At 44.9% G+C, this 72,089-nt stretch overlaps 1 protein-coding gene across 1 annotated transcript; it reads left to right on the top strand.

Moving 5' to 3' along the window:
* The first annotated feature begins 11,696 nt into the window (after positions 1 to 11,696).
* On the top strand, positions 11,697 to 42,760 carry HAS2 (hyaluronan synthase 2). The gene is made up of 4 exons (XM_054985114.1): positions 11,697 to 12,187; positions 32,206 to 32,832; positions 39,900 to 40,001; positions 41,087 to 42,760. Exons 2-4 carry the CDS (start codon positions 32,206 to 32,208, stop codon positions 42,014 to 42,016), a joined length of 1,659 nt encoding a protein of 552 aa, XP_054841089.1. The 5' UTR covers positions 11,697 to 12,187; the 3' UTR covers positions 42,017 to 42,760.
* The last annotated feature ends 29,329 nt before the right edge of the window (positions 42,761 to 72,089 follow it).

Raw genomic sequence — 72,089 nt, 5'->3', positions numbered from 1 at the left:
GCCAGGAAGCGTAGTCTAAAAAGACAAAGCCAGGGGAGATTGCTCTTCAGAGGGTTTTTTAATTTCACCTTCGCCTCCAGGAAGGCTCTGTCAATTTCATCTCTCCAGTCAAAAACTGTGTGGGATTGCAACCAGAGGGCAGCAAGGAATGGAAATGGGCTGCAGCTGCCTTCCAGAGCCAGGCTTGGACCTGGAGAGGTTATAATGGGCTGAAGTTTCTCTTCTGGCATTTCACAGCCCCTGCACACAGCTCCAGTATATAGCAGAGCCTTTGCCCTGCTACCAGCTCTGTCTTTTTAAACTACCCTTCCCAGCTAACATTGCATCTCCTGACTCGTGTTCTTCACATGTTAGATGTCTCATGTAGAGAGACATAAGAACATAAGAGAGTCCATGTTGGATCAGGCCAATGGCCCATCCAGTCCAACACTCTGTGTCACACAGTGGCCAAAAACCCCCAGGTGTCCTCAGGAGGTCTGCCAGTGGGGAAGGGACACTAGAAGCCCTCCCACTGATTGCCCCCCCAAACACCAAGAATACAGAGCGTCACTGCCCTAGACAGAGAGTTCCATCTATACTTTATGGTTAATAGCCACTGATAGACCTCTGCTCCATATGTTTATCCAGTCCCTTCTTGAAGTTGTCTATGCTTGAAGCTGCCACCACCTCCTGAGGCACCACCTCCTGAGGCAGTGAATTCCATGTGTAGACTCTTTGTTAGCTAGGAAGTGGCTTCAAATGCCAGTCAGAAAATTCTGGGTTGAGTCTCAGCCACCATTTTGTTCAGATCTCTTCAGCTCCCTCATTCCTGCGACCTCACTTAGAATGGGCTTGAGGCCAGAAGTCACTCACATTCCGGCCACTTTCAGAGGCTGTTCCTCCTGTCTGTAGAATACCTTATTGCTCCAAACCTAATTCAGTGCAAGTGGAGTGGCAGTGTGGGATTTTTGTTCTCATGAAAAACAGTTTGGGCAATGGAATGAACAGGATTTGCAGGCCCAGCCTGGCAACCAGTGGATAACGGTATGGGGGGGGGGATTTTTTTTCCTGGAGGTGACTTGTTTTGATCACAAAGATGTATTTACTTATTCACTTTCACTACAATCTTTAACTTCTTCCAGCTACAAGAAATCTGTATTCAGAAGAGCTGGGAAGGAATAAACTGGTATTTATTTTGTCTTCAGATATTTCTATCCCTTCTTTTTCCCCCAGCAGGAACCCAAAGCAGTTTACAACATCACCCTCACAACAACCAAGTCCTATGAGGAAAGGATGAAGGAGCTCAGTATGTTTAGCCTGGAGATGAGATGACTGAGAGGGGGTACGATAACCATGGTTGATTCCGCACACATTGGATAATGCACTTTAGCAATCATTTTGAAGCGGATTTTTTCTTTCACACACGAAAAATTCAGTTCCAAATGATCTCTAAAGAGGATTGGAAGTGCATTATCCAATGTGTGCTGAATCAACACATCTTCGAGCACTTGAAGGACTGTCATATAGAGGATGGAAGGGAGTTGTTTTCTGCTGCCCCAAAAGGTTGGACCAGAACCAACAGGTTGAAATTAAATCAAATGACTTTTCGGCTAAACATTAGGAAGAACTTCCTGACAGAGTGGTTCCTCAGTGGAATAGGCTTCCTCAGGAGGTGGTGAGCTCTCTTTCTTTGCGGGTTTTTATGCTGAAGCTAGATGGCCATCTGAAAGCAATGCTGATTCTTTGAACCTGGGCAGATCATGAGGGGGAGGGCAAGAAGGGTTACATCAGTGCTTAGTCCTTGCGGCCCCTTCTTACATGTGCAGGGTAAGGTCGATCGCCATCTTGGGGTCAGGTAGCAATTTCTCCAGGCCAGTTTGGCTAGGGATCCTGAGGGTGTTTTGCCATCTTCCGGGCATGGAGCAGGGGTCACTGGGTGTGGAGAGGGGAAGTCGTTGTGAATTTCCTGCATTGTGCAGGGGCTTAGATTAGATTACCCTAGAGGTACCTTCCAGCCCTATGATTCTATGTGAGGCAGGTTAGGCTGAAAAGGACTAGTCCAAGGTTAGTCCAGTGAGATCCATGGCAGAGTGGAGATTTGAACTTGGGTCTCCCAGAACCTAATCTACACATCACTGGCTGCTATATGTTTCAAAATGAGTCCTAGTTTGCCATCAGGGCATTCATTAATGGTCTGGCTCATGCAAAGCTCTGGGAAGAGAATGAGAGCAGGGGAGTAGATCCTCCCTAGGCAAATACAGAAAGTTTGAAAAAAGGTCAAGGGCCCATGAAATGAAGGAAGTACACAGTGAAATGTAATTATGTAAAATACAAATCTAATCAGGAAAAAATCAGAGACCATTTACTTATCTATGGTAAGCTAGTCAACATCTGTAATCATTGGCGAATCACAGGTTTTGTTAAGATAGTCACAGTTACAGCGAGATAAAAATCCTAAATCTTGATTCAGCCAGAGAGGGGAGGTACTGTGAAACCTTCTCCCTTTACTTCCTGCATGTAATGGCCTCTTGACCCTGCTGTTTGTCTGTTTGTTTTCAAACCTCCTACATTAAATGACTGCGTGGTGAGGATATACTAGCATCTGAACTGAAGAGGTGGGCTCTAGTTCATGAAAGCTTATGGTAGAATTTTTTAAAAGTTAGTCTTTAAGCTGTTTTACAGAGTCAGGTGTTGTTTTTGTTACTTAGATGAGGAAGTTAGACTGGGAAAGCGAGAGGGGATCCAAGGCCCGCTTTGCCACACAGCTACCTCATAGGACCTGGGCCGTTTCCACACAGCTAACCTTGTTGTGGAAAATAGCGAAATCTCGCACGAAATCTCTCGAGAAGATGCTGTCATCACGCGAGAAGACGCTGTTATCGCACAAGAAGACGCGATAACAGCGTCTTCTCGCATGATTTGGCACGAGATCTCTCTATTTTCCACAACAAGATAAGCTGTGTGGAAACGGCCCTGGTCTGGCTCTCTCTGCCGAATACACTACACGCACTCACACCTTTTTCCGTTTTGTTTCCATGAAAAATCAACAGCTCCTCCAGAAACATGGTTTCAGAGACCTCTTAACATCTCCCCTCCCCGCACACACACAAAACATTCGGCTGGGCTGTAATTGATTGGTGTTTACCAGGCAATTAGCAACACTTTTACAGTTTGATCTCTCCCACAGTGAATGGAGGAGACAAAGGAGTTTGAAGATTTTTTTTGTTAAAGGTTCCCAGAGAGGCCCATGGAAGATAAGGCTGAAAGGGCCCTTCACAGAGATGAGATTCCCCTCCTGTGCCAGCTGAAGAGGCCCTCACAGAAACCCCCGGGGAGAAGATTGACTGCTTTTCTGGCAAAGAGGATAACATGAAGCAGGAAGTTACATCTGAGCAGATTTGGTGGGTCAGGAAGAAGCCACACACGATCAGTGTATGCAAAAATAAAAAGGGGTCATAACACTGATTTGCTGGAACTGAAAAATAACTTCCGTCCTCAGGTCGGTTGTGAAATCTTGTCTCTCAGCTCCAAAGAGTGGGACGTTCTAGATATTGTTGCTCTTTCAGAAGGGCTGTACAGCCAAATAACCGAATGACTGTGCCTGGCAAGCGTTTCCTTTGTGGAGGAATTATTCTTTGGCAGCGATCAAACTTTAACCCAGAATGAAAAGTAAAAGCCATTTAAATTTCTTACTGGTAATATTCTGGTAGGATTAAAACTGAAGATGAGGGGACTGCTTTCTGTCCAGTAAACAGCGGCTGATTCCGCACACATTGGATAATGCACTTTTAATGCACTTTATCAATGGTTTGAGGTGGATTTTTTGTTACGCACACAAAAAAATCCATTCCAAATGATCTATAAAGAGGATTGGAAGTCTGTGTGGAATACAGCATCTAGCAAGTTCTGGGAAACATTTCTCTCATTACGCAGAAGCTAACCTGTGTTTGCCATCCCAAAACCCTCAGGTGGCTGCAACCAGTTGCAGCGCTTCAGTGAGCATATATTAGTGAAAATTGTGTTTGACACATTCACATCTGATATTCTTAGGGGTACTGTATGAAGTGGTTATTATTATTGGGAGAAGGTGAATGCAGAAGTGTCCCAGAAACCATTGTGACATCAGTGGGAAATGAAAACAAGCCCTGCTTTCCCCTGCCCTCTTAAAAGTCCAGTGGCTTAGAAGTCCAATGGGAACCACACATCTGTTGAATCTTGTCCCTCTTCCAAAATAATAAAAAAAGGTTCTGACTAGTTCAGTCACCTGAAAACTTCATAAAGTTGGCAGAGACTTTTTTTGTTTGTTTCATTAAAACAAAAGTTGGAAACCACCATGACGTGACAAGTAAGAGGAGGAACGTGCCAGAAAAAAAATGTATGGAGCACTGTAAGACAATAGTTTTGTATAATGATTGGGACGCATTCGTATGGATTTGTCTAGGTTTTGTTGATATGGGGGGGGGGGGGCGTGTTGTAAGCTGCGTTAGATTTACCCAAACTGGAGATGTCTGAATAACCGACATAAATAAATGATGCTATTCTCGTACATTCCCTTTCCCGCATATACATTTGCATACATGAATTAGTCCTGCGTATGGTTGCCAACTTACATGTGGGGACTGGAGATTAGCACAACTAATCCCCAGAGGACAAGGATCACTTGGATCACAAGGAAATGGCTGCTTTGGAAGGTGGGACTGTATGGCATCATACCCCACTGAGGCCCCTCCCCAAACTCCACCCCTTCAGGCTCCTCCCCTAAATCTCCCAGAATTTCCCATCCCAGAGCTGGCAACCATAACACTGATAAAGATTTCCTATTCTCAAATGCCACTTATTTCAGCAGAGTCTGTTCATACAAGGGGCGATGAAGCTTTGAATAATCAAGATAATATATTAAATGATATGCATATGTGAAACCAACCCTGAGGCTTTCCACATGTCTAATGCTTTAAATGCATAAGCATGTGTGCGAGAGGAGGGATGGGCATTGTTAATAATGGGATGTCTGTGTGTGCCTCTTATTTTCCCATTCAGCTTTCTGACTCTCCAACAAGCAAATTACTTGCGCTCACCCATGAACACCTCTCTTTCATCGGCAGAAAAGCTGGAGGGCTCCATCCTGACTGACTGGTGTAGTTTGGTCCTAAGTGGATTGAGAAATAATGTGTTCACACAGGCTAAAGTAAACGGGACTATTGCAGAAATGTATCTGATACTGTTCTCTTGGACTTGCCTGGATTCTCCAGCTAAACCAAAGTGGTCCATATAGGTGACTCCAGCCATCAGTTTGTTGGTTATGGCAATTGGATTTTTTTATGTTGCAAACAGATGTAAAATATTCCTATGAAACAATGTGTCGACAATGAATTAAATGTTTCATTGGCACCCAGCTCTCCTGCTTTTGTTGTATTTCTTTTTGCAACTCATTTGTAACTCATTTTGTTGCATTTCAAAGACATCTATATAGCACATAGGGTTTTAGACAAAAAGTGTGAATTAGTACAAACATAGTTCAGAATGTATTTATTTATGTATTTATTTTATACCCCACTCCTCGAAAAAGACACAGAGGGGCTTACAACGGAGTGGCTTCCCTCCTCCATTTTATCCTCACAACAACCCTGTGAGGCAGGTCAGCTTGGGAGGGTGTGACTGGCCCGTGGTCACCCAAGCTTCCCAGGTAGAGGGGGGATTTGAACCTGGGGGTCTGCCAGAGCCTGCCAGTCTAACCACTACACCATGTTTGCTTTCATAATGGTATCTATTTGGATATATTAAATGGGTCTGAAGGACTGTAGTCTGTCCAGTAGCACTAACTATCTTATGTGTTTGGTGAGCATCCATTCTGACACTGGGTAGAAGTAAAGTTGACCCTCCCCAGATTCGTGAGTCCTACATGGAACAATAACTGTGAGGATCAGTTGGTTTCAGTGAGTTTGTTCATTCATTCATTCATTCATTCATTCATTCATCCATTCGTTCGTTCGTTCGTTCGTTCATTTATTCATTCATTCAATTAATTTCATTTCTTTCTTTTATACACAGCCTTTTTGTTGAGACTCAAGGCAGATTACAACTAAAAACAATGCAATAAGAAGAGTAGTATACACAAATCCATAAAAGCAGAGAACACTGTGCTAAAGCTACAATATAATTCAGACACAGTAAAGCATTGAATTGGAGAACAATGCCATGAAAACAATACATACAATGTAGCCCCTTCATATATTCATAATTGCAATGCCTTGCACAGAGCAACTACATTTCGGAAGGTCTTCTGATCAGTTTTGTTATCTTCCTTGTCCTAAATCATTAAAGGACCCAATAACACAAATAGCAAAATAAAAGTCCAAGCAGGGGAATTGAATCAAAAATAACCTGGAGGGTTATTCGCTCAGGCTACCAGCCTGACCTCAACTTGTTTACTAATCTCCTTTGTGCATCTCCTTTCCGCTTTGACACCTTGAGGCTCTTAATTGAGTTAACAGCATCTTAAAGAGCTTAGCTTGTCACGTATCCTTGTGAGCCATGTGACTTAAGGGGTGGGAAAACTGCTGCTCTGAGAAATAAACCGTTCTGCCCTGGTCAATTCAAAGAAGATAATTAGAAGTCTTTTCAAACATCACTTGGCATGGGGTGGCCAGTCCAAGCAATTCAATATGATGCACACTGGACACCCCTCCCCTCCCAGTACACTGCAATGCGTAACTTGGAACCTTAGTAGAGAACAACTGGAGCACAATCCAGCCAAAGGGAAACGCTATAAAGTACCACCGATTTCAGTGGGAGATATTTTGGCATGCATTGAAAAACGGGACAGATCTCGAGATCATGGCCTGAAACCTCCCCTCCCCACCGTTATTTTTGTTTTTAACATCAGCCAGATGAAGAGTTCTGAAAAGCAAAAGAAGCTTGTACGTTGTTTTGTTTTTCATTATTTTTACATCGTTTATACCCTACCTTTCTTCCCATTGGGGACCCAAAGTGTCTCCTCTTTTCTACTTTAGGTTAGGCTGAGAACATGTGGCTGGCCCAGCTAGCTTCCATGGCAGAGCGGGGATTTGAACCTGGGTCGCCCAAATCCTAGTTTGACACTGCCCCCAACACCACACTGGTTTTCAACATGCGGAACAACTGAATCAGAACAAGTTGTTTCATTTTCTTCTTTCTCTTTTGGGTTATTTTAGTCGGTTTCAACAAAGGCTTTTGTTTCTGGGTTTTTCCTTTGGACCTCTGCAGCTGCTTGGAACTTCTGTGTATAATGGGAACTAACGCAATCCTGTGCTCATCAACTCAGAAGTAAGTTCCAGTATGTTCAATCAATGTGGCTTACTTATGGCAACTGTGCTTACAACTGCAGTTCTAAATGATGTCTGGATCACACCTTTAGTTCCTTGAGGTGATTTCAATACAGACCTGAAGCTAATTAAAATCCCTCAAAAGCACGGATTTGCCAATCGCGTTTGGGATTTCCTGTACAGGGAGCCCAACTGGAAACCTGTGTGTACGTCAATACATGAGACGACTGAACAGGAATATAGTTTCCTTTTCTTCCTTCCCTTTCCATCTTCCCTCCTTTAACTCTGTTTCTCCTTTTCCACAGAATATTCTTCTTAGATATAACCATTATGCTCCCTTCTTTTAAAAGAAACGTCTAAAATCCCATTTTCCCCTCCGTAAGCCAATCTAATTTACATTTCTGTTGGCCATTTTAGGTGAATTGAATAGATGCTCAGAAACACAGATACGTAAGAATGCGTTGACTGAAACATGAATGCCTCTCTTCGCTGTAGAGAGGCTATTTATTTTTAGGAAAGCGGAACAGCGGAGAATTCTGGGATATCACCAGCAATGGTTCCCTCCCACTTCCTCAAATCTAGGCATTGACGCTGGTATGGAAAGTAACAATTTTGGTCAAATCTGCCAAATGTTACTGAGGTGAGCAAACAAGGGTGATTTTCGCCATGGTAACCTGTAAAATGGGCTTCAGACAGGAGAAGGCCTTCATTCATGAGGAAGCAGGCACAATGCCATTGTCTTCTTTGTACCATGCTGTTACAGTTCTCAGAGTTTCCCTGGGTTGTCTCACAGCACGCAGCAAGTGGAAAATGGGCGTTGCCTTTGCTGGGTCTGAGAATGCTTGCGCAGTGTTGCTCCAATATGTGTTTTTCCTTTATATAGACGTTATTTATTACGTATTCTTTTCACTCTTACTCCAGGGAGCATACAGCAGCCTACATGGTTCTTTTCTGGAAAACAAGTGGCCCAAAGTCACCTTCACGACAAGCAAGTATTTCAACCCACATTTCCCCAGGGGCGGTTTAGCAGTCTCACTCCACCACGCTGGCTACTAATGCAGAGTGGAACCAAGCCACAGAGATGCTTCCACAGCTACATATTAGTCAGGCCTCAGCTAATAGGCCAACTTCGCACATCCGCAGATGTGGTTCAGTGCCTTGAAACCTGTGCACAGGTCCCGCCCCATTTGAACATCTGCCTTCAGGCAAATCATTGTCTTTCCTGCATCTACAGAACAAGGGCAATAACAAAGTGCGTCAAATCAGGTTTGGCCTGCAGCAAAATCAAGGTCATAAATTGCCAGTAAATAATTTCCATGGCAAACTGTTGTTCATTATGTAGAGGTGATGGGACTCTAATCTGGAGTGATTCTGCACACGTTGGATAATGCACTTCCAATCCTCTTTATAGATCATTTGGAACAGATTTTTTTGTGTGCGGAACAAAAAATCCACCTCAAATGACTGATAAAGTACATTGAAAGTGCATTATCCAACGTGTGCGGAATCAGCCCTGGAAAACCAAGTTTGATTCCCCACTCCTCCACTTGATGCCAGAGGGGTGACCTTGGGTCCATCGCAGCTCTCTGGAGCTCTCTCAGCCCCACCCACCTCACAGGGTGATTGTTGTGGGGATAATAATAACACACTTTGTAAACCGCTCTAAGTGGGTGTTCAGTTGTCCTGAAGGGTAGTATATAAATTGAATGTTATTATAATATTATTATTATACCTTGCTCAGTGAATGTCCTAGCTGTTGATTATATTGTATTTTCACTCACACTGTATAATCTGCCTTAGATCGCAATGAGAAAGGTACACCCTAACTTCTAGAGTGTAATGTGATAACATTACACAAAGAATGGTACCAAGCTTCCATAGATTCAGGACTCTTCTGTCCAAAGATTCAGAGAAGTCCAAAGCCTTCAAGGGGCAAAGGAAGTTTTTCCAGTTGTCCCACAATCTCCACAACGTACCACAAAGTGGAGTGGAGGCAGTAAGGAGATTCTCCCTGCAGTGAAAAAGCTACAACAGATTCTGAGATTTGCACATAGGATTGCCAACTGCCAGGAGAAAAAAAAATCCTGTCTCTTTAATAAAGGCTTAATGGGGTGTTTTTTTATCTCCATGGCATAAAAAGCATCAACTTCCCATTTCCACATGCTTACTAAAGGGACATTTCTCCCCAGACCTGTTTGCAGACCATGCTGCACTGATATAATGTGTTTTATTGGTTATAAGCCAGCTTCAGCAGGTCTCTGAAGAGCTGGAATTATGGTTGCCAATCTCCAGTCATAGCCTGGAGATCTCCCAGAATTAAAACTGACCTCCAGAGATCCATTTCCCTGGAGAAAATGGTTGTTTTGGAGGATTATGGCCTTGTGCCCCAGTGAGGTCCCTCCCCTCCCCAAATCTTCCCCTTCACAGGATCCACCCCCAAATTCCCAGGATTTTCCCAACCCAGAATTGGCAACCCTGGCAGAATATAAATTTCCTAAACAAATAAACAAATTATAAACCAGGCTACTGCTGCCCAGTGGCCCAAGCTAATTTTACTGTGTTTACAGTGGTGGATTCCAGACAGCAATTGGCTAAATTGTTGATCATGAACATGCCATGTGTTTCAAAAACTGAGCTGCTAGCATGTTTGCAGTCCTACTACTGTGAGGGAAAGCAAAGTTGTCACTTGGGAGGAGATTAAAACATTATACATTAGAGGTCTAGGAAATCAAGACAGGAGATAGGTGAATTCCCTTGATCAAGAAAGAACCCCAAGACTCTTCTGGGAGCAGATTATGGGGAGTTTACTCATCTTTGATTCACAGGGGAAAAATCCAGAACGACATTTATGCATGTTGAAGAGCTCCAAATGCTAAATGAATATGAGCAGCTGTTAAGAGATGTAATCCTGATCCATTTAACTTGCTTGGCGTTTTTTGCTGCTCTCTTGAACTGGATCACTTCCAAAGGAGACAGACTGACAGACTGATACACACTTTTCACTTAGATTTGCCATGTGTATATATATTAGCAAAATATTGTAACCTTTGGCTAGACATGAACATCAATGCTTATTATTTTCTCAACAGTGACACCTGGTGGTGAGTTTTTTCAAAACCTCCAGAGGGGGAAAAAACCCTTTAGACTGGCATCTCCCCAAATGTTAAGTCAATTGAAGTATCAAAGGGAAATAATTAGATAATATCGCAGTGTTTCAGCAAAGAGGGTATAAGAACTGATATTAACCATTCCATTTACCAAGGCTGATAACTGTTTGGAGGGCCCTCCCGCCCATGCAAGGAGAAACTAGTGGCAAAGTGTGGAATAGGGTTTCTCTATTTTTCATCTGTATTGTACAGAGTGTATCACATGTATCCTGCATGCCTTATCAGAGAGACACTGTTCCATATCTTTCTACTTATTTATTGACTTACAATCCACCTTTCTCAATGAGACTCAAGACGGATTACAAAATTAGGAAAGCAATACACTAAAGTAAAACATACTTGTGACAGCTGCATTACAGTTTTAAAAAAGAGTGCAGACCAGATGATGCATACAATAAGCGGTGCAATAAACGGCCCCCTTATCCCCTCTCTAGCACCCATCTGAATGGTCCCATGCCTCTTTATCTGCATAGAGGCCCTGAGATCCATTGTGCACTTCCAGTCAAGTAGCAGTTAGTGGTGCCAGATGGGCAGGAGCATGTAAGCATCAATGTGCGCATTTGTCCACACTGCACCAGCAGAAGAGCCAGCTTTGGCACCTGGGACTTCTTGCACAAAAAAGGATTCAGGACTAACCATTGAAATGTGTGTTTCTGGCTGCTGCTCCCCTCCCCACTCTCCAAACTCAGCCCTCCAGCCCGAGAACCCCATGAATGAGTTCTATCTCCCGAAGTCACCTCCAACCGAGTCCCTTATTATCTTGCAAAGCCAGGAAACTAAAGCCAACCGGAGCCCAGTAATTGCAAATGAAGTAGAAATCATCCCCTTAAAAGAGAAAGCGAGAGATCAGGAACCCCGGATTCGATGCAAAGCGGAGCAAAAACCCTTTTACTTATTACCCAAACATACAATTGGGGAGGGGGGGGGTCTAAAGCCCAGATTTTCCTTTCCTCTACACGAAGAGGAAATCAGGTGGTGGTAACGTGTGTGTATTGCATTTCTTTGCAAATGTTTGCAATTAACTTAATTGAATTCACTCGAGTTTGAACTGGTCCCGGAGCCAACATTGAATGGGCAGTTCCCCCCCACCCCCACTTACAGGAGTTCCCTCCTTCCCTCTCTCCTCCTCCCCCCTCCTCTCCACCCTATTAAAACAACCTCCAAGTCTCACTTGTTAAAAGACCCCTTAACTTGGAGGAGGCAGAAAAGCAACAGCCAAGGGAAGAAGGAGACAGGGGGGGAAAGAGAGAGAGAGAGAGAGAAAAGCAAAAGACGTCTGGAAAATATTATCCAGCCGCTGCTCCGACTCGCTGAGGCCGCCGCCGCCGCTGCTCCTGAGATAGAAGCTTCATTCAGCCCGGACCAAAGAGACTTTCCTACTGATGCAGCGCCTCTCTCCACTTTCTTGCAACTTCTGCGGGCGCCTGGAGAATCCGCCCGGAGTGCCATCGCCAGCAACAAGCCCACCATTTAGCGCCGGGAAGGCATTTCCCCCCTTCCCGGGCAGCACGGAGCTCGCCCTTTAGAGGCACCGGGATCCCAGGCGGGGAGCGAGCCGGTCCCTCTTTGCATGGGTACGCGGGGGTCCTCCTTTCCCTGCCCAAGCGCTGCCCAACGGGCCAGTTGACGCGTGGCTTCTCCAGCTAGGCGAAGGGGGCTTTGGCTGGAGCGGCCGAGTCCAGAGGCGCCCCGTCGGCATCTTTAGCCCCTGGATGAGCGAAGGGACGGAAGGACAGCAAAGTGAGTCTTTGGTGGGGTCTCTGTATGGGGGGGGGGGGGAGTGTGCCTGGCGTGGGGGATTCTCACATCGGGGGTGGGACGCGGGGAAAGAGCAGATTTCCCGAGCAAGATTCATCGTGGAAACTGCCGGCTGGGGGAGAGGAGGGCGCACGGCGCACGGTAGGACCCCGCTGAAACCAAGAGATAGTCTCTGCCCCCTAGGAGACTACAGTCCTGGTTAATGTGACGCTTTTCTCTCTCCCGGATGGCATCGGTTCGGGGAGGCGTTTTCAAAAGCAAGTTATCGAAAGGCTATTTTTTTTTTTGCATTTCTTTTGATTGATCTTTATTCTAGCTAGAGAGGCGGGCGCGCACCTGGGCAGCTGGAAGTTTTCCCCCTGGCCTAGGAAGTGCAGACCTGGCAGTAGCAACTTGGCAGCCGATCACGGGCCTTGCTGGGCAGGGTGCAGCCAGGGCGCAACGCCTTTTGAGGGCGCAGCCAATGCGCTTACTCGGGAGTAAGCCCCGTTGATTTCAATGGGACTTTCTTCGAAGTGAGCGTGGATAGGATCGAGCTGCGCGTCTCTACCGCGGGGATGAGGCGGATTTTGGCTGGATCGTGCCCATTTTCTTCATCAGATGTAACACCCTCCCTCCAAATTCTGGTAATGCACCGAAGTTCCACCTGAGCCCTCCTGAAATCAAATCGACTTTATTAAATAATTTTAAAAAAGAGTCCAGGAAGGTTTTATTGCTCCCTCCCTTACTTATTGCCGCAATCCTAGTGGGAAGTCAGTGGGATTACTCGCGAGTAAATTTGGTGTGTTTGCCCGGTGGGCGGACGATATCCCCCCCCCCCTTCCAATTTATCCCGTGTTTTCTAAAAAACATTTATTCACCTAAGTTATAAAGGTCCTTTGGAGGCTGAAGCCCTTCATCCGGCTCCAAATTTCAGAAGCGGCCGTGTCCCGGAAGGCGGGGCTTTTTTTTTCTTGGCTTGCATACACTGTAGCTATTTAGACACTTGTGAAAACATGAAACGTGACTTTGTCCCGCCCTCCCCTCTTCTGATGGCTGGGAGAGGGAGACACAACCTGGCAAGGAGCAAGGGAGGGGGGTGCGGGTGTCGGATTCCCAGTTGTTCTTTTAAATAAAACGTTCAGTCAAGTACTGAAAGGTGGGCAGAGTCGCTCAATGAAACTGAGGCGACGAAGCATCCCCTCCCGCCCAGAGGGCTTCTTTCATTCGCCTCTGGAACTCACCGCCACAAGATGGGGCGACGGTGGCGCTGGCTAAAAAGAGCAAGACTGGACAAAATCATGGAGCCGTTCTACTTAAGCGCAGCCTCCATATTTAGAGGCAGTATATCTGAAAATCAGATGGGAGGCGGGCAAAGGATGCTGGCTGTCCCCCCTCATCCCCATTCGTGAGTTCCGAGGTCCAGAAGGCAGGGTTAGATAGCCCCCGGGTCTCATCCAGCAGAGGTCAAAAAGGAGACAGGTAGGGTTGCCAGGTTCCAGGTGGTGGCCGGAGATCTCCCAGAATTGCAACTGATCTCTAAACTAGAGAGATCAGTTCCCCTGGAGAAAATGGTTTCAGGGAGTTGGTCTGCAGTAAAAGAGCAAGAGTCGTGTCCGGTAGCACCTTATCTAGGTGAGAAAGGCGGACTATAAATAATAATTAATCATAACTAGAATCTAGTTGGTCTCTAAGGTGCTGCCGGACTCGAATTTTGCCCCTGGCGAAAAGGGCATCTTTGGTGAGCATTCCCGCCCCCCCCCCCCGAGGTTCTAGGCGGGGAGAAGCAGCCCCTGCGGCGTTTTCACTGGAAGAGCAGGAGGGGCCGTTCAGGGGGCGAGCACCCCCGGGGGCTTTGCCAGAGCAGAAAGCAGCAGCTGCTGAGACGCGCCTTTCCTCTTCGTTGGGGAGTGGAAGGTGGCGAACTGAGCGACGTGGCAGCCTGCTGGGCATCGCTCTCCAGCTGTGCCCGGGGAGGGCAAAGGGAGGGAGGGAGAGGCTCGCCGGCCGGGCTGGCTTCGGCTCCGAGATGCCTATCTCCATCCCCTGGCCGGGAGCCGCTCCATTGTTCGCGCCCTTCTGCTCCTCCCCGGCAAGCTCTCCTCCCGGGCTCGCCAGCGGCCCTCCGGGAAGGCGCGGCGCGGCGGCTGAACGGCCAGGTGGTCCCGCGGAGCTCCCGGAGTGTCCGGTTACAGTTGTCAGCGGGAGCGGCTCCATCTGGAGCGGCGGGAGGGGAAGGGAAGGGAGAGGAGCGGGCTGGCTGCGCTGGCGAGACCCCGCCGTCGCCCGCGGCCCGCTTCGGACGCGCCCCGGCCTGCAGAGCCGCTTCCCCGCCGGCTGCTCGCGGAGAGTCCCGGCCCGCTTTCGCCTCTGCAGAAAAACTCGCCCAGCTTTTGCTGACTGGCGGCGAACCCACGTGGCAGCCCAGACCCGCGCCGGGAATGCCGCTGATGAGGTCACTGCCTGGAGAGCCCGCCTCCCCTTTGAGACGCGCCGCCGCACCCGCCCCTGATTGGCTCGAGTCGCTGGGAAGGGGATCCCCGGCAAGGGGATGAGCCCGGGATTGGAACTCCGGCGGGGGCTCGTGCTGGCGCGGGGAGGCCTGCCGGGGCTCGAGAGCTTCAGAGAGTTCGGCGGAAACACGCATACAAAGCAGCGCGAGGCGTGATCCGGGCACGGTTCAGCGCTAAACTCCCATGGATTTTTGCCTTTCAGTAGAGATGTAGCGTAGCGGTGAAGTGGGCTGGGCTGCTGGTCAGCACTCTGCTGGTTCGAATCCCACTCCTGCCATGAGCTCAGCAGAGGTCCTTGGGTCAGCCACTTCTCTCAGCCCCAGCGCCCCAGCTGTATTGTGGGGATAATAATACACTGACTTTGTTCACTACTCTGAGTGGGGGTAATCTATCTAGAAGAGCAATAAACAAGCACAGTTCTTGTTTAGGTAGGTGATTAAGGCTGCAGTCCTCAGTACACTGAACTCAGTAGGATTTACTTTGGAGGATGCGTGCTTAGACTTCCAAGGTCACTGTCCTAAGCAATGTTACACTGTACTGAGCTTGTTGGCTTTAATGGAACAGTGTAATTATGTAAAGATTGTGCCCTAACAGTAAATCCTAAACAGAGTTGCTCCAGTCTAAGCCCGTTGATGGCAAAGCAGTGCTATCTAAGTCCACTAATTTTAAAGCAAAACAGTCTAAACCCATTGATTGCAATGCAGTCTAAGACCACTGATGGAAATGCAATGCTATCTAAGCCAATTGATTGCAATGCAATGCAGTCTAAGGCCATCGACTACACTTCAACGCTATGCAAAGGTATTCAGTCTGGAATACCTTTTGTGTAAGACGGCTCTGTAAAGTTGCCTGACTTTGACAGACTTCTGCTTACAAACCCAGATAGGACACTGATATCCTAATGGTATTAAATATTAGAATATTAAATAGGTAAAATGCTAGGCTCTACTATCTCATCAAAACCACACATTAATAGAAAGCCAGCACATAAATCTATAGATCTTTTAGCTGCTGCAAAGCTTGTGCTAAGGGCATTGAAGGAGTGGAGGGATTCTGTAATGATTGGGTTTACCCTTCAGAAATTCATGGGTTTTGTAATTTTAATAACATTATTAAACTTTTTCATTTATACAGAAAGGATATTTCAGTGGGTTTTCATTAAATATTTAATCCTCAAAATTTGGGGAAATGGGGAGAATATCCTCCCCCACTAGTTTCCATTCTTACCGTCTTGTCTCAAACAAATCAGTAAAGCATCACAATGACTCGTATGGGGCAAGTGAAAATGACAGTTGTTAGCTATTAGCTAGGCAAGAAATAGGAGATCTACAGTGCTGTCCCAAGTGGCTCTACTCAGGTGTAGTCAATGGGGCTTGCTTCCAGGGAAGTGCTCTTAGTGATTGCACTGCCAATAACAGATCTCCAGTCTCTTTGAATACATATGAAGCTGCCTTTATGCTGTCTCAGACAATTGGTCCATTGGTGGTGGAGAGTGCCCTCAAGTCATAGCTGAATTATGGTGACCCCTGGTGAGGGTTTTCATGGCAAGAGACTATCAGAGGTGGTTTGCTGTTGCCTGCCTCTGCAACCCTGGTCTTTGTCGGCAGTCTCCCATGCAATTACTAACCAGGGCCGACCCTGCTTAGCTTCTGAGATCTGACAAGATCAGGCTGTCCAGGTCAGGGTCTTGGCCCATTGAGGTCAGTACAATTGACTCAGACTGGCATGGAGTCTCTAAGGATTCAATTAGAGGTCTTTCATATCACCTGTGGGATCTCAGAAGCTAAGCAGGGTCAGTACTTGGATGGGAGACCACCAATGGAGATGCTGCAGAGGAAGGCAATGGCAAACTATTTCTGCTTCTCACTTGCCTTGAAAGCCCTAGCAGGGGTCACCATAAGTAAGCTGTGACTTGACGGTACTTTACACACACACATCACCTGGAGTGGAGATGCTGGTGGTTGAATTGGGGAACTTTTGCATGCCAAGCAGATGTTCCACCACTCGGCCACAGCCCCCCCCTTTAATTTTCCTTTAACAGGAGGGGGGATTTGAATTGGGATGATGGTATTAGGAAAGGCAGCAACCGTCCCCCCATCTGCACACACAACCATTTCTCCACTGAAAACTCACCTGCCCTCAGAGCTGCTGTTTGCTGTGAAAATAGACTAACATGGTACACCCTGGTGTAGGTACCTGAATACTCTAATCTGAAAGTAAGCTTCATTCAAACAATTGAGACTTGCTTCTGAGCAAGCTTGCTTCAGATTAGTGTGCCAGGGAGTCTTTGGTCAAATTTATTACACACCCGTGTTAGTCGTTGTTGCAAAATAGTAAAGAATCCAGTAGCACCTTTAAGACTAACCCACTTGAGTGTAGCATAAGCTTTCGAGAACCACAGCTCTCTTCGTCAGATGCATCTATGATTCTATTTTAGGCTATTATACACATGAAAACAGCTGTACCTTCCCAGGTCCTGGGACAGACATAACTGAATACTCAGTTATGGTTGGTGACCGCCTGTGTTCATGTATTGGACACTCCCCCTGCTGTTTCCTTCACCAGTCCCTTCTCCCCTTTGCCCAACCGAAACTGTCATGGCGGTTTCACTGCTGCCCTCGCTGTTTTAAATTTTTTGAGTATCCCAGGATGCACCTGTATAGCGGCGCATTCCCAGCCATGTGGAGACCCTTCAAATGCTTCCCCCCCACCTTCTTTTTGCCCCATTGCTCTTTCAAGTAACTACCACCAGTCCTCCAATGACATAATCATGTGGCCAGATTCAATAAAATCCTCACTTTTCCCATTACTACAGCACGGTTAGGGGTACTGATGGGGGAAAGGACCTCCCTTGTAATCAGGAACATTATAAGTTATGTGAATGAGAACAACTGGAGAGAGAAGGAAGTTCAGAATAGCCCCCCCCCCCAATGTTCTTTAAGCCAGCACTGCATGGGAGACCTCATATCGGGACTGTCCCAGGACCTGAGACGGTACAGCTGTTTTCATGTGTATAATAGCCTGATATTTTAGCATTATTGAAGACTGGCCTCTCCTGTTCTTTAATTTGCACTTAAAACAGAAACCTGACGTCGGCTCCGTCTGAACCCTGCCGCGAAGATCAATGGCATATAAAATCTGGAAGTGATAAATGTGTAGCGGGAGAAGGCAACTGCTCTGCAGCCGTAAAGCTGTACAGATGTAGCATAACTGTTCAGTTTCCTCTCCATTGGCTGTTAAACTGGAAGGGGGAGGAAAGCTGACAGCTATTTTATGTTCATAATGAATGAACGCTGGGAATCATTTGTACTTCAAAAGATGGGTTGACTTGCTCGGCTGCCAAGAGAAGTCTCAGGCAATTTCCCAGAGTGGAAATGCCACTTCATAGCAATCAGTTAATGTTTAAATCGACATGTGTCCATATAGAGTTTGAGTGTGTATACAGTAAGTGTGAATATGAATTCCTCCCCTCTGAACATCCTTGTATTGCTGATGAATGAAGATCAGCTATAAATCAATTCAGAAGCAAAGGGAGTGGACTGGGCCAAATAAGAGGGTTAAAATTCAGGTGCGTTATCATTATTGCACGTGTGAACCTGCCCTAGACCAAGTCAGGCTATTGGTCATTATTGTTTCCTATGGCTGGCAGCAGATCTCCAGAGTGTCTGATGGAAGTCATTCAAATCAGCTCCTACACGACCCTTATTAATTGGAGAGGCCGTGTAATAGATCTACTGCATCCAAAGCAGATACTCTGACACCAAGCCATGGTCCCACTTATTAATGAATTCCCACTGAATAAATATAGCCATTCATTCATTCATTCATTCATTCATTCATTCATTCATTCATTCATTCATTCATTCATTCATGTCATTTACAGTCTGCCTTTCTAATGAGATTCAAGGCGGTTTACACAGTATGAGATTAGTACAGTCAATATCAAGGGCATTTCCGTAAACAATGCCATAGGGTTAATAAATACAAGCTTACAAAGCAAGAATCCAATACCGAGTTGAAGAACTGCTGAAGCAGAGCATAAGCAATTCTAGGTCTGACATTAGACAACATGAAGCACAGTTTGCTCCTAGGAGCAGATATTTAAAGCAACAGATAGTACATAATGCAACGTGGTGGTGAAGTCTATGGTCCCCAACTGATTAGTGAAGCATCTGAGACCCCTTCCCTACAATACAGCCCTCCTGTCTGAGTAAAAAGCCTTTTTGAATAATTCGGTTTTGCATCGTTTGTGGAAATCCTCTTAACTTAAAGCCACTTATCATTCAAAAATCCTGTCCCAACTTTAAGGTTCTAGTTACTCTGGTTCACGTCCTCTGTGGGTTGCAGCTGACTCTGGTGTTGCTAGACCCATTTTCTAACCCGTTTTCAAATCAGTACTGTACTGTGCAACCCATTCAAGAATTCCAGTGGGAGCCAGAAATGAACCCTGTGCCCCTTTGGATCCCCTCTAAAGAGGTATGTGTTTGGGAAGTGAGAAGCACTGAGGAAGTGGCAAAAAATCTTTCCAGTACTGGAATGGCCAAAGGAGTCCTAGTGCCAATCACCATTTCTCTTCCAGAATATCAGGGGCTGGATTTGTTTCAAAGCTGCCTCCCCTTCCTTTTTCCTGCTGCTCAAATCCTTGTTATGCTTGCTGTCCATGCACTCAACAGGGAATTACAGTGGCAGCTCTCTGATGAATGTGTCTATGCGTTTTTCAACCTTTATCATATTAACATACTGTCTTTTAGAAGCACGTTTTTCATAACACTGTCCCATTACATCATTATGTTGACAAGATTTATCCAGTTGTCTATTTTCAAAGGAGGCCAAGGGAGAAATGTTGACATGCTGAGATTACAGTCATGAGGTTGGATCCAGAGCAACATTTCTGCTTCCGCTAGAGCTCTTGTGCAAGTGAAAATGCAAGGAAAAGACCATGGTAACCCCACTAAACGCTAAATCGAACTGATTGCATCCCCCACTTGAATTTCTGCTTGCACAAGACGATGTGCAGTCAATTGCTGGGTAATATAATCAGGGCTTTTTTTCTGGGAAAAGAGGTGGTGGAACTCAGTGGGTTGCCAGCACAGGGGGCAACTCCTGGTGGGAGGTGGTGCCCCCTGGTACCACGTGCACATGTGCAAGGTGCGCGCACGCTTCTGGGACCGTGCAATGATGTCACTTTGGGTCAGCTGGAACGGGGGGGGGGAGTTTTTTAATGTTTAAATCGCCCTCAGCGAAAATGGTCACATGGCCGGTGGCCCCGCCCCCTGATCTCCAGACAGAGGGGTGTTTAGATAGCCCTCCGCGCTGCTGGAGCAGCATGTAGGGCGATCTACACTCCCCTCTGTCTGGAGATCAGGGGGCGGGGCCACCGGCCATGTGACCATTTTCAAGAGGTGCCGGAACTCCGTTCCACCATGTTCCAGCTGAAAAAAAGCCCTGAATGTATTATATAGAGAAGGAGGCAGTAGGTGTTGCACAAGTGGAACTGGGCTATGTTTCCAGTTGCACTTTGCTGAATCCAAGTCATGGCCTGAGTCCTACCACTCCACTCAACAAAATTGGAAGTCTTCTGCCTAAGGGGGCTTCCGAGAATGGAAAAGGTTCTTCCACCAGCGGAAGGCCAACTTACATAGGAGATAAGCTTCTTAGGCTGAATTAAGGCTTCCAGCTTTGCTGAGCAGAGTGGTAGAATATGCATCAGTGTTAATTTGTGTCTTGGAGGTATATATATATATATAGAAGCCTTCATCTCTCTCTTTCCGGTCTCTCCTCTCTTTTTAAAAGCAAGAGTCGCTAGGCATTATTAAGAGCCATTATTTCCAGAATTCAGGATGGCATTTGGCCAGACTAGGTATTTGGTAGCAGGCCTGTACCTGAGAACTAGGATCAATGCCAAACATCTAAAAAGCAGCAGTGTGAGGAAATCTATGTTCCACCCATGCATATAAAACCATTTTTGAGACAGACTAGCTTAAACTGTAAGTGCAAAGTATTGGGTATTATTAACCTCAGGTCTGGGTACAAAAAAAAACCTTGCAACATGTCTCAGTCTGCTACCTTTTATTATTTCTAGAGATAATTGAGGGGGTTTTTTTACAGAAGAAAATGAGGAAATCCAGGAAAACAAGTTCCAGGAAGAAAGCCATAACTGGGAGGCAACAATATCCAAAATGTTCCATAACATCCAGAGGGAGCATGCATAGCGATTAGATTGTCATCCTAGGATAAGAGAGATCCAGAATCAATTCCCTTCTCTGCCCTGGAAGCTTGTTGGGCCAGTCACATGCTGTCAGCCAAACCTACCTCACAGGCTTGTTGTGAGGAAAAAATGAAGGAAAAGAGAAGGACGTTGTAAGCCACTTTGGGAGAAAAGCAGGATAGGTATGAGCAGGGCTTTTTTCTGGGAAAAGAGGTGGTGGAACTCAGTGGGTTGCCCTCGGAGAAAATGGTCACATGGCTGGTGGCCCCGCCCCCTGATCTCCAGACAGAGGGGAGTTTAGATTGCCCTCAGCAGCACGGAGGGCAATCTAAACTCCCCTCTGTCTGGAGATCAGGGGGCGGAGCCACCAGCCATGTGACCATTTTCAAGAGGTTCCGGAACTCCGTTCTACCGCATTCCAGCTGAAAAAACCCCTGGGTATGAGGGAATATTTTCTGTGTTACAGTCTTGGGAAACTTTGATATTTTGTGCAGCATTGTGTGAGAAACATTTTTTTAATTATTTTGCAATTTGTCGGGGGTTAAACTCCGTCTTGGCTAGACTAATGAACAAGAGATTTCCTAGTACGGCTGCGTTTGACTTCACATAGGATCTACTTGCTGCTTGGAACAGTTCCAGCCATCATTCCCCCTCTTTTGTAGGCTTATCAAATTTTTGAAACGAGCAGATTGGTTGCTGGAACACGGCCAAGCAGCAGCTGGGAACCAGTTCTACTGACTGTTGACTGAATTCTGGATGTCCAGTGCCAAATACCCCATTTCAGTATCACACATCACGTATCACATTTCAGTTATGGGGTCTTTCAATCCTTCGCACACTGTTCGGTTGCATAAAATCTTGCAGGGCTGTTCAGGATTTTAGCCTAGATCAATTGACAGCAGAATCCAGTGGAGTCCAGCAGATTTGGAAAGATGTTAGTGAATATTGTTCAGCTTCACTGCTGGTCTGCTGTTCACATAAAACATGAAGGGGAGAGAGAGGAAGAAAGTCTTGGGTTTCCTGTTCTCCAGATACGTATCATGTGACTTTGCTTCTCTCCCCTCTCCCAATCTGTGCAGTAAGTTACACAGCCACAGGGCAGTTGCAAAAGCTGAATTATGGATATTACAAAGGCAGCCAGAGAACAATCCCCCAACACATACGCTCAGGCTCATTCACTCCCCGCCATAGTCAGGGGCACGGCGCAGTTGAATAGCAAACGATTCATTCCAGAAAAAAGGAAATACTGCTCCAAACACCAGGTAACTAGCTTATAAGATTTGTTACTGCAAAGTGTAGCGATGGCCGCTCACCGTAGCCCTTGTCACACGTTACGGAGAATGCATATATATCCTGTACATATATGTGCACATCTGAAAAAAAAATCAAGCACACACTATACATGGATTGTAAGCACATTCACTGTAATTTGAGAACAGGACTTGAGATGGCTTTGATAACGTTTTTGAAGGGTGGGTCTGTTAGCCATGACATGGGACTGGCAGCTCTTTGTGGAGAGGCACTATGCATTTGATAACCAGATGCTGAGGACAGAAGATGGCTATCCCCTCCGAACTGCATAGGGTTGCCAGCTCCAAGTTGGGAAATTCCTGGAGATCTGGGGGGGCGGGGTGAAACCTGGAGAAACCTGGAAAAAGTGGGCTTTGGGGAGGGAAAGGACCTTGGCATGGCATAATTCCATAGAGTCCACCCCCCCCCACCCCAAAGTAGCCATTTTGTCCAGGTGAACTGATCTCTGTGGCCTGGAGACCAGTTGTAATTCCGGGGGATCTCCAGCCACTACGTGGAGGCTGGCAACCCTAGTGCTGCGGTTAGTGGCTTCCTGGAGACAGCTGAACACACGTGAACCCATGAAGCCGCCTTCTCCATTCTTATCAGTGCCATTCTTATCAGTGCCGTATTTCTGCATACAGAGCTGATGCTGTACCACTGAGCCACGACGTTGCTTCGGGTTCAAGCAGAAGGGAAGTCCAAACGCGAGACTACATGCACCCTTAGTCTGATACAATCAGTCATTTCTTATGTTGTCACAAACAACCTGTGTTTGGTTCGAGTCCAGTAGCACCTTAAAACCCCAGTAAGATTTTCAGGAGAGAAGCTTTCGGGAGTCAAGTTTTTTTCATATCTGATTTTCAAAAGCTTATACTCTGGGAAACTTGTTGGCCTTTCAGGTGCTACAGAACTCTAATCTTGTTCTTCGACCAACATGGTAACCTCCCCGAACCTATGTTAGGTTAAAGTGAAATCAAATATGAGACTATGGGGTTTCCTTCGAAGTTTCTTTTGCATAGACTAAATTCCACCTACCATTTTCATTTTCTCCTTACAGTGTTTGTATTTAATAAGAAGTTCTGCAATAGGGTGACACCATAAGCAGCACAGGCGTCAAGAAGGCCTTTAATGATCACATTGTTACAATGCCTGCAATCTTTGGCTAAACACACAAGCTCTATTTGATGAAAAACCTGCTGAAGTAAATATATATTCCCACAGACTGGGCTCTGCTTTAATTAAGTGGCAAAAATCCCGCAGACTTCAAGGGAGCCAAAATTGTATCTGTCCGTCTGATTCATGTGAAACAAGGGGTTTAATCAGCTACAACCCAAGGCCTTTTTGCACGGATGAGTGACTCACTTGGATTCTGGATTCTCCTCCTTCATCGCTACTATATGCAGTTCTGTGTATGGCAAGATTAAACAGCACAGCAAAGAAAGAAAGAATAAGAAAATAAAACTTTGCATCCAAAATTAAGGGGAGGATTAGTCAATCTGAGGAACGATTGGCAACATTTTTTCTGTGTTTATTGTGTCACATCCAAAGACTATCTGCCAGCTGCTTGACTCTCATCTGGGCACAAATATCTCACGATGTGGGAGACGTTTGAGTTCCTGCCTGAAATGTTAACCCAGAAGTATCAAAGGGGGAGCAGGAGTGACTCACCCTTCCTCGCTCCCTGCCTCCTTACATAGCCAGGGATGCCATTTTTTATTTCAATGAAAGGAGGGGGGAAAGGGAAGGGTTGTGCCTCAGTAAGGGAGCCTAGGCTTCTGTGTTGAAAGTCTCAGGGTGGGGGTACAGTTCTTGGAATCCCCAGTTAAGGGGCAGCAGTAAGTTTTCCAACCACCAGGAGAGGCCTGGAGAGGTCCCAGAATTACAGCTGATCTCCAGACTACAGAGATCAGATCCCCTGGAGAAAACAGCTGCTTTGGATGGTGGACCCCGTGAGATTATACCCTGATGAGATCTAGGGTTGCTAATTCCAGCTGGGGAAATTCCTGGAGATTTGGGGCGGACCCTCGGGGGAAACTCAGCAAGGATGTGATACCATAGAGTCCACCCTCCAGAACGGCCATTTTTTTCCAGGGGAATTTGTAGCCTCAAGAGCAGTTGTAATTCCAGGACATTTCCAAGGCCCACCTGGAGGCCAGCAACCGTGGTTCCTCCCCTCCCCATGCTCCTCCCCCAGATCTCCAGGAATTTCCCAACTGCAGTTTACCTAGGTACCTGGTGTTAAGAAAGACCTTTCTCTGTATGTAACTGCAGAATGCTGTTGCCTGTCAATGCAGACAGTATTGAGCTGGGCAGACCAATGGGTTTGGCTTACTATGAGGTACCTTCATAACAGGACAGAGAACAGGATTGGCAAGTGAGCTGACATGGCAATTTGGGTTAGATTGTGTTAGACTAGGTTTTAGGTGACCCAGGTTCAAATCATCATGGAAGCCTGCTTGAGCTGTTCAGTCTCTCAGCTTAACCTACTTCCCAGGGTGGTTGTTGTGTGAGAACAAAATGGAGGGGGAAACAATGTTGAGAGCTGCTGTATAGTGGTTAAGTGGTTGGGTTGCAAATCCACAGTCTGCTGGTTTGACTCCGTGACTTCCATGAGCTCAGCTGGTGGCCTTGGGTAAGCCACTCCTCTCAGCCCCAGCTCCCCAGCTGCATTGTGGGGATGATGATAACACTGACTTTGTTCGTGTCTCTGAGTGAGCACTAATCTGTCTAGAAAGGGAGTATATAAGTACACTGTTGTTATGATATTTGGGTCCTCTTTGGGGAGAAAAGTGGGGTATAAATCATATATTTAATTGTGAAGTGGCCCCAAACTATGTGGATGCTTATATCTGAGGACTGAGGCCACTTCAGAACACAGCACAGGCTTCTGTAATCTTGGGGAACCCCCTTGGGTTGTAAGAAAATCTAAAAAATTAGAAAGATGCTTCCCTCCCCCCAAAAAGTGTGCTGTGTGCACAGGCGCCACTTATCTGCTAACCCATAAATCAAGCACCAAAGCAGCCCTGCGAGGCCCAGGTGGCATTGCCGGCCCTGCTGGAAGAGAACATCCCGGGGCCAGGGAAAATACCCAGATGCAGCTGGAATAGCGGGGCCCACTCTATTCCTCCATCTGCTGCCACTCCAGGACACATGGGGAGCACAGAGCCCTGCTGGCTCTGGCCAGAGCCGGGATGAATGGAGCCCTGCTTGGCCGCATGGAGCCTCACCATGCCCCGCCAGTGCTAGGCCAGGCGGAGCTGTGAAGGGATGTGCAGAGCCCCATCATGCCCAGCCAGTGCTGCAGCACGAGGAGACCCACAGGCCCAGGGAGGGCCAGCACTGGTCCCAGCCACCCCAGGGTGGGCCAGCACTGGGAGTGGGGGAGAGAATGGCCACAGAAAAAGTAGGGGGGGCAAAGGGTGTATGGGTTGCATGAACAGAAGTTGTTCTTCCATGGAAAATCCATGCATCACTCAATTCACAGTTTATGGCATTGCATGTTCTGAAACATGGCCAGCAGGCTCCCGCAACATATGAACAAAATGCCACCATAACGTCAGTGGAGGGTTATACAGCTGAGGGTCAAACAATGTTGATCAGCCAAGTGACTGACATGCAAGAATGAAACAGCCCAAACATATCAAACTGCTGGCCACAAATTTAGGGTGGGACTATGTAGCTCATGCCAGACATAGGTTAGCTCTCTTTAAAGTTCCAAGTTACAGAATCTGGAATCAGCTTTGGTCTCTCAAGCAATAAATTTCTGAAAGCTTACCTCCTTCCTTAAAACACACCGCCTCGCTTTCTCTGAAACAAAGCAGGTCCCACGTTTATCCTTTCTAACCCTGTGATCTGCTGGGATTATTGCTTTTCTACACTGGTGGGCAGGGCAGGAGTAAGTTAAAAGGATATATTTTGACCCCAAAGGCTGTAAGTTTTCAGACAGAAATGTAAACATTTGATGCGCTCTGTATGGCTGTGGTTAAGAAGTAACTCTTTTTCCCAGACTTTGAAAGGGATGGTCCTTCAGCTTATATGATGTCAGAGGGTGTAGTTCTAAAATCAGACGTAGCCAACAGATGGTGTGCTGAAAATTATCAGCATACATATGGACCTAGATAAATACAAGGAAAATATGAATAATGGGAAAGGGAGAGAGTTTGAAGATCACTTTGGCTACAATATCAGAGGCTTCTGTTCAAGGATACATTGAAGGCCGTTCAATCCTGCGCACAGCTGCAAGCAATAAGTCCCATGTTTCATTGTGAGATGTCTGAATAGGTTCAGTAAGGAACAGGGTTACCCTGAGCGTATTATCCCAAGATATCTCAAGGTTGCAATCCTATGCACAATTACTTGGGACTTACTTCAGAGTAAACATGCCTAGGATCAAGTTGCCACAGGCATTCTTAGAGACGCAGCCCAGAATCTTTGCAACGTGGCAAAGAATGCCGTGGTGCAATTCTTAGATTGCTCATGGCCATATGTCACTGGACAGCGTATCCTGTTCGCACTGCAAAGGATGCTGGGATGCAGCTCTCAGGCTGCACTCTGCTTTGCTGGCTTCTTAAAAATAATTGGGTTGCGTGAGCAGTTTGGTTGCTTGTGCAGTCACAGTCGCAGATTAGTATCTGATACTGGTTAGGGAACATGACTGTAACCAGAAAAAATGCTGGTTCATTTATTCTGACTGTATTCTGGTGGCAATTTAGGCTTAAGATCCCACCCCTTGTTCTTTCACAAAATGGAGCAAAATTGTACATAGAAACAGATGCAGCTTAACCAGCGTTGCCAGGAACAAGCAACCAGTAGGGGACAGGGGGAGACCACGGGGGATGGGACTTGCATGCTGCCCTCACCAATGAGGTGGTCATGTTGCCAGTGTGGACATCTCTTTGAGATTATTCCCCTGGAACACCTGCATCTGTGGTCAGCTCTTTGGTTTTACATCTCAATGAACAAGAAGCGTAGTGATCTTAGCCCTTTCCAGATGTTACATTGAAACATGTGAGGAGCATCCCAAATGCACATAGATACACCAGATAATGCCGTTGTCTGTTAACCATTGATTTTTAAGAATTCTGGTTCCCATGTACCAAAGCTGTGCAAAATACACAAGTTTGCCCCTATTCAGACATCATGGAGACTGCGTGTATTGGAGAATTGTGGGCTGTGTGGACTCCTGTTATGCATAATTGTCAGGTTTCTGGTATGCATGGATGTAACCCAGGGGTGGGGAATGTCCAGCCCACAGGCCATATATGCCCCATGAAGTCATTTGGACTGGCCCGCGGAGAGAGATGAGCGGCAGAGCTGCTGGCGAACGGTGGTGCTGCGGGCGAACACAGTGGGCAGATCTCCCAATCCCCCCCCCTGCTCCCACTTACCCACTTGGCGTGGGGTGCGCTCCCTGGGGCACCCCCTCCTCGAGGGGTGTACTCCCGCACCACAAAAGCAGGCGGTGGTGGCAGTGAAAGCAGGCCGCTCTCACGGCTGCTGCCTGCTATTGCCAGCGCTGCCTGCTACCACTGCCGAGAGCAACCCGCAGCACTGGCGAAAGCTGCCTGTGCCGCCACAGTGAGAGCAAGCAGCAGCAGCAGCAGGGGGCACTGGTGCTAGAGCTGCTGCCGCTGCTGCTGCCACTGCCGCAAGCAGGCCACAGCGGTGGCAGCAGGGAGAAAGCGGACACAAGTGCCCTTTCTCCTGCATGCTTGACGTCGCTCCCAGAATTGATGTCATCATGCATGCTGCATGATGATGTCATTTTCCAGAGCGATGTCATGTGCACGGGAGAAAGGGCGCTCCCCGCATGGGACAGAACATAAACTTGGCTCTCGGCAGAAAAAAGGTTCCCCACCCCTGATGTAACCTCCGAAAAGGGACCTTATGTGTTCGATATGCAAGCAGAGAGCAAAACAAAATCCCTTTGCTTAAAAATGGGATTGGGAGTTTTCTCCTGATAACATTACTAGTTTCCATAGATTTAATTAACAGAGTCTAATGTTCAGGAAGTCTTGGTTCCAACATTGTACCAAATTTCATTCTAGTGTCATAATGGCAAAGGAACAGATTGTATAGCAAGAGGGCTACTAGTAAATGCCTACTGGGAGAGTCAAACTAAAGACTTATAATGCATTCTATTTTTAAAAAATCACAGACAAAATTACAGTACTTTGATCTTCAGAATGTCGTACTTTTTTCACAATTTACTCTTGCATTTATCCATGATAAAAGAGTAAATCTAGCATTTTGCTGAATGTTGCTCTCCTCCTTGATGAAACGAAGAATTATCATTTTTTTTGCACTGTTTAGTCTCTGTATCCATGAAAAGACCCCCCACCCACCCACCCCTTTTACACTTTGTTCATTATTATGGTGTCTCAGCATCTTAAACTCTTGTTAGATCTTGCAGTCTTGTTAGATCATGCATAACTCGGAGTTTAGTATTATGAAGATTCCTGAGACAGCCAAGCTAAGAATGCCAGAGGTTGTCAGATTCTCTTTCAAGTCCTGAAAAGAGTCAGAGACTGACTCTATACATCGTCTGTCACCTCTCCCTCCCTACCCCAAATCCTTCTAATATTAGTATAAGGCGAGAGGAATGCCGCAACTCCCAAAGCTGGTTTGCCACTTTAACACTTTATCGGCGAGTTCAGGCTTGAAGTGGAGGCGGTGTCATGCAGTGACTGTCAGAATGAGATGCCATCTGGGAGGTCCTCAGTTCAAATTTTGCCTCAGCTCACTGGAAAGCCTTAGACAAACCTCTCAATCTCAGCCCCCCCTCCCCTTGCAATATGGGAATAATACTGACCTACCTCACAGGGCTGTATGTGTGACAGCAGAAAGTGCATGAAGAGATCTGAACACTGTATCCAGGGTGCCACATGAATGCTAATTAATATGCTCTACCATGCCTAGTGTGTGTGCGTGTAGAGTGCTATCAAGTCACAGCTGAATTATAGTGACCCCGTTCAGTTTTCAAGGCAAGAAACGAACAGAGGTGGTTTCCCGTTGCCTGCCTGTGCATAGGAAACCTAGACTTCCTTCGTGGTCTCCCATCCAAGTAACAACCGGAGCTGACTCTGCTTAGCTTCTGAGATCTGAAGAGATCAGGCTAGTCTCGGCCATCCAGGTCAGGGCACCATTCCTAATAGTTACTAGTTTGTGTGATTGTAAAGTCATAACTGACTTATGGTGACCCTAGCAAGGAGCTTTCAAGGCAAGTGAGAAGCAGAGGTGGGTTTGCCATTGCCTTCCTCTGCAGAGTCTTCCTTGGTGGTCTCCCATCCACGTACCAACCCTGCTTAGCTTCCAAGATCTGACAAGATCGGACTATACCATGCTGCCTTCCCTCCCCTTAGTAATTTTACTTATATATAAAATTCAGACAATTTTAATGAACGTAAAGAAACCCCGCCCCCGGGTACTGTTTTTCCAATATGTAATACAGTACCTCTTTGCTGCATTTGAAATATATAAAGTGTTTTGTGCATGTAAGTATTACAATGACCCCAGGGTTATTGTCTTCATGCTGCAGGTTGGGTGATGCTTGGGTGAGAGAACAGGGGGCTGACTTAATGGCACCTAATGAGTTTGTGGTTAGATTCTTTTCTGAATGCCTTGGTCCTTCAGTCTGGTTTCATGTCCCATGGTCACCCCTGTGGGTAAACTACATCAGGAAATGGCCTAGGAAGTATATTATTGCTGGTTCCTCTGTACTGCTCATAAGCTGTTGTAGATAATGGAACTGGTCTCCTTCTGTAGTGCCTTGCTGAAAGGTACTGTTTTGTAGTGGTTCGTGGTCTTACCAGTAGCCATAGTGACTAAATGGAACCTCCATCTTTGGAGGCAGTAAACCTTTGAATCCCAGTGCTAGGAGGCAACACTGGGGGAAGGCCTTGGCCTCTATGCCCTGTTGTTGGCCCTCCATAGTAACTGGTTGGCTACTGTGGGTGACTGAATGCTGGCCTAGATGGGCCATTGGTTTGATCTAGCAAGGCTTTTATGTTCTTCCATTCCTGGTAGGTAAATTAATAAAGGTGGCACTGGCAAAATCCCTCTAGTGGTCTTTGTCTTGCAACTGAATCCCTCTTTTGTTCTTAAAATCGACTCCCCTCACACCTCGCTTTCTACATAATTGTAGCTGATCCAAGTTTAAGCATAACAGCTGCTACTGTTGAAATTAATTTGGCCCTGAAATGATCTTTGGATGCTCTCAAGTCAACTTCTGCTATCAGTAGGAGCTCTCCCAGGTCCTGAAGCATCTTATTCTAACCAATAACCTATAATGGGCTCTGCTGTTTGAAAATTGTCTTGTCTTGTCTCGTCTAATTGTGAAACCTTATCTCAGAATGACTAGGGGCCAGTTTAAGAGGCAGTTAAGATTACACTGACACCTAATCATGACTAGAGTTGCTGAGAACTGCCACAGGCCATTATGTCTGAGTCCATCCAGGCATCACCCACACTTTATTTAAGCTCCCCTTAAATTCTGAAGAGCACAACAAGATGCTCGTTTAGAACAACTATGGAGTTACTGTTCCCCCAATAGTATCTTGTCTGATTTTATAAACCCCTGGAATTTTGTACTCTCAGCACCCCTGGCCATGATGTGTGAGGGCAGAGTTTAATACATTCATTCATTTCGAATACTTTTCTCCTCCTTTTTTTATCCCACTCTGGGAACTCAAAGCAATTTACAAAACGAAACAAACATAAAGATACAATTTACAAAAATATACACTCAACAGCTCCCCATATGCATGCTTCAAGCTGATAATAAGCCGCAAAGATGTCCCAAGCTGGTAAAGGTCCCACCAGGATAACATACAGAAGATGATAGGCTGCAGGCCACAGGTTAAGAGCTAAGAATGGTAATTTAAGGATAAATAGGACCACTTTTGATTAATTGCTAGAATAGTACATTTTATACTAATCATTCGAAGCATTGTCATCTTTTGGTTGATAAGTAACTTGATTTACCTTGCCATTTTAAGATTTTGGTTTGAGCAATGTAAAATGTAGTGGTTAAAAAAAAATTCCTCACCACTGTCTTGGAGAGGAACTCAGCAACCTTCAGAACTAGATCCAGGGTTTCAGCCTACTTGCTTCTTCTCTGCAGCTGCTTTCAATTGTCCGCGAAATGTATCGCATATGACCCAGGCTATGCTGACCGCAGAACACAATGCAATGGCAAGCACTGGGGAGTTGTTCATAAAATAAACCCAGATTATCTGAAGAACGTGTACTTGCATAGAACGAATGTTGAGGAACAGCATATCAGATGGGAAATCGAGGGCGAGAGACAGTAGAAGCAGTCCTAAGAAGGAAGTCTCACTTTATTCAATGGGGCTTATTCCTAGGAAAGGATAACAGCTAGTGACCTGTATTTTTTTTGCAAAAATTTTAGCTTCACATTCTAGAGCTTTGGGATCAGCCATGGCTCTCTGCCATATGGAGGGACCCTGATGTCTATGGTTGAGTCCATAGCAAAGCAGGCACTAAAACCTGGTAATGGATCAGTGTAGATCAAATAAGAGTAAGTAATGCTTGCAAAATAATGAAGTTTATTGACAAATGGCAACACATTACAAGCTTGAATAACCTCTGCCAGCAAGAGAAGAGCTCTTCAGCAAGAGCTAAACTACCATGCTTTTGCAGCGGATTGTCTTTTGAACTAAATATCAGCAGTAGAGCCAGCTTTTCCTACCTCAAAACTTGCTTAATCTGTCCCGTTTCTAATGATCAGTGGTTAACGGGTGTTGACATTCTATATAAATTGGGCAGAGGTCTAACTAGTAGCCACATGAATTTTTGCACACACGTTGGCCATGATTTGATAGCTCCTTGTGTTCCAACCCAAAGCCCTTTCTCCCCTTTCAAAATCTGGTTTGTTGAAGTGCTTGCAAGTGTGTCTCGGGGCTTCAGCCTCCTCCCCATGCTCCTTACACACTGGTGCACCAAATTATGATTACTGCAGTTACCATGAGACTGTCTTTCTGTTGCAGATGCATTGCGAGAGATTTATATGTATCTTGAGAATACTTGGAACCACGCTGTTTGGGGTGTCCCTTCTGCTCGGAATCTCAGCTGCTTACATTGTGGGGTACCAGTTTATCCAAACGGACAACTATTATTTCTCCTTTGGACTCTACGGTGCTATCCTGGCATCACACCTCATCATCCAAAGCCTGTTTGCCTTTCTTGAACACCGGAAAATGAAACGCTCTCTCGAGACGCCAATCAAGCTGAACAAAACAGTGGCCCTTTGCATTGCTGCCTACCAAGAGGACCCGGACTACTTAAGGAAATGTTTACTTTCAGTAAAAAGGCTCACCTATCCTGGAATTAAGGTGATTATGGTGATCGACGGGAATTCGGAAGACGATGTTTACATGATGGACATTTTTAGCGAAATCATGGGTAGGGATAAATCTGCCACTTACATCTGGAGGAATAACTTTCACCAGAAAGGTCCCGAGGAGACAGAAGAGTCCCACCGAGATAGCATGCAACATGTCACTCAGCTGGTCCTGTCCAACAAAAGTGTTTGCATCATGCAAAAATGGGGCGGAAAAAGAGAAGTAATGTACACAGCGTTCAAAGCACTGGGGAGAAGCGTGGATTATGTGCAGGTAGGTATTCAAAGCCCTCCTGCGCTGCCAAGTCAAACATACTCTCCAAAGAAAGCACGTCTTGTACATTTTGTGCCGGGTGTTGCATGCCCCATCCCGGTCGTTCTATGAACAGAGTGCCCCTTTTACTCTCTGCTTGAAAACAGCAGGGCCATTGAAAAGCTATCCCTTCTTAAACAGTTAACTCTGTCAGGTGGACACAATGATGTGTCACATGTGTGCAGGGATGGAACCTGCTGTCTCTGCTGCATAATTAATTTTTTTGTAATTCGTTAAGGGTTTCTCTCCCTCCAAGATATAATTAATTTGGAAATCGGTATGGAGCCCAGTTTCATTACAGATCAGTATTGCTGCATCATCATTGATAGTATCAATCTACCTTCCGCTGCAGCCTCTGCTACTTACAAATATTCTGCAAGAGCAGAAAAGGTAGCCGGGTGGGCCAAATCTGTAACATTCAGATTTGGTATTTCTGGTGATCTTGCAGGAATTTCCTAGGCTTTGGCTGTGCTGATCCCATTGTTAGTGCATGCTAGATCCTCCAGATTCCAAAGGGGGCCAATCAGTTTTGAATCCCAATATGGTCTTCTAAGGCATGGTCCAGAATGAAATCATAGGGTTTGAAGGGACCACTAGGGTCATCTAGTCTGTTGTTAATAATTGACAGAGCCTTCGGGGAGGCAAAGAGGAAATTAACAAACCTCTGAGGAGCAATCTTTGCCGGCTCTGTAGAGAGAGGTGAAATTCAAACTATACTTCCCAGCTTACATTGCATCGCCTTTCACACGAGCGTCCTCGTGTAATTCGTCTCGTGTAGTTTAGCTCCTAATGGGGCACCAAGAGGGAGAGATATAGATTCCATGTCTTGCTTATAAACTGTCCAGGTGAAACTGGTTAGCCAGTGTGGGAAATGGGATGCTAAACTAGATGGATTGAACCAGCAAAGCTAGGTCCTAAGGACTTACACTGTTTTCCAAAGGTATAGTCTAAATCAGAGGTCACCCAACACCGCAGCAAAGATCACTCCTCAGAGGGTTTGTTAATGCCTTTGGCTCTGTCTTTTTAAACTACTCTTCCTGGCTAGCACTGCAGCTCCCTTCACTTGAGTATCCTCATGTAAGAGGTCTCATGTACTGAGACTCTAAGAAGCAGGATCTAGAATACAGCCCATCGGACAAGGGAGGGGATGCTGTCAAATGGACCAGGGGAAAACTAGGCGGGAGAACCCAGAGCTATCTTGTTTTTCTGTTGGCGGCACTCTTAGAGATATGGATGAATCTCCCGTGCTAAAAACTTGCAACTATCACATCAGGAGATTGGTGTGTTAACATTATACAAAGGAGCTCTATGCTAGGGTTGTGTAATGTGTCCTCCCATATTTACAATCAGTACCGCTTATCAAAAATGGCTTCTTTTGTTGTTTTTTAAAAACAACATCTAAAAACTTTGCCAGATGTAAGCTGGGATTCAAGGCCATTATTCATCTTGTGAAAAGCTTGGAGGCCCCTGTATGCAAACGTGCACTCTTCTCCTCAAAGAGTATCTCAAAGGATTGGCAGAGTCTGCAGAAATGGAGGGTTTTTAAAGCCCTATAAAAACTTGTTAAGAAGCGGGGAGGGGAAGAGGGCTGGGTGGGGAGTAGGGAGGGGGGGACGCGCTTCGAAATACAAACAAGAAAGATCCTTCAGCCATCGTTTACAGCTGCATTACCTCATTCAAGGCAAAAGCTTGGCCTTTAAAACCTCTATGACACCGTTCACTTAAAAATGAATTAGGCAGGGCCCACTTCTCCATTTCCAAAGTACAAGCTGCAGGCAAGGATTATTTACCAGCTGTGCGGAATCTGGCAGACATTTCCTCCCCCCCACACACACACACTATTCTGAAGTCTCCCTGCCCCCCTTCTTTTTTCAAAAGATTACACAAAGAATTACTTCTTGGTCGTGCAAGTGAGTTGTGAAACGCTCTTGTTAGGTAGTCGTAGGCCTCAGAGGACGAAAGCTGCTAAGGGGGTAAAAAGTTAAAAGTAAAAGGAGCATTTCTCATACAGTTGAAATGGGGCAAATCTGTCACAATTCAGCTTTGGCTTTGCGTTATTTTTCCCCTCTCATGACTGGAGAGCAATCATAGAGCATGTGCTTTGCACCCAGCAGGCCCCAGGTTCAATCCCTGGCAGTTCCACATGAAGGAATAACGTATCAGTACATGTGCAGCACGCCCCCCCCCAGTAGAACAAATAGTGTCCCCAGAAGCTGTTTTAGGGAGGAAATGGTGCTGGGGAGGGGGAAACTGAATTCCTTTCTCTCCCTGCACCACATTCCTGGTCCGAATCAGGATCCTGCATGCTTGGGAAATGAATTCTGTTGCACCTGATGTGTGAGTGTTGGAATCAAAATCAGGTTGGGGAAATCTAGACCCTACACATTACAAATTGCCCCAAATTACAAGTTTGGCCCAAAGATATCTAGATATGCTCATATCCATCATTTTGCATTCTGTGTCCCCCATTTGCTGAGTCATAGAATGCGTGCTTTGAAGCAGAAAATCTTGGATTCAGTCCCTGCAACTGCCAGTTAAAGGACCAAAGATCTGACTCAGCCTACGACAGCTTACCTGTGTTTCACCCTAGAGATAAAGTGAAACTCCCAGAGAGTTCTGTCTGGCACCCAACTGTCAGAGTCTTCCGCAAACCCTGTAGGGTTTGTAGAGTTTCTCATGCCCGAGGGAGATAGCTGCTGCAAACAAAAGCTTTTCTTGCAGACCCCGTAAGAGTACGGGTGAATATCCCGATGTTTTCTGAGGGTAAAAAATTAGACAAGATGCTGAAAGAACATGGACAGGATCTCCAGCATGGGTTTAGCTGCTAAAAAGCAGCCACAGGGCTCTCTGATTTAGATCAAAGGGGAAGAGGGGATGTCATTTCCCGTTGTCATTTCCTGACCTCAAATGACCCCCACGAGCTTTTTTTGTTCGTTGTATGTTTCTCCCCAAAGGGGGGCGGATAGCAGCTTGGAGGGCATTTGAAGTTGGGAAAACAGTGCAAGGGGCAATTAAACCTCTTCTTCCCATGCCAGAGCCCCACCCTGCTGCTATTTAGTAATGAAGACACACAAGGGACCCAATCACAGATCTTTCAATGGCTGCTTCAGTTTGGCCTTGAGATACAGCTCCCCCCTCCCCCCCCCAATTTCTTTACCGCATAAAATAGGCTTTCTTGTATGTGGATTCTCTAATGGACCATCATATTTCTTTTGCCTTGCAATGGTTCCCACACTCTAAGCCGGGACAGAGGTCTTCTCCCATGTGGATTCTCTCTTGAGATATTCAAAAGTTCTCTTCATTCTTAACATCCCCCCACCCTATCCATAGCATGAGGATGGCTTCTCTCTGTGGATTCTCTAGTGGGCTTTTAAACACAGCTTTTTCCTAGAAGTCCTCCCATAATCCAGTAGATAGATCTTTTTCAGCATCTTGATTAAAGTTTGACAGGGGGCAACAGGAGCATCACAGATTTGCTTAGGAGGCTACCATTTGGCTACCCTGTTCTTCGAAACATGTGTTATTGATAACCGTTCATTGGCAAACTATATTTTACCCATGTGCCAGGGGTTTTCTCCCCTCTAATGGCCCTCCAAGCAGCCTAAGGGAGCCATTTTTGATTGGGGGGGGGACCAGTCAGGGTACTGGGAAACCAGTTTGGTGAATCCTGCCTCCTAGCATCACCGAGCCTTGATTCATAGTCTCCCTTCCCCAGTGTTTGCTTAGTCAGTTCAGACTGCCACACGTGAAGTTCCAGTCATGGAACTCTGACATCATGTGATAATACAGCTCTAAGGGCCAAACTACGAGTGACGAATGACGCAGGTTGGACACTTGCCAGCTTCCCTCAAGTTTTGATGGGAAATGTAGGCAGCTTGGCAGAATGTTGGACAAGTGACAGTTGAAAAGTCCATTGGACAGCAGTCGGAGAGCCAAGCTGCAAGACCAGGTTGCCTACATTTCCCATCAAAACTTGAGGGAAGCTGACAAGTGTCCAACCTGTGTCATTCGTCACTTGTAGACTGCCAGCATTTGTCCAAGTGATCACTGGATAATAGGAAGTTCTAGATTGCTGGCACTCAAGCAAGATTTTCCATGGATATCCTGACCAAATAAGTAAGAGATGTTCCCTATGCAATCCGCAGTCCACCAACATGGTTGCTGCCAAATGAAATAGTTCCATGGGGAAATGGCTCCCATGTAGCTGCAGCTGTGTGTGTAAAGACAGCCTGCATTTCATTGTGGTTAGAGTATTGGACTAGGAACTGGGAGACCCCGGTTCGAATCTCCATTCTTTCATGGAATCTTGCTGGGTGACCTTGGGTCAGTCACAGCTCTCTCAGCCCCACCCACCTCACAGGATGATTGTTGTGAGGACAATAATAACATACTCTGTAAACCACTCTGAGTGGGTGTTAAGTTGTCCTGAGGGGCAGTATATAAATCAAATGTCATTATGTTATTACAAAGAGCATCAGGCTGAAATAAGGGGAAGCGAACCACCGAAAGGTTCAAGCTTCTCTCTTTAGAGGGTCCCAGCTCATTGTCAGTGATAAGGAGCTATCCAACTTTAAAAGACATCTGTGTGAAAACTACTCTAGTCATTATCTATAATTAGCTTTCCAGTGCTTCATGTAGAAATTTGTCTTGGTCCTGTTATCTGAGGTTATGTGGATAATTTTTAGGGCCAAATCATGTTACGAAAGCCTCATGCACCCATATGTCTATCCCGAATCCTGTCTGTCAGATATACTCAAGGAGTTCCTTGCCCTAAACTTAATTCCCATGTGCCTGTGGGGTCACTTTGGATCAAGACGCTCCAAGTCTTCCTCCTTGTGTCCTTTTCCTGATCTGAAATGGCCCTGGGGAGCTGCTATTTGTCCTGTTGGGGGCTGGATCCTGGATGCGGGGGACAGGGGGCAAGAAGCATCTGATACAAATTGGTTTCTGGTCCATAAAAACTTGTTAGAATAAAATGTAGATCAAGATGGGGAGTTGTGTTCGTCTGTAGCAGTAGAAAAAAGCAACAATCCAGTAACACCTATAAGACGAACAAAATTTGTGGTAGGGTGTGAGCTTTTGTGAGTCACAGCTCACTTCTGAAGAATTTCCTTACAGTGAAATCCTAAGCAGAATTATTCCAATCTAAGCGCATTGATTTCAATGGGCTTAGACTGGTGTGACTCTACTTAGGATTTCATTGTTAGTCTTATAGGTGCTACTCAGGGCTTTTTTCTGGGAAAAGAGGTGGTGGAACTCAGTGGGTTGCCCTCAGAGAAAATGGTCACATGGTTGGTGGCCCCGCCCCCTGATCTCCAGACAAAAGGGAGTTTAGATTGCCCTCCGCGCTGCTCAGCGGCGTGTAGGGCAATCTAAACTCCCCTTTGTCTGGAGATCAGGGGGCGGGGCCACCAACCATGTGACCATTTTCAAGAGGTTCCGGGACTCCGTTCCCCCGCGTTCCCCCTGAAAAAAAGCCCTGGTGCTACTAGACCTACTAGACTCTTATAGTCTTATAGGTGCTACTGGGCTCTTGCTCTTTTCTAGAATAAAATGTGTTTGTCTTTAAGGTGCCGCACAAGACTCCTGCTTCTTTCTGAAGACGAATGTTCACCCTATAATACATTTCACAGATGCAATTCATGGAATCAAAAGTCACTTAAACACTATTAGATGATTGTAATAATAGCAAATAATACATAGAGAAATGCTCAGAGCTAAGAATAGGAGCAAGGGATCATGAAAACCAAGCCTCTGTTAACATTTTAACATTTAGCAGTTGCAGAACCCCATGAAATGTATATTCAAAGAGATGTGGAGGCCAAATTGGCTTCTGAAATCCAACATACACATCTCACATGAATGGCAAAACTTTCAGTGAATAAAAGGGCTATCGTGTTTCTTCCCAGACCCTTGGCCAATTTTATAAGCATCTTTAGGTTCGCTTGTCATTCATCCCCCCTCTCAAAACAGTGGGAAACTGGAGGCATCAAACGCATCCGGTTTCCTCCTGTCAAATGGGAACAGGAGAAGTGCAGAACACCTGCAAAAAGTTGTGTTTTTTGCACACACACACACACTTCCCAGTGTCCCATTCCTTTTTCAAATAAGTCAACCCAATGTGCTAACAGAATAAATACAGCTGATTCTGGGAACAGACTTTCATTATAGCCTGATTGCTTCTATGACTGCTGTTTCATTTAAGCAAATGCCGACTCGTTTGATACAAATACTCTTTCATAAGAAGTCACAATACAAATTAGAAGGAAACGGTAGGTTGGGGTTTTTTTTTACATGAAGCAGTGGTGGCTATACCAAAAGCAAACAAATATTAAAGTGGCGGATTTGAATTCTAAACTGGGCAAACACATATGTTTTAACATTTGCAGCACACAGCTCAGCTTTGAAAGTGAATGAGGATCTGTTGCGCTGCCTTTCAAAAAGAAAGCTGAGAATCAGAACCTCCATACCTAGTTTTCAGCCACTACCAATGATTTCCCCCCCAGAAGAGCCAGTGTGTGCTGTAGGGGTTAGTGGATCATAAAATCATATAGACCTGGAAGGGACCTATAGGGTCATCTAGTCCAACCTTTGCACAATGCAGGAAATTCACAACTACCTCCCTTCACACCCCCAGTTCACCCTGCTCCATGCTCCATACCATGTCAGAATGGGAAGACCCAGGTTCAAACCCCCTCTTTGCCATGGACGCATGCTGGGCAGCTGTAGGAGGCCAGTCACACACTTTATCCTGGCCTACCTCACAGGTTTGTTGTGAGGATAAAAATGGAGGAGTGTAATCTACTTTGGGTCTCCTTTGAAGAAAAAGGTGAGGTATAAATAAAGTGCGAGTAAATAACTGAACGGAAGTCATGCATTTGCTCTGAATTTCAATAATTGTGATTCTCGTGTAATTTTTCATTTATTAAAAAAATCAGCAACAGATCATCAATATCTTTGATCACTTGATTGCTTCTCATTTTACTTGTCAACAATCCCAACTCTGCTATCTTTTTTCTTATGGACAGGTGTGCGATTCTGATACAATGCTTGATCCAGCCTCATCCGTGGAAATGGTAAAGGTTTTGGAAGAAGATCCAATGGTTGGTGGTGTTGGGGGAGACGTACAGGTGAATATAACATTAGATCTTACACCAAAAAACTGCTCCTGTGCATAGAACCACTTCAATTACAGTTTCCTAAGAGCATTGGGCAGACCAACAACTTTGTCTGTGCATTGCAGAACAAAATAACAAACACCCCAAAACACTCATCTGGTGCTGCACATTATGACATTTCTTTCTGTGTAAGGAATTATCATGTGTGAACCAGTTCTTTTGCTAATAGGAATCATCTAAATTAGTTATGCTGCCGAGACTTATTTTATAAAGGGATTGGACAAAACTCTACCCAGTAATCAGTAGATGCCTCAAACTGTGTGAATTACATTATTGCTGATTCTAGTTTATATGAGATATCGCCAGTATATCTAAAAGAGCTACTGTAGCCTAGTGGTTAAGTGGTTAGGCTGCAAATCAATGCTCTGTTGGTTCAAATCCACTACTGCTGTGAGCTCAGCCAATGGCCTTGAGTAAGCCACTCCTCTCAGCCCCAGATCCCCAGCTGTACTGTAGGAACTTTGTACTGTGAGACACTAATCTATATAGAGAACAATATATAAGCTCAGTTATTATTAATTTTCACCATAGCCCCATCTGCAGATACTTAAATCCACAGATTGGGGCCGAATTGACAGAAGGGTGATTTTTTTTGTTCTAAACTCCCCCCTCCCCCCAATTTGTAGAAAAATCTGAATCCAAAAAGGAGGAGCAGAAATAGATTTTATTTATTTATTTATGTCATTTATAGTCTGCCTTTCTCACTGAGACCTCAAGGCGGATTACACAGTGCGAGATCAGTACAGTCAATATCAAGGATAGAGCAGTTCTCTGTGCTTGGGTAGACAACCGAGAGCCTTCTCCTCCATCACTGGTTGCTGGAGACAAGGTGGGGGATGAGAGGAGCCTTGAGTACTGTTTTTATTAGAAAAGGAGGAGAGAAATCCCTAAAAATGTAGATGGATGGATGGATGGATGGATGGATGGATGGATGGATGGATGGATGGATGGATATTTTGTGTTACCCTTTTTCTTAAAACCAATCTTATTCTTAGGAACTAATTTTAAAATTTCCTTTCCACTGTTGCTACTTGTAGATACTGAACAAGTACGACTCGTGGATCTCCTTTCTCAGCAGCGTGAGATACTGGATGGCATTTAATATTGAAAGGGCATGCCAGTCCTACTTCGGCTGTGTACAGTGCATCAGTGGACCTTTGGGGATGTACAGGAACTCCTTACTCCACGAATTTGTTGAAGACTGGTACAATCAAGAGTTCATGGGATCTCAGTGTAGCTTTGGAGATGACCGGCATCTCACCAATCGTGTCCTGAGCCTTGGCTATGCAACAAAATACACGGCTCGATCCAAGTGCCTTACCGAAACACCAATAGAATATCTCAGGTGGTTGAACCAACAGACCCGTTGGAGTAAGTCCTATTTCCGAGAGTGGCTGTACAATGCAATGTGGTTCCACAAGCATCATTTGTGGATGACTTACGAGGCAGTCATCACTGGCTTCTTCCCGTTTTTTCTCATCGCCACCGTCATTCAGCTTTTCTATCGAGGGAAGCTGTGGAACATCCTCCTGTTCTTATTGACAGTTCAGCTTGTGGGTCTTATAAAGTCTTCTTTTGCTAGCTGCCTTAGAGGGAATGTGGTCATGGTGTTTATGTCCCTTTACTCAGTGTTGTACATGTCAAGTTTACTTCCGGCCAAGATGTTTGCAATAGCCACAATAAACAAGGCAGGGTGGGGCACATCGGGCAGAAAAACCATTGTGGTCAACTTCATAGGACTTATCCCAGTGTCCATTTGGTTTACAATCCTCTTAGGTGGGGTTATTTTCACAATCTACAAGGAATCCAAAAAGCCATTTTCTGAATCGAAACAGACAGTGTTAATCATCGGCACAATCCTCTACGCATGCTACTGGGTGATGCTGTTGACTTTGTACTTAGTTCTAATCACCAAATGTGGCCGGAGGAAGAAAGAACAACAGTATGATATGGTGCTTGATGTATGATTCGACCACTGTGTCTTTTTTTTTGCTGCCCATGGGAAGTTTTCCAGGTGACCTGACGAACCTTCTAGCAATTGTGGCACTGAATTAGATCTCGTCAAAGGAAAAGGATCACTGCTGCTGGGACTTGAACATTAACCATTTCATGACCATGCCAAAGCAAAAACAAGGGAAAAAATTAAAATGTGATTGTGCCTTTTGGGGGGGGGGGGAATTTACATGGATTCAACCCATTCTTGTGGGTGGTCTCTGATGATGCACTTTCTTCTGTTGTGCATACACCCAAAAGTGTTAATGTCCTATATACCTCATTGGCCATGCTCATGTGGATGGACGTGGAAGAAACAGACTCGAGCAAACGATTTGGCAACCTCTTGCAACCTAATTTATGAACTTCTCATTGTTCTGTGATTTTTTTTCTAGGAAGGTTGTATGTGTTTGTGTGAGTCTGTGTTTGTGTGTGTGTGTGTTTATGCATTAGGCTGCCAAATGTAATTCCAAAGTCAAATTTTTATGAGGTTTGATGGCTAAGTTGTATTTTTATAATTGTAATTATTTGTCTTTGTTTACTTTTTACACCATTTTTTAAAAATAAATTCTCATATTTTATATTTTATATTTCTGCCAAAAAGTACACACCTCCCTCCCCCGCCACTCTTACATTTTCTTGTCTTTTCTAAATAGGCTTGGAAGAATTCCTCTTTTTTCGAAACAAAAACACCCCCTCAACAACCCCACAATGTGAAAACGGACGCTGATTTGATATTATTTTTTAATTTTCTCACAATGGAAAAGAATAAAGTGTCTTTCTGTACTTTTAAACTGATGAATGGTTATTTCTGTGAAAGCATTTAAAATGTGCGCTTTTGGTTTTAGTTTGATTGGAGAACACCTGAAGCCGTTGCTGGTTTTCAGAGAGAAACCCCATTAAGGGCACAAACAGCACGATCCTCATGGACGTTTTTGTGCACTGACCCTGTCAAAGTGAATGAGAAACAGCGCGTAGGTGTATGTGCTCAGCTCCCAGTCATTCCAGTGCTCAGAAGAACTTCTATGGGGATTGTTTCCATAAAGGCCAAAGGGTTAGATATGTGCAATCTCCCCACCCCTTCAAGAAATCTGAGGGAACATAAACTCTGGCAGACTGCGTACATCTGAGAATTAAAAATATGCTATAATCGCCATTATTTGAAGAACCTTGGTGTTTTCAGTTTTTGTGACGAGTCACTCAGTATTCATCTTTAAAAAAAAATCAGTTGACCTCCCTTTTGGTTTACCAATTTCCAGGTAAGCCCTGGAGTTCTCCTAGAATAAAGCTGATCTCCAGACAACAGAGATCAGTTCTGGAGGTAATGGCTGCTTTGGAGGGTAGACGCTATGGGCACTGCATCTCTGCTGAGTTCCTTCCCTTATTCAATCTCTGCTCTCCTCAAGTTCTGCCCCCGCCCCCAAATCTCCAGAAATTTCCCAATCCAGAGCGGGCAACCCTTCTTCCCTTCCCCCTTGAATACTTTTGTTAGAGTGAAACATATGGTTTCCATTTTTCAAACCCCGTGAATTTGGGCGAAATCCGGTATGCATTGCAAATCCCTGGGAAACGGGAGGCGTGGGATTTCAAATCCCTGGGAAACTGGATGCATAGATTTCATTGGGTGCAAAATGTCCCCTTTAGGCCTACTTCTCATTCAACAGATTTGAGGAGATTACTACAAGTTATTCCTGTGATTGTGAAGACCACAGCTGGGGATTCCCGGCTGCAGGTGTTTCCCGCCACCACTCAGCTGGGCAGCAAAAAAATTGCAGCAAAATGGGGGGGGGGGTTTACAAGCAGCAAAATGGGGGCGGGGGAATGATGCACCAACATCACTCTCCTTGCACCTAGATGTGACGTCGGCCTGTTGCTGGGAATACTCTAGCATTTGGGAAAAACTTTATAGTTAAACTATAGAGTTTTGCTCAAGTGCTAGAGCATCTGCAGCAAAACACTGATATCACTTCCAGGTGCACAGGGAGTGATGTCAGCCTGTTTCCCGCAACATCATTATGTTGCCAGTGAACTGCTGCCCCCCAACCTGAGTAAGCCTCCTGCCATTTGCCAGCCTTGTCCTGGCCGCCCTAGCTAAGCCCAATGCTTACATTCTAAAAAGAAGAGGTCCTAGACTTCTGCCTTACCAGATGTTCGGAGCTTAACTTAATATTGCAGCCTAACTGTACAGTACTCCTATCATAGTAGGAGTGCTACAATCAATGTTATAGCAGGAGTATCTTGGCTGCAAAGTTAGGTTTCCACATTTAGTCCAGTAGATAGGCCAGTTCTTTGTGTGCGTGGCACTGAAGCAAAAGGAGAAAACTTTGCAAGGGGTGAGGGACTCCACGTGTGTGTACGACTGGTGCTTGAAGAAAATTGGTAATGTAGAGGTCTAATGACAAAATGCTTGCACCACATAACTTCTACCATTAAGGTAATTTCAGGTAGGTAGCCATATGGGTCTGCAGTAGAACAGAAGGATTTGAGTCCAGTGGAACCTTAGAGACCAACAAGATTTTCAGGCTATCAGTTTTCAAGAGTCAAAGCGCCCTTCTTCTTTTAAGATATCTGCTTGTCTTTCCAAATACAGAGCTAACTTGTCAGAGCCCTCTTGCACTTCGCAGACATATGGCAAGAAGTAGGTCTACACTGGTAGCCCACATGGCTGCAGGCGAATGCAGCTTTAGAGATGGTAAAATACTTTAAATAGAGAAGGACTCGAGAGGAATCAAAAGGAAAGCGTAACATGTTAACAGCTAAATGGGCAGATGCTTTATGAGAGCTCAAAATTGGCAATACAACTAAATAGGGCATTAAACGGCACAACTGCGCAACAGCAATGCCAAAAAAAATCTTTGGCAGCCTAGAACAAGGAGCAGGATTTCAGAAGGAGACGAGGGAGAAGAAAAGTCCTGTTGGCCAGAATGGTAATATCTTGGCTTCTGGAGAGGATTTAGGTATATATAACATACTGGGAATTACTACAACTCTGTGCTATAGTAACACATTTCATCTCCATTGCCTGCTGACACCGTTTGGCAGACAGGTTGTCTATTTATATGTATATGCCAAAATGTATTTTTCATCATGGCCATTTCCTCACGTCCTTAAAAATGCGACATGCTCCCAAAACGCTGTCGGCTTTTTCATGCGAGAAGCCGACAGCATTCCAGGAGCGTGCCGCAATGTTAAGGATGTGAGGAAACGGCCATGACAACAGGTAAATATGAATATTTGGGGCCCAGATCCTGCAGAGCCAAAGAGAAGTAGCACTGCAGCGCAATCCTAAGCAAACTTAGCCTTCTAACTCTATTGAAGTCAACATGCTTAGAAAAGTGTAACTCTAGGACTGCGCTGTTAATCCTTAAGAGGAGTGAAAGGCGTGGTAACATATACAAATCTATGGGCTTTTGGATGCTTGCATTAAAACCACTGTGGTCAATCAGAAGTCCAATTGATATTTTAAAAGAAATATCTGGGGAGTCTCTTTACTTTCTTAGAATGCAGAAATGAGTTAGACATACCTACTGTGGAATGTGTGGCACACCTACTACCATTTACTCTCTGAAGAAGTGGGGATAACACCTTTGCTTGTATACTCATTTTGACGTATGTTCACAACTCGGAAAAAAAAATCGATCCCTTTTGGTGACCAAATGGATCAGCGTTAAACTTTAGAAATCAAAAGACACAAATTGGAAAAAAAGAAACTTGACTTTGCCTTTGAACTATTTATATTGTATAAGTTAAAGCTTTGGGGATAATCATGTCCAAGCGTCAAATGAAATCCCTGCATTCTATACAAGATTGAATCAATTGCCTGTATTTATTCTAGCAATTATTCAATGCATTTCAATATAGGTTGTTTAGTACAATTGTTACTTTCATAAATAAAATATTTTTTTTATAAGATTGGGAGCATTTTGTGTTCTTTCCTGAAAAGCCCTATGTTGTTTTGCTTTGTCAAAAAAAGAAACGTTATGCAGCCAGGAAGATCTGTGCTTAGAAGCAGGTTCTGCACAGACAACTGATAGGAATGCACACCTGGAATGCATTCCCAGTTGTATTACTATATTCACCTGGGAATAGTCACTGATAGATCAGTGATTCCCCAACACGGCCCTGTAGACACCATGGTGCCATTGCCTACCACTGGGTTTCCATCTTCCCGAAAGCAAAGAGCCAATCCTGGCTTTCCTCACTGGAGCAGGAGTTGCTCCAAGAAAAAAGTAAGAGGAATCAGCTTCTTTAAAGCAGGTAGGGACCATTTTAAAAGAGCTGCCTTCTCATCATAGGAGGAGTGGAGGACACCTGGCTTGGAATCTCCCAACACTCTGGCATTGGTCACAGCCTTCATATCAGCCATTTGTGGCTGGCTGCTCCCTTCCCATCTTGGTACCCAATTTATGATGGCAGCCACTATCTGGATTGCAAAATCCAAAAGAACTCACAAGCTCCACAAGGTTGGGCCTTTAGTTGCTGCACACAATCATTCGAACATGGGAAGCTTACCTTATGTTTATAGAAGTAAGACCATTGGTCCGTGCAACTCACTATTAACAGCCAGTGTGGTGTTGTGGTTAGAGTATCAGACTAGGATCTGAGAGACCAGGGTTCGAACCCTCAGTCTGCCATGGAAGCACGCTGATTGATCATGGACCAGTCACCTTTTTTCAGCCTAACTTACCTCACAGAGTTATTATAAGGATAACATACATGGGAGAACCAGCTGTACTGCCCTGAGCACCTTGTAAGGATGCTGGGGTGTGAATATAATACAGTTTAGACAGATGTGCAGGGATAGTTTCAGTACAAATTCATTTGGGGTGACACAATGTTGAAAATATTGTGCTGTAAACTGAGAACTGCATCACTGTCCATACCGTCCAGGACTGGTCTTAAGCAAACCAGCATGCAAGTCTGGTCTTAAGCAAGCATGACCAGTAGTAAGCAAGCTAGCAACAAGGGCATCAATTATAAGAGCATTTGCATTTTGTCTTTATTCTAGAGCAGAAGTTCATAGGGATAAAAAGAGGTTCCTCCAGACACTGACTAGGCACTGACTTGCTTAGCTTCATCCAAGCAGCTGCATCATATGCTTTTCAGATCTAGTGTTTCCAACAGGACTGAAGAAAAAATGTCTGGTCCCTTTAATAGAGTCTTAAAGGTAAAGGTAGTCCCCTGTGCAAGCACCGAGTCATTACTGACCCATGGGGGGACATCGCATCACGACGTTTTCTTGGCAGACGTTTGTTACAGGTTGGTTTGCCATTGCCTTCTCCAGTCATCTATACGTTACCTCCAGGAAACTGGGTACTCATTTTACCAACCTCGGAAGGATGGAAGGCTGAGTCCACCTTGAGCCAGCTACCTGAACCCGGCTTCTGCTGGGATTGAACTCAGGTTGTGAGCAGAGCTTACCTTACTGGAATGTTATTTACTTTCATGCCATAGAAAACTTCAGCTGTCCATTTCCACACATTTATCTTCTCTTAAAGAGACAGGACATTCTTTTCTCCTGGCCAGCTGACAAAATTCTCGATGTCCCATTATCTCCTTTTCCTTGGTCTCCATTTACCTTTCATAACCACTTTAATCCCACGCACACACACACAAAGTAGCCACTGACTCACCCATACTGCTGAACCATCTGCGTCTTCACTACAACTACATACCCAAAGCACAAATACAGTTTAAAGAACAGAATCAAAAGCATAAAAAACACACGACTCTGCTTTACACCCTCGATCTATCAAGGACAGTGACATCTACTTTGGCAGCAACTCCCCAGGGTCTTCGGTCTTTCATATTTTTGTTTGTTTGTTTGTTTGTTTGTTTGTTTGTTTGTTTGTTTGTTTGTTTGTTTGTTTGTTTGTTTGTTTGTTTGTTTGTTTGTTTGTTTGTTTGTTTGTTTGTTTGTTTGTTTGTTTGTTTGTTTGTTTGTTTGTTTGTAGTCCGCCTTTCTCACTGAGACTCAAGACGGATTACACAGTCTGAGGTTAATACAATCAGTATCAAGTACATTTCAATATAATACCATAAGGTAAACAGATACAAGTTTAAAAGACATAGCATTAGCAAGGATCCAAGGCAGAGTAGAAAAAATACTGGAGCAAAACAGAATCAATTCTAGGACTAACATTAGACAACATGGAGCGCTGGTTGTACATAGGAGTACATATTTAAAGCAGCAGATAATATATAAGGCAAAAATAGTGATGAAGTCTATGATTCCCAACTTGTCAGTGAAGCATCTGAAACCCCATCCCTACAATACAGCCCTCTCATTTGAGTAAAAAGCCTTTTTGAATAGTTCGGTTTTGCATCGTTTACAGAAAGCCAGGAGAGTGGGGGCTCTTCTGACTTCTAGGGATTGAACCTGGGATCTTTTGCATGCAAAGCAGATGCTGTGCCACTAAGCTACAGCCCCTCCCTAGTCAGCATCTTACAGCCCCTTCTGGCATTATTCTCGCCTTGGTGTAGGCTGTGTCTATTAATGTTAGGCAATATAGGTGAGACCAGCCCTGTTACCCCAGATAAGAAAAAGAGTTATGTTAGTGACTCCTCCCACATGGTATAGCCCTTGCAATGTTTCCAGAGTGCCACATCAGCAAACTATATACTATAGTTGTATCAGAACAGGTCCTTAGACATCTGACTACCTTCCTGTATTTCCCAAGCAAGTAAACAAAGCCACTGCAAGGTGGCTACCTCCTTGTGGCAAAACCAGCCTCTAGTACCAATAATTTCAAGGTTCCCATTTTTGAAAGGATATCTTTCACTTTTCTCAAGGTCTACATACCTTTGGAAGCTTTGAAGTAAACTTCAAGCTCCCTGGTCCTTTTATTTTGGATGGAGGTGTTGCAGTCACTTCCAAACTACCACCTATCCTCCAGGGCTTTGAATCAGTCCTTCTGATTTTGGTCTCAGGGAATCCAAGTGATTGTCAGCCAGCCAGAGGGGTAATGGATGGTATGTTTGCTAAACTGACACTCTTAAACTCCAAAAGTACCAAATCTACCTGGACAGTTTCTGAGAGCCAGGGACTGTGAGATGAAAGGGTAAACCTGCACCTTTGAGATAACTTGTCTGGGGAAAGGAGAATGAAATCTCCCCTCAGTGTTTGTGTATATTTCAACATTTTAGCTCCCATTAGGAAAACCTATAATCTCTTGAGAGCCAGATGTACGTTCTACGTTGACATATTCCACACAAAACCTTTACCTTGTTGGATGCCTTATTTTCTGTAAATAAATATTTGTTCATCACCCTCTGGATCTTGTCTGTCCAGTCAAAATAGCTGTGGAAAGGAGCTTATACTTACATCATAATTAAACATAGTCCTACTCAGGGCTTTTTTCTGGGAAAAGAGGTGGTGGAACTCAGTAGGTTGCCCTCAGAGAAAATGGTCACATGGCTGGTGGCCCCGCCCCCTGATCTCCAGACAGAGGGGAGTTGAGATTGCCCTCGGCGCAGAGGGCAATCTAAGCTCCCCTCTGTCTGGAGATCAGGGGGCGGGGCCACCAGCCATGTGACCATTTTCAAGAGGTTCCAGAACTCCATTGCCCCACGTTCCAGCTGAAAAAAAGCCCTGGTCCTACTTGAGAGCCCTTTAGGGAGCACAAAGCTTGTCCCCGCCTTTTTTTAAAAAACTTATTATAGGGAACTGGGATTAAACAGGAGGAACCAGAGAGGATGAGAGTGGACAGCCCTAAATCCAGAGGGCAGTTACCTTAAAAGGCTTTCTCTCTTCTCTCTCATCTCCCCCTCCCCATCATTAGTGACCACAGGCTCTTTCTTAATACTTGTTTGGAAAATATCAGGACATTATTTGAAATATGTCTTTCCCATACAACAGCCCTCTCTAAATCTGTGAAATGTCATAGAAAAGAAACGAGTCACCTCAGAAAGGCCAAACCTCTATCTGATCCATGGAGCTTGTGAACCTGCTCTAAGAATTCTGTCATGATCTTTTCACCTGATTCAGTTATGAGATATCTCTAAGACGGAAATAAGGGAATTTGATAACAGAACATACCCTGAAGTATGACGTGAACTGGCAAGTCACCCAAATCCCAATGTCTGACATGACCAATAATGTTTAATCGTCAATGAGGATCCCATTCTACAAAAAGAATGGTCCTTGCTCCCTGGAATTTACAGAATAAAATGTGACCTAGGGAGAAGAAACAGCAGGAGAGAGGGGAGATGGGGTAAACGGGGTGGGGGGGATGTTTGTTCTAGTTACACGTGTTAGGCTTTGTTTTGTGGGGAAAGGAATAAGAGAATGCACCAAGGTCTTCACAAAAAAGTGCAGGATCTCAGGTAGGCGAGATGGGAAAGGACCCCTTGCCTGACAGTTTGGAGACTATTTATTTATTCACATTATTTATAATCTGCCTTTCTCACTGAGGCTCAAGGCAGATTACACGGTATAAATCAATATGATCAGCTGCTGGGACAGTCAATAAACTATACGATAGTTTATTCTATTGAGTCTCTGGCCTGATACAGAGCTGAAGCTAAACATAATGGGATACAGAGCTGAAGCTAAACACAAGCAATTCATTACAATTTATTAAATGATATAGAAACTACTCAGTTGGAGCTTAGTTGTAGCCAGGGGTCATTTCGTAGAAAAAGAGCTGCAGGAACTCATTAGCATAACTCATTAGCACAACTCATTTGCATATGCCATGCCCCTTGACATCACCAGAAGTGTATCATTAGCATAACTGATTTGCATATGCCTCGCCCCCTGACATCACCTATCCTGGCTGTTTTGGACCCAATCCTGGCCATTCAGGGCCGAAATTGGGCCCGAAATGGCAAAAGGGGCTGAAAATGGCCAAAAATGGACCCAAAATGGTCAGGATTGGGCCGCTGCTGAGTGGGAGAGTGATCCACCACCCGTCAGAGGCCTGATCCTGGCCATTTTGGGCCCCGATCCAGGCCGAAACGGGCCCCAAATGGCCAAAAATCAGGTGGGCAGGGCCACCTGACATGTGACCTTTGGGACTGCGTTCCTGCGCGTTCCCTCTCAAAATGAGCTCTGGTTGTAGCAACAGACAGTACTCAGTACTATCTACAGTCTACAGTCCCTATCCCTTTATCAAAACATCCCTCTTAACAGTTTCCTTACAGCACAGCCCAACTGAATAATTCAGTTTTGCATAGTTTGCGGAAAGCCAGAAGAGCGAGAGCTTTCCTGACCTCTTCAAGCAGGCCATTCCATAAAGTGGAGAATGTGTGTGTATATGGGCCGCTGATGATTTTGCTATTGGAAGAAATAGTACTGGACTAGACAGGATCTTGGTCTGACTTGGTCTACGGCAGATTTTTGTGTTTTGAACATTGCCCAAAACAGCTACGTACACATAGCCCTGTTATATGAACTGGCAGGACGACAGGAGTAGCAGACATGAAGATAATGCTTTCAGTCTGACCTAATTGCTGTGTGCTTTCATTTAGCTGCAGTTCAGGATGATGCAAAAGGACCCTTGAAAAAGAGAACAACCTCTAATTTTAGCAGGCATTTTTTAATAGGGAGGGCAAAGACTCCATCATTCATTGGGTGCCTTTTAATCGGGAGGGCAAAGACGCCATCATTCATTGGGTGCCAAAACTCTTCCAGTGTGTAATCATTTATAATCCTCTGTATGTGTCTGTGTTTCTAATCTCTATATTTTTCAGGAGAAAAAGGAAATTTAGGCAGAGCATGCAAATCAGGATTATGTAAAAGGATCCATTATCAAAGGAACTTTCTATTTTAACACACATTTTTAGAAGAATGGCCAAAAAAAGGCAAGTTTTGGCTGCCAACATTTTTCCGTGGTGCAATTAATTAGTGAGTGATTTTTTTTACCACTTTCTTTCCTTTGATGAGAATTTAAAGAAAGCTATTGATTAAATTTTCTGTGTATCTTATTTTGGGTTAAGAAACGCACTGGCAAGCTTAGGGTTATTTTTTTTCCACAGTTGCTAAGATAGAAGAAAAAAATTTTTTTTACTCCATCCCCTACATTTGAACCCAAAGGATCTTTCATACTTTTAGTGCAAAACATTCTACAAGCATCACATATCCTATTTTTTATTTCATTTAAATACTTGTGCTTAAGTTCAGTTAACTTACGCATGAGCAAGACTTCTGAATTCTTAAGTCCTGAAAAAGTACCTATAGGCAGGACTTTTTTTCAGCGAGAACGTGGTGGAACGGAGTTCTGGAACCTCTTGAAAACGGTCACATGGCTGGTGGCCCCGCCCCCTGATCTCCTGACAGAGGGGAGTTTCGATTGCCCTCGACGCCGCTGACCAGCGTGAAGGGCAATCTAAACTCCCCTCTGTCTGGAGATCAGGGGGCGGGGCCACCAGCCATGTGACCATTTTCTCTGAGGGCAACCCACTGAGTTCCACCACCTCTTTTTCCAGAAAAAAAGCCCTGCCTATAGGTTTGGTCTGGTAACCTTGTGGTAATAAGATAAAACAGAAGTCCACCCTAACCTTAACCCTAACAAAACAGAAGTCCAGCAGCACCTTAAAGACTAACATTTTTCCCAGTATGAACTCTCATGAGATATAGATCACTTCATGGAAGTTCATACTGGAATAAATGCTTTTAAGGTGCCGCTGGACTTCTGTTTTGTTTTACCGCAATAGACTAACAGGGCTACCTCAGTCAAGGCCGTATTAACCCATGGCCTGGCCCCTAGGCGTCCAGGTATTTCTGACCCCCTCCGACACTTAAATCTTTCACCTCACTACAGCTGACAGCCTGACCCTGATATGGTAGGTACTAGACCGCAGAACATAGCCCTATATCCATTTTGAGGGTCTCCTGAAGAATTCTATTCACAATTTTTAAAATATTTTTATTGTGCCACTAGAAATCTTCAGGAAAGCACGTTTTGGGGGGTATAATTGTTCAATACTGTAATATTTTGACATGAATATTTTTTTTATTATTTATTAAAAATATATAATTTATGGATAATTGTTTTAATATAAGAGACAATTTGTTTCACTTCCATAAGGAAGCAGTCAATTGTCTTATTAATAGAGGTTATGTAAGAGAATCCATTAATTGTAATTTATTTGGAGGTGTGCCTCAGCAAAAAAAAATCGAAGGGCCCTAGTCCATGCGTGGCCCCTAGGCTTTGGCCTAGTCAGCCTTATGAATAATACGGCCCTGACCCCACTGGAACTGTAATAGTATAAACTACTTAAAAAAGAAATAATCCAGGCACCAGTAAGTATGAGGATCACAAAAGATCTCTGACCGTTTTTAAGAAAGCTTTTCTTAGTACTAAGCTCCTCAAGGTATTGTTTAAGAACTGCAATTATCAATTGATTAGCAGAACAATGCCTTGTGTAATTATTCATGTGAGCTGGGTAATCATTCACTGAGACAAACAGGATCCTCTTGAAAGATGGCAGACAAGGATACCTCTGTTGCCGGGTTCTTTTTCTTTTCCCCAGAGGGCTGGTTTCTTAGTAAATAGGTTGCAATCTCGCCCTAAGTCTCCTTAGGAAAGGTGCGGGTAAATACTCTCAAACAATTAAATGAATAATTTAAGTAACCTATCAGAACAGTAATGAGATTTGAGGAAGGCCATCTTCCTTTAATAATAACATTTTGTTGAACAAAAGAAACTGTGAAACATTAAGATGGGTAGCCTGTTAGTCTGTCTGTAGTAGTAGAAAAGAGCAAGAGTCCAGTAGCACCTATCAGACTAACAAAATGTGTGGTAGGGTATGAGGTTTCGTGAAGAAGTGAGCTGTGACTCACAAACGCTCATACCCTACCACGAATTTTGTTAGTCTTATGGGTGCTACTGGACTCTTGCTCTTTTCTATTGTGAAACATTATCATTATTATTTTGTGTTTTTTACATGTTTATTCTGCCAAGCAGCTCAGGAAGGTCGAGACAGGGATTCAGCTACGCCCTCTCAAAAACTTTGGGAGATAGGTTAAGTGAAAAAAAGGTGGTTTGTCCAAACTCACCCAGTAAGCTTTAGCACAAAGTAGGAGCAGAGTTAGTGCGATTGAATTTGAGCATAAATGGCCTGGGATTGGGGCTGATCAGTGTAATGGCCAAGTGTGTGGAAGATTCCAAGCAATCTGGGATGGGGAAGGGCGATTTTGAAGACCTACAGGAGGATCTCCCTACATTTGAAGAGTGGGAAACTCCATGCTGAGAGATATTAGAAAAGAGAATGGATGGAAACAGTCAATATTGTAGGGTCCTTGGCAAACATGTGATACGGCATTAATACTGTGTTCCATAACTCATCATAACACTAAGGAGATATTGCAGAGCTGAAAAAGTTAAGAACAGGGCAACCAAGATGATCTAGGATTTGGAGCACCTTTCCTGGGAGGAACGGCTGGAGATTCTGGGAGTTTTCAGTCTAGAAAAATGACAGCGAAGGGGAGAATGTGATAGAAGTTTACCAAATTATGCAAATTATAGATAGAAAGTGGCTATAAAGAATGTTTCTCCCTCTTCCATACTATTAGAACTCTGGGAGCATGCCAGAGCTGCCATGTAAATTGTATAAATTGTATTTGTACTATCTGATATTATTGTGACCCGCCCTGAGGTTGCTTGCTTCCGGGGAAGGCGGGCTATAAATTGAACAAATTAACGAATCCCCCTGGGGAGGAATCTCCTGCTTCAGCAGCGGCCACCGCCACTGCTCACCTGGCCATCAGAGGAAAATAAAGAGGATTGGCCAGCCAGCTGGGGGCCCCGGAAGTGGTTGGCATGTTATCACGCTTGCCAGGAGCACACACACACTGCGCATATGAATATTAAAAAAGGTAAATGACTTCCCCTCTTCCCAGGGTCCAGTATTGTTCCAGTCCCCATCTGGCAACTCTAGGTGGGAGATCTCCCACAGGCAGCCTTGTCTGCCTACCACCATTCTGAGCAATGGGATGAGAATTTTTTTTAAAAAAGGTGACATTACTTCTGGCTAAAAACCAGAGGGGTTGTACAGTAGCTCTAGGAATTGTCACAAGAGCTACCCAATAATGATGCAGCAGCTGTTGCTCGGCCTATTTCTTCACCTCCAACAGCCTGGCAACCATTGCACTAGAGCTGCCAACCTCCATCTGAGGCCTGAAGTCCTCCCGGAGGAGGACTTCCTCCATCTGAGGCCTGAAGTCCTCCCTAGGTTTGCCAGGTCTCCACAGTCTCCCAGCAGGAGGGAGGGACTGTCACTCATCTTTGGTATCTGTTCATGCATGCCTCCAACCTCTGTGCGGTGACATCACTTCCAGGAGAGGTGACATCACTTTCTGGAGCAATGATATCACTTCCAGGAGTGCTGTCATCATTTCCAGAAGTGATGTCATCACACTGGCTGTGGGAGTGCTGTAGCCGTTTGAAGACCAAAGCACGGGAGCACTCTCGTGGTCAGCATGATGATGTCACTTCAGGAAGTGATGCTGTAATGCACGGCCAGCAGCATATCTGCCCCGCTCTTGCCCGGGTTGCTTGCCAGTGGAGGGGGATCGCCGGGCAGCTTACCACCTCCCACCAGTGATTGGCAGGCACAGAGCAAACTGGTGGGCACCTGGCAACCTGAGTTATAACTGATCTCCAGAGATCAGTTCCCTTCAAGGAAATGGCAGCTCCAGAAAGTGGACTCTATGTCCTGCTGAACTTCCTTCCTTCCCCAAACTCCACCTTCCTCGGGCACTGTTCCTAAATTGCTAGGAATTTCCCAAGCTGGAATTGGCAGTTAGAAGTTCTCCTCTTCAGAGAATCATCCTCCCATGACTGACTCACATTTATGTCATTCATAGACTACCTTTCTCACTGAGACTCAAGGCGCATTACACAGCGTGAGATTAGTACAGTCAGTATCAAGGACATTTCCATAAACAATGCCATAGGGTAAATAAGCACAATTTTACAAAGATATAACATTAGTAAGAATCCAATACAGAGTTGAAGAAATGCTGAAACAGAACATAAGCAATTCTAGGGCTGACATTAGACCACATGAAGCACAAGTAGCTCATAGGAGCTCATATTTAAGACAACAGGTAGTACGTAAAGCAACATAGTGGCGAAGTCCTAAACTCATTAGTGAAGCATCTGAGAGCCTCTCCCTACAATACAAAAGCCTTTTTGAATAATTCGGTTTTGCACTGTTTGCAGAAAGCCAGGACAGTGGGGGCTTTCCTGACCTCCTCCGGCAGACTGTTCCACAGGGTAGGGGCCACCACAGAGAAAGCCCGTGTATGGGCTGCTGTTGATTTTGCCCGTATGCAGGGTGGCACCCACAGGAGACCCTGTTCAGATGAGCGAAGCTGCCATGGAGGAACATAGGGAGGGAGGCAGTGTGGCACATTTGCACAGTAGAGCAGCAGCCTAGCCCTGGGGATGGGTCCAGGAGGAGCTCCAGTTGATGACAAAAATGATGAGACCCAAAAGAGTCCCAGAGCTGGCCTAGCATGGTTCAACTAACCCCTGCTTTTGAGGTAGAACAAGGGAGGTGTTGTGCACTATGCACCCCGGGGGGAAGGGGATTCCTGCTCCTCTTCTAGTGCTTGAGTAACTGTTCCTGTCGGCCCTTGAAGGATTTCAGCGATAATACTTCTGAGTAATGACGGCAGCCAAGGTATTTTTGTAAAAACGTGTTCAATTTACAATCCAGGTTAACAATCGACAAGCTTGCCAATCACCGATTGCATTATCTGAGGTAAAGATACAGGCAATCATTTGCAAGCAGAGGGAGACAAAATGATGCATTTAAGGTAGGTTTGTTTCCCAAAAGTTAATGTTTGTAATAACAAGGACACAGAATGAAGCCTTCTGGCACCAGCAACCTTCCTGAATCATCCACAGGCTGTTCAATTGGCAGACGTTCGCTTTGCAAATCTTTCCCTCATACTTAAGCCCAAACATCTCTACTGTCCCTTGACAACTTTGATGACAATTCTGCCCTCTTCCAATTTCTCTCCATTAAAAAGGCCTTAAGCCAGTTTCTACAAGTTTGCCCAGCTTGGAAACCAAGAAAATAAACACAACAAGCTGTTTGGCTAAGCAAATGGTTTTACCAGATTTTTTTCTGTCACACTCTTGGACAGACCAACCTATGGGTCTGATGGACTAGAAGACATGGATTTAAGTCTTTTCTTCAAATGATGGCAGTTCAGTCAGTCCTGAGTAGGAAATTGCTTAGGGAGTAGGTTCCCAACTCTAGGTTGGGAGAATCCTAGAAATTTGGGGAGGGAAGCATTTGGGAAGGGGAGAGACCTCAGTGGGGTATAATGCCATATATTCTACACTCTGCGTTCGTATGACTTGAAAAGATATTGAACCGAGGGCTTTGAATGCTTTCATTGTGAGGAAAGGCTAAAGAGTTTTGAGCTTTTCAGTTAGAGGAAATCGAAGCAAACAGAAGAGATTTTTAAATTATTCATGGTCTGGAGAAAGTGGATTGAAATAACATTTTCTTCCTCTCCCAAAATAATAGAACTTAAGGGTACGCAATGACAGTGATGGGTAGAATATTCAGGATAGACTAAAGAAAGAACATACATGAGAAGCTGCTTTACAATAAATCAGACCATGGGTCCATCAAAGTCAGTATTGTATGCTCAGACTATCAGCCGCTCTCCAGGCCCATGGCACCTACTGCTACTGCAGGTATCAAGAATTGAACCCAGGACTTTTTGCATGCCCAGGAAATGCTCTGCTGCTGAGCCACAGCTCCTCCATTTCTACACACAATGTTTTATTAACTTCTGGAAATCACTGCTGCAGAACATTGTGGTAGCTGCTGACTTAGATGTCTTTTAAAAGGGGGTTTAGATGAGTTCATGGAAGATAAGTCCGTCAATGGCTATTAGCCATGGCGGCTGAATGGAGCCTTTATGTTTGGAGGCAATGTCTCTGGATGCCAATTACTTGGGGCAGCAAAAGAAGGCCAGCTGTGGTGTGTAGCCAGCAGGGTTGTCAACAGGCCTGGAGAAAAGGGTCATGTCACTGTAAAAGAGGATTAACACACAGAAATGAGCAGCTGAAGATTTTCATGGCATGGAGGAAAATAACATGTGGGAATAACACTCCAGTAAGGCTTTGTTCCAATCCTGATCTGGATAGGCCAGGAGAGCCTGATCTTGTCAGATCTCAGAAGCTAAGCAGGGCCAGCCTTGGTTAGTAATTGGATGGGATTCCTCCAATGAAGATCAGGGTTGCAGAGACATGCAATGGCAAACCATCTCTATTAGTCGCTTGCCATGGAAACCCCACTGGGGTCGCCCTAAGTCAACTCTGACTTGAGGGCCAGATTTCATTTTCAAGGTGTTGTTAAAGGAACAGTAAGGGTTTCCCCCTCTCCAGGCAATTGTCAACCATACTATGCAATGTTGAACTAGACTATGGTTGTTGTGGGTTTTCCGGGCTGTATTGCCGTGGTCTTGGCATTGTAGTTCCTGACGTTTCGCCAGCAGCTGTGGCTGGCATCTTCAGAGGTGTAGCACCAAGCTTTTGGTGCTACACCTCTGAAGATGCCAGCCACAGCTGCTGGCGAAACGTCAGGAACTACAATGCCAAGACCACGGCAATACAGCCCGGAAAACCCACAACAACCATCGTTCTCCGGCCGTGAAAGCCTTCGACAATACATTGAACTAGACTGATCACTGATCTAATCTAGCAAGACTCTGCTTCTCCTTTCCCACCATCAAATGTAAAGTGTAGCTAGGGTTGCCAGCCTCAAGTAGTGGCTGGAGATCCCCCGGAATTACAACTGGTCTCCAGGCCACAGAGATCAGTTCACCTGGAGAAAATGGCTACTGGGGTGTGTGTGTGTGGACTCTATGGAATTAGGCCATGCCAAGGTCCTTTCCCTCCCCAAACTCCTCTTTCTCCAGGTTTCTCCAGGTTTCACCCCCCAGATCTCCAGGAATTTTCCAACTTGGATCTGGCAACCCTAAGTGTAGCCTCCTAGGGGCAGAAACCTTGTAGTTTTGAAAAATGGGTTTACACCTGTGACTCCACCAAGCACCATGTACACTGGCACTGTTCTATAAATTTCAACCTCCTCCCCCCATGTAATCAATTTAACATTTTGAATCCTTTCCCAGCTATCTTTTGTCCTCCTTTTCTTTAACCAGATCCCCATCTACAAATAAATTTCCTGCCTTTGATTGAAAAAGAAAACTGGCAACTTCAAGAGCAGGGAAGACCACCATTCTCACCCCTGAGACTGAACACGTTTCTGTCTCCCTTTGAAGTGGCTGACCTCTGTTGAACCAGAGATGGACACTGCTTCTGAACTCCAATTTCCCCAGGGCCAATGAATTATTTTGACAATAGACTACTGACAAAGTATCCTGGCCTACCAGGCCCTGAAGAGGAGGAAGGGAGAGATAAGCACTTCAATACAGCTTTTTTTTTTTAAGTGAACACTTGCTGTTAATTTCAAAGCAATCCTACAGCCCCCAAATTAAGCTTAAAAAGATGCATTTTACCGACATTTTTTTCAGGTTGCTCCTGCAGTATTCATGAAAAATAGGACAATATTGAAAAACAGCATCATTGTTAGCTACTTGTTCTATCCTCAAAAGTGGCCAAAGCTCTACAGTTCTTTGTCAAGTGTGCTACAACACCCCAGCCCCAAATCTCTAAGTATCTTCCTTGTAATGGAAACAAAAAAGAGTTTTCTCTTAAAACAGATTTACTCTAGTTTTGAAAACTGGAGCTTATGGCTGTTTCCACACGTACCAGCATAGCGCTAATCTCTCGCAATGAGGCCGTCTTCCTGGCACGATTTCTGATGTCATTGCACCACGAAAACAGGATTGTGGCACAGTGACATCAGAAATCGTGCCAGGAAGACGCCCTCGTTGTGAGAGATTGGCGCTATGCCAGTACGTGTGGAAATGGCCTGTTACTTTCAATTCTTATTTATTGTCGAAGGCTTTCACGGCCGGAGAACGATGGTTGTTGTGGGTTTTCCGGGCTGTATTGCCGTGGTCTTGGCATTGTAGTTCCTGACGTTTCGCCAGCAGCTGTGGCTGGCATCTTCAGAGGTGTAGCACCAAAAGACAGGACACCATCTATCTTTTGGTGCTACACCTCTGAAGATGCCAGCCACAGCTGCTGGCGAAATGTCAGGAACTACAATGCCAAGACCACGGCAATACAGCCCGGAAAACCCACAACAACCATAATTCTTATTTATTTAGTACATTTTATCCCAAGGAGCTCAGAGCAAAGTACATAATTCTCTTTTCTTCCATATTATCCTCACAACAACCCTGAGAGGTAAGTTATTTTGAAAGATCATTTGGCCCAAGGTCACCCTATGAGTTTCCCAGCAGAGGAGAGATTTAAACCTGAGTTGTCTTAGTCTAACACTCTAACCAGTACACCACACTTGAAGTGTGTCCTTCAAATAATTCTTACCTAATTTTCAACACACCGAACCTGCAATTTGAACCCACACTGCTGCAGATACTGGTCCATGGTTTTATTTGTAAAGTGCTTGCCCATCAGCTCTCCCTTACAAACCAATGTATGTGCAGACATACAGAATGCCTGCACATTCTTTGTGACTTATGCACATGGTGGTAAATTGCAAAGTGTGCTTTTATATATATATATATATATATATATATATATATATATATATATATATATATATATATATATATATATTTCATTGCTCTTTGCCTCCATTTACAATTTCTTCCCTCTTTACCTATATATCTGCCAACTTAGGACACACTTCATACATCTGATAGGATACAGTCCCCCAAAAGCTCAAGCCGTAATCAATCTGCTCATCTTTAATGTGCTCCAGTTCATGGGGGGGAGGGGGTGCAACAGACTAACGCAGCTGCCACTCTGAGATTTGTGACACTATAATAAAATTTCAGTGATCTCCCTAAGCAGAGTTACATATTTCTAAGTCTATTGGAGCCCATGGTTATAATCGGCAAAAAATTGGTGTAGCACCCAAGTAAATTCTAGGAAAAATCCAAACCACAGTAATTTATTCCCACAATTATTTTATACAATGCTAATCACATTAATTTAGGGTTGGCTGAAAAAATGTCATGACTATATTCAAGAAAAAAATCTATGCAAATGAATTAGCTAACATTAGGGTTGCTCTCGCACTCACTCTTATTCTCTCTGTTTTAACAGGTGATTTATATCTAGAGTTAGGTGCATCTGACTGATTCCAATAGGTTTAGATAACTCTGCCTAAGTTTCAAGCTTCATAAATAGTGTTGAGTGCCTTGTGCCAAAGAGGCAAGCAGTATTTAAAGTAATTTCTTTTGTTCCTATTGTAACTTCCTTTTGGATGTCATGAAGGATTCTTCCACATCTGCATGCAATGAGACAACATGGTGCCAGATGTAGTTCTAAGATTAGCATAGAAGAAACAGGTGGAAACCAATCAGGGCCTTATATCACTCTCGGAATCTTCTCAGAGTTCTTGACAACTTGGAGTGAATACAGATTTCAGAAAGGTAGTTTACTAAGTACATCCCTTGGAACATGCTCTAAGCCACGGAAACTTATGCCTGAATGACCCTCTTTAAGGTGCCATAAGCAGGGCTGGCGCGCCCATTGACACCATTAAGGCCAGGTAGGCAGTTGCCTCAGGGCATGGGGTGCTAGAGGGGATGCCAGAGGAGGTGCTGGGGGCGGGAGCACGTGCCATGGAGCAGCAGCCTCCCAGCCCTCCTGCCCCGCGCTGCCGCCACCGCCAGCAGACGCCCACGGCCAGGCGCAGCAGCCATGGGCAGGCATCTGGGGCGGCACGGGGCAACCAAGCAGGAGAGCTGGGAGGCCACCTGCCTGCCGTCCCAGCCACCCAACGCAGCAATCGGGCTGGCTCGCGCGCACGCCCATGATGACGTCACACATGACACCATCACGCAGACTGGTGTGTGTGCACGCGCAAGCGCACCCAACTCACTGGCCAGCTGCGGGCGCCAAAAACCCTGGCGCCGCTCCTGGCCATAAGACTCCTTTTTTAAGGAGTAGCTGATCTCTCCTACAGAAGAGAATTATTTAAGGTGCTACAGGACCCAAATCTTGCTATTCTACTGCAGACCAGCACAGCATCTTCACATTCTTATTAATTCTTTTGATCACCCCTCAAGTTAAGAGTGCTGGATGAGCATCAGAACCTGACTTGATATGAATAAATTGCACCTTATCCCTCTGTTTTTCTTCTGTTCAGCTAATAAGAACAACAATAACAGCAACAGCAACAAAAATAGCTGATGTGGCCCTCTTTGGCATTTGCTCAACAGCAGGAAAAGCAACAGTTGCTGCAATGTTTGACAACGCAAAGGGAAGTCTGTGGTTTTTATGACAGTCAAAATGCATGGTTTCATGTGCTATTTAAAAAAAAAAGTAGTACAGCCTGATTGGTCCATGCCAACATCCCAAAGCAAGAACGAAATCCACGCAATACCCTTTTTTATTAGGACGAGCCAAATTGACACAAAACGTTGCACATGCTTTTGACCTTGCCAGAACTCTTCTTCGTCAGGCTGGATGTTACAAATTTTAAAAAGATAGAAGGGTAAGGACAGATTCTTCGAGCCATAGCGTTAAAGGCTTCATCTGGCACGTATCCTCTCAGGAATGCGAGAAGGCAATTAGCTTTATTGCTGGTGCGGGTGTCACCTTACAGCACATCCTCTGGGAAGCTGAGGGTCTTCCATTTGGTGTGGGGATAATTGACACTTAATTCTTTGAAGTGTACGATCCCTTGTTTTAAACTCATTTTCTGAAGAATTTGATTCAACAACATCTCTCCAAGACTTCCTGCACACAAAGGCACACACAATTTTTTTTTAAAAAAAAATTACACCACCTAACCAGATAAATGATTTCAAGGCTACTACAACTGAAATCCAAAAACCGGCAGTAACGTAGTATCTTTTTATTAAGACCAACCAAAATATCACACAAAGTAACAGGCAAAAGTTTTTGAGTTTCCTAGAATTCTTCACCCGGTTGGATGCTAAACGCACACATGCATAGAGAAACACACAACACAACATAAGGGGCAAGCGTAGGGAAGAGAAAAAAGATGATGTTGAGGGCTTGGCAGAAAAGGCCAAAATCTGCATGCAGTTTGTATCATTCTTAAAATAGCAATCAGGAGATGTTGCAGGCTTAACTGGATTATATAATGATAAGAAGGAATCAATTTTCAAATTGCAACAGGGCTTCAGGATTCAAGACATCAAAACTTCCCCTTTGCTAAATAGCAAAATCAAAAAGAGTCCAGTAGCACCTTTAAGACTAACCAATTTTATTTTATTGTAGCATAAGCTTTCGAGAATCAAGTTCTCTTCATCAGATGCCTGATCCGAACTGGTCAAATACAGAAGAGGAGGGGAGGGGAAAGAACAGGACATATATCACAAGAAGACAGAATGCAATTAGTCTTCTGTATTTGACCAGTTCGGATCAGGCATCTGATGAAGAGAACTTGATTCTCGAAAGCTTATGCTACAATAAAATAAAATTGGTTAGTCTTAAAGGTGCTACTGGACTCTTTTTGATTTTGCTACTACAGACTAACACGGCTAACTCCTTTGCTAAATAGAAATGCCAGTAGTTTGATAGAGTTCCCTGTCCAGTATATACAGGACCCTTATAAGGCAGAGAAAATCATGATAGTATTTGACGAAGTTGGATAGAGGTGGGCATGGATCAGGAAAATACCACGGGCTGACAGTCCGTGGTTCGTGGAGTTTCACGGACCAGATGGACCACGAACTTCCACAAACTGCGGACAAGTTCGTGGGTTCGTGAGTCCGTGGGTCCATGGGGCCACTTCTGGGTGGTTAAAGCACTCCTGTGCAGCTTGTAAGCAGTGTCGGGAGAACTTTAGCCACCCCTCGCTCCAGCTGATAGGCGGAGATTTCACTGCCAGTCAGCTGGAGCAAAGGGGGGTTAAACCACTCTTAGCACCACTTGCAGTTCCACCATACATGATAGAATGTTGCATCCATGCTCACATTTCCAACAATGTCTGCTATAACCCTTACTGATTCTCGCAAAGGCTTTGGGAGTAGTGTACCATCTAAAAAACATTTTATACCAGTTCTCTCTCAATAACTGACAGTCTGTAAATTTTATGTCCTTAGTTCATAAATTTTCCCATAAGTCCATTGAGATAGTTTCTCCAAAGTTTTGCATCCATTCTATCATACAATAATATTTTATAGCTCTTCCTCAAAAGATGCCTCAGATCTGCAGATATTAATAGTTCATATTGTGTTTTTTCTCTCAGCCTGCCTCCTTCTTTAAGAATTTGTTCCTTTAGTCTTGATACTGTTTGGTGATATATCAGCCATGGGATATTTTTGCCTTGAGCTTGAATTTCTTGCCAGATTTTTATGTTTCCTTCTTTGTCCATCATTGATTCATAACTGAGTTGATCAATTCTATTTCTTGCAGCTACATCACAGTAGGTATTAATTGGGGACATCAGTGGGGAAATTGGCGGACTCAATCTGTTTCTACATTGGAACCATATTTTGAGCAGTCCATCCCTTATAGTATGGGTGGATGTTGAGGTGGTACCAGTAGCATCACTAGTTTGACGGTCATCAGATATAACTTACGAATACCTCACAGAGTCAGACTTTAAGGCCAAAAGAAGGATGTGTTCATAATTATCTAACTAATTCTGGCCTGGGTTAGGCTAGGGCTAACCACCACATCTAGGCCTGGAGCATAAGTTCTCCAGCTATGGGTCAATTGCCAAAGTTTGGTGTTTGAACTGGGTGCTTGAAATGGAGACCTAAGCCCAAAAGTTCCTCAGAGTGCCAGAGCCAGATGCCCACCAGGCAGCAGGTACTGTTCTACTGCCCAGGCAACTGAAGATGACTCAATACTGCCTGCCAATCATAGGGAAACTTTTCTCTCAAGAAGGCCTTGGTCATCACAACCAATGCCCCTCCCCCCTACACACACATGACTTTAGGTGTTCACTACTTTTCCCAGGCTTTCACCTCAAGAAAACCCTCCCTTTAGGGTTTGAATTCCACTGCTAACAGCATCTGTGGCATTTTTCCCCCTTTGTGTGACCTACGTATTTGCCACCCTGACTTCCTAAGTATTGTCAAAAGGTTGCCATGGCCACCAAAGGCGTTTGCCTTAGATCTCTGCAGTTTAACTTGTATTATAGGAAGGCTTATTTATAGTTATTAGTGTGACAGAACGGTTATCATGTGGGAGTGGCTGTGAAGTAAAAAAGGGATCCTATATTCCAGCAGAAATAATTTACAAAAAATTATTTACATGCAAAACATTATGGGAGTGATTTTTGCACACGTTCTCTGTGCCTAAAGAAGACCTGAAGTATACATACAGACTAAAGCAGATCTCTTAGTGAGATCCTATCACCCCGCCCTCAGGCTACGAAGTTCCTGGACTGAGCTCTGTCCTGACAGAATCCTTCATCACTAGATTTAGTTAAGGTTGGCTGTTCCTTTACACCAAACCACGTTCTTCTAATTCAGGAAGGCAAGTTACAAAATGGCTCTTCTGTTCTCTCAGTGGACTTTATTCTAACTCTCCCTTCATTAAAACAATATCAAGTCCAACCTGACTGCTGTTGCAAACTATTTCCAGTCAAGAGGCACAAAATTTATGTTCCTAAAATATCCTTGTGGGTGAGCAGTGTGAAAACTCAAGGACATCATGGAGTGAAACATCAAGACAATTAAGTCCTTGTATCTCCAGCGCTCCCTACCTCTTTTTTGGTGTGGCTTCAGACTCAGGAAAAGTACGGCCCCTTTTCTAACAACCGTCTGCCAGGGCTTCAGAAACATCTCTCTGAGAATAACATGTCAATGTTTGCCCATCCTGAGGTACAGGAAGGCTGAAGGAAACCTTACTGGAAATACAAACAAATGCACCTTTTCATGCATTTTATGATGTCATGAGAACGCTTGCCCTTTATAACTCAGAAATTTTGTGCAAGTGTGTGTGTGTGTGTTGCACTTATTTGTAGCACCAGTTTTAAAAATGGATTATTTAGAACAGCCAATAAGTATCAAGCTATCCTAACCACAACGGCTGAGAGAGTTTGTTGGATTAGGCCAACTTTAGCCGGTAGCCAAACTTTCTGTGTTTATAGTCGTTTTCCGAATGACATGTCCCTGAATGAACCATAAAGCAAACACTGAATAAAAACAATCTTTGCTGTAGAAGCAGCACACAGACTTGTCTTCTTTACAGTTTCATGTATCTTCGACAACAATTTTAGACTTCCTAGTCTAAATGGGACAAAATATGCCAGCCCATCTCAAGTAAATACAGAGGCATTTAAACATTAGCAGAAGCGCTTAAGAAATGAAGGTCTGAGTGAAACATTGAGAGTTTCAGGTTTTGCGTTAGAGTCTGCATTTTAGCAGTCCATCGGGTATTGAGACACTTGGTTTCCTGAGTGGGGGACCGAAGGATGCCTTTGGCATGGGCTCAAGTAGTAGCCCTTCACTTCCTGCTGTAAGCTGGAGCAGTAAGGAATTTCCCCTCTGATCTCATCTCTGCAAACACTTGGTCTTAATGAAACAGGACAACTTTCTGAATGAGCCTGGTGGCACTTTAAGGACTATACAAGGTGTCTTCCACATGGGGATAGGGTTTTGTGGTTTCCTGTTGCTGACGTGACTGCAGATAAAGCATAGTAGCAATGGGGCCTCCATATGGCAGATTCCCCTGCAGGTCTCCTGCCGTACTCCCACCCTAGAAGTGGTCACCCACTCTCCCCTAGTAGGGTTGCCAGGCCCCCTTGCCCTCCTGGTGGGAAGGAGGGCCTGGTACTCACTTTATCGAAGCACTTCGCATGCACGCTTGGCACCTGCGTGCTCCTGGTGCCAACACAATGATACCACCGCTGGAAGTTACATCGTTGTGCCCCACTGGGAGCTCGTCTGCTGTGGGCTTGCTTGGGAGGTATTTTGCCTCCCAGGTCCATTCTCCATACTTTCCCTCTGCTGGCCAGGTGAGGGGGGGGAGGCTAGGAGTGGGAGATCCCTTGACCCCATGGGGGGAATGGGATCCCCTTTCCCTAGGCTACCAGGGATTTTGCAATTTTAAAAAGATTGGCGCAAAAATATTATTATATCGATATACCCAGGGCTTTTTTTCTGGGAAAAGAGGTGGTGGAACTCAGTGGGTTGCCCTTGGAGAACATGGTCACATGGCTGGTGGCCCCACCCCCTGATCTCCAGACAGAGGGGAGTTGAGATTGCCCTACGTACCACATGGCGCGGAGGGCAATCTAAACTCCTCTGTGTCTGGAGATCAGGGGGCAGGGCCACCAGCCATGTGACCATTTACAAGAGGTGCTGGAACTCCATTCCACCGTGTTCCAGCTAAAAAAAGCCCTGGATATACCATTGTAGTGATTGGTGCAGCAGTTTCTCTGAATTCCCAACTTTAATTAAAAAAAAAAAGATTTAATCTCTAGCCCCTTTCTGTTGGAAATGAGCAGAGTTAATGCAAAGATTGTGTATTGGAATTAATGAGAACAGACACACATTCCAGTGTTGCTAAACTGACTACATCTTGCTAGAAAGTGAGTGAGAGAGACTATTCAGAAAGCAAGTGAGAAAACAAGTGAGACAAAGAGCAATAACACTTCGGTATATAGCATCGCTTAATTGCTCCCCCAATAAACAGGTTGCCCAATAGAAAATCCTAATTTTACTTCATTATACTTAGATACTCCCCTCTTAGATACTTCCCTCTATGGAGGGAATCCAAATTCAAGGCCTAAGTGGTTACATGCAAATAAGTTCACTAATTAAGTAACACAAAACAGTTAAGTCTTTCATGACTGAAATGGAAACACTTGCTAAAATTCCAACACTTTCATTTTAAACAAACACCTTTTTCCTTATATCCCCACAAGGGAATGGGCTAGAGAATTACTTAAAAATAATGAAATATGGGAATTCAGAGAACTTGCTAAACCTGTTGGTACAACAGTATATTGATATAACGATATTCTAAAACCGATAAAAAAATCTTAAAAACTCAGATGGTAGAAGGAGGAAATGGGTGCTGTGGGAACAGGGTCAGGAAAAATGGCTGTCACGTGGGTGAGAAAATCTGAATTTACCTATCCACACAGCAGCCATCCAGGCATTACTGATATCTTCTCCAAAACTTCAAAGCAACGCAGGTTTGAGAAAGATCAGAGAAAAGCCAGGGAAACCCCGAGAGTTGCATGAAAGCACTATGGGGAATTGAGAATTTTAAAAAAAAAAACCCTTCCCAAATGCATTGAACTTGGGGCAGACAACCTGTATGGAAGACCCGTAAAATTGATTGTGAGCTTTTGTACTTCCTAAAGGCCAAGTTTCAGGTGGGTAGCCATGTTGGTCTGTAGTAGAAGAGTAAGACTCGGGTCTAGTAGCACCTTAGAGACCAACCAGTTTTGCAGAGTGTGAGCTGAAGAGTCCCTTCAGCTTCAACTCTTAAAAGCTCACACTCTGCAAATCTGGTTGGTCCCTAAGGTGCTACTGGACTCGAATCTTGGCTAAATGCCAAGTGTTATCACTGAACAGGTCTGTGAACTATATCAGCTGTGCTCAAAATTTATCAATGCAAAGGCTCTTATTTTTTAAAACATATTTCATAGACTCCCCGCCATTAAGCCTCCTCCTCCTCCTCTCTTGGCACATGCCACATGCCAGCCAGCCCTTTTAAAAATGTGCATGGCGAGTCACACATGCCCCGTGGAAGCGTCCATCCCCTCACATCTTCAAAGCAATAATGTTAGATGAAATGTTTGTTTGTTTATGTCATTTATAGTTTGCCTTTCTCACTGAGACTCAAGGTGGATTACACAGTATGAGATTAGTACAATCAGTATCAAGTACATTTCCATACAGTATCAAGGACATTTCCGTAAATAATGCCACTGAGTAAATAGATACAAGTTTAAAAATACGTAGCGTTAGCAGGAATCCAATACAGAGTAGAAGAAATACAGAGCAGAAGAAATACTGAAACAGAACATAATCAATCCTACGACTGACATTAGACAACATAAAGCACAGGTAGTACATAGGAGTACATATTTAAAGCAAAAGATAATATGTAAGGCAACATAGTGGTGAAGTCTACGGTCCCTAACTCATTAACGAAGCATCTGAAACCCTCTCCCTACACTTGTCATGTATGCAAGCACCCATGCCATTGCTGTGGTCTGCATTTTATACTGAGAGTGATATAAGCACGCATGCCATTGTTATGTTCTGCATCCATGCCATTGTTGTATTCTGCATCTTACACTGCATCTTAAACTCATAGTGATATATTGCCAAAGTTAAATACTGTATATTGTCGAAGGCTTTCACGGCCGGAGAACGATGGTTGTTGTGGGTTTTCTGGGCTGTATTGCCGTGGTCTTGGCCAAGACCACGGCAATACAGCCCGGAAAACCCACAACAACCTTAAATACTGTATCTTATGCATTTTATATAAGTCACCTGAGGGTGTCTAGACTGCTAATACTAATTTCCAGAGGAGCAAGTGGCCTATTTGTTATCTCTAAGAAATATGCGCTTTCACTTCTCAGTGTCCTTGGACTGGAGCTGCAGCTATGTACTGAAATGTATCTTTTTCACAGGAGGGAATGATTCCACTCTGTACTTTGTCTAGACTAAACTACTTTGTTCCCATGTAACTTTTTGGGGTTTTACGCCTGAATGCAAATGGGCCAGTGGGCAGGAGAACGTCCCCTATAATAAGTAGTCCTATTTTTTGAATAATCACTTCTGCCAACTTGTACCTATGAGTGCACACCTGAACTGAATAGATCTCTAAATAAAGTTTCTTCAACCAAGGCACCTGCCTGCTTGCTGTGAGGGGCTTGGGGATCTAACTGCCAGGGACTGCCGCCCTAGGACTGCAGAAAGCCAGGAGACGGGGGGTTCTCCTGACCTCCTCAGATAAGTCATTCCACAGGGTAGGGGCCATCACAGAGAAAGCCCGTGTATGGGCTGCTGTTGATTTTGCCCATGTGCAGCCTGGCACCTGTAGGAGACCCTGTTCAGATGAGCGAAGCTGCTGTGGAGGAACATAGGGAGGGAGGCAGTCCCGTAGATATGTTGGACCAAGGCCAAGAAGAGCTCTGTATGTAATAACTAGGGATGTGCGTTTCGGCATTCAGAATGCCGAAAGAATGCCGAAACAAAAGTGTTTCGGCTTCTTTCGGGGAATGCCGAAACGTTTCGGGGAATGCCGAAACGTTTCGGGTAGCCGAAAGAAAAAAGCCGAAACGTTTCGGGATTCTTTCGGCTTTCTTTCGGCTTTTCAATGGGAAAATGCCTCCGTCTTCCCGGACGTCTGGGGGAGGCATTTTCCCACCGAATAAGCCCAAAATTGGTGGGGACCTTCCTCTAACCCTTCTCTAACAACCACCCAAGTTTCAGACAGATTGGACTTTGGGGGGCCATGTTATGGCCCCCCAAAGCAGGTCCCCCCATCCTCCCATAAGAAAGCGAAGGAGCAGCATATTGTTAGCATGCTGCTACTCATCTTCTTCATTATTTCCTATGGGGAAAAAATGAAGAAGCAGGCTTCCTTTGCCAGGGGTGGCATTTTGCATGCAAAATGCCCCCTCACCCTCAGGGGCCCTTCTCCCACCCCTCCTCCCACCCACCCCCCCACCAAGGCTCAGCCTGCTCCCACTTGGGGGGGCCATTTCATGGCCTCCCCAAGTAGGTGCTCTAATCTCTACCACTGACAGCTGGGGGAGGCTTGTGTTGCCAGGGGTGGCATTTCGCATGCAAAATGCCCCCAAGCCCTCAGGGGCCCTTCTCCCACCCTTCCCCCCACCCCCCACCCAGGCTCAGACTGCTCCCACTTGGGGGGGGCATTTCATGGCCTCCCCAAGTAGGTGCTCTAATCTCTACCACTGACAGCTGGGGGAGGCTTGTGTTGCCAGGGGTGGCATTTTGCATGCAAAATGCCCCCCAACCCTCTGGGGCCCTTCTCCCACCCTTCCTCCCACCCCCCACCAAGGCTCAGACTGCTCCCACTTGGGGGGGCATTTCATGGCCTCCCCAAGTAGGTCCTCTCAGCCCCTAAAGTCCACCCCTTACAGCCCCACACAAACCCAATTCCCCCCCAGCTGCCACACACAGACCCAAATCCCCACATTAGCCCCTCACAGACCCAAATCCACCCCCACCTGCCCCACACCCATAACCCCAGGAACAGGCTGGCAAAGGCCAGCCCTCTCCCTTTGTTCCCTATGCTGGGAACTTCTAAACTCTCTTTCCCTGGGCAATTCTGCACAGCCCAGGGGTGCCACAATGGTGGGCACACTTCTGAGTGCCAGCTGGTCCCTGTGAAAGAGCACCTGAACCACAGACACCCTCCCTCAAATTCCCCCACCACCTACAGAGATGGCTGGCCAGCCAGCCCCATTGTTCCCTATGATGGGAACCAACTGCACAACAAAGAATAAAACAAGAACAACACAAAATAAAGTTTTAAATTTTTTTCTCCCTTCCAAAGTACAAGTAGGCAAAGCATTATGACACATTACACCAGCAGTCCCCCACACAGAAAAATAACACAACTCACTTAACATCAGAGAATCACAAAGCACGATTCCTGTCAAAAACACTTTATTTCTTGAACAGCTTTAGGTTACACAGCAGGGGGGAACACCAAAGGGCATGGCAGCACTATCTTACACAAAAATAACACAACTCACTTAACATCAGAGAATCACAAAGCACAATTCCTGTCAAAAACACTTTATTTCTTGAACAGCTTTAGGTTACACAGCAGGGGGGAACACCAAAGGGCATGGCAGCACTATCTTACACAAAAATAACACAACTCACTTAACATCAGAGAATCACAAAAACACAATTCCTGGCAAAAACACTTTATTTCTTGAACAGCTTTAGGTTACACAGTAGGAGGGCACAACAGGGCATGATAGCAATGTACTACAAAAAATAATACAACCCACTTCACCGTTTTTGACAGCAATTGTGTTTATGTGATT

Source organism: Eublepharis macularius, chromosome 7 (genome assembly GCF_028583425.1).
Source record: "Eublepharis macularius isolate TG4126 chromosome 7, MPM_Emac_v1.0, whole genome shotgun sequence".
NCBI classification, from domain to species: Eukaryota; Metazoa; Chordata; class Lepidosauria; order Squamata; family Eublepharidae; genus Eublepharis; species Eublepharis macularius.
Note: the sequence above shows the minus strand (reverse complement) of the source record. Positions and strands in the feature narration are given on the sequence as shown.

Bases quoted from the DNA above. Each gene is read 5' to 3' on its own strand.
- HAS2 (XM_054985114.1), top strand. From the start codon at position 32,206: ATGCATTGCGAGAGATTTATATGTATCTTGAGAATACTTGGAACCACG. The intron at 32,833-39,899 runs GTAGGTATTCAA...TCTTATGGACAG, and splicing joins GAAGCGTGGATTATGTGCAG to GTGTGCGATTCTGATACAAT. The intron at 40,002-41,086 runs GTGAATATAACA...TGCTACTTGTAG, and splicing joins GTGTTGGGGGAGACGTACAG to ATACTGAACAAGTACGACTC.